The sequence below is a fragment of the Macaca mulatta genome, chromosome 14 (genome assembly GCF_049350105.2).
Source record: "Macaca mulatta isolate MMU2019108-1 chromosome 14, T2T-MMU8v2.0, whole genome shotgun sequence".
NCBI classification, from domain to species: domain Eukaryota; kingdom Metazoa; phylum Chordata; class Mammalia; order Primates; family Cercopithecidae; genus Macaca; species Macaca mulatta.
Window position 1 is genome coordinate 70,526,614 of NC_133419.1, and position 60,948 is coordinate 70,587,561.

The 60,948-nt window shown below is 35.2% G+C and overlaps 2 protein-coding genes and 4 pseudogenes across 3 annotated transcripts; 3 read left to right on the forward strand and 3 right to left on the reverse strand.

Annotated features, from left to right (window-relative positions):
* Positions 1 to 15,705: 15,705 nt before the first annotated feature.
* Positions 15,706 to 16,659, forward strand: LOC720177 (olfactory receptor 52P1-like). Its single transcript, XM_001115280.4, has one exon. It carries the CDS (start codon positions 15,706 to 15,708, stop codon positions 16,657 to 16,659), a length of 954 nt encoding a protein of 317 aa, XP_001115280.1.
* Positions 16,660 to 24,095: 7,436 nt separating this feature from the next.
* LOC100426628 (olfactory receptor 52P1-like) lies at positions 24,096 to 27,713 on the forward strand (the record flags this gene model as incomplete). The annotated part of the gene is made up of 2 exons (XM_077964891.1): positions 24,096 to 24,123; positions 26,791 to 27,713. Coding segments are annotated over exons 1-2 (951 nt in total), but the record flags the coding sequence as incomplete, so codon positions are not given.
* A 5,883-nt stretch (positions 27,714 to 33,596) lies between these two features.
* LOC716090 (alpha-aminoadipic semialdehyde dehydrogenase pseudogene) lies at positions 33,597 to 35,344 on the forward strand (annotated as a pseudogene). The gene has a single exon (XR_001439589.3). The product of XR_001439589.3 is annotated as an alpha-aminoadipic semialdehyde dehydrogenase pseudogene (transcript).
* A 3,140-nt stretch (positions 35,345 to 38,484) lies between these two features.
* Positions 38,485 to 39,405, reverse strand: LOC100424877 (olfactory receptor 52A5-like; annotated as a pseudogene).
* Positions 39,406 to 40,743: 1,338 nt separating this feature from the next.
* Positions 40,744 to 41,279, reverse strand: LOC100424975 (palmitoyltransferase ZDHHC6 pseudogene; annotated as a pseudogene).
* Positions 41,280 to 56,697: 15,418 nt separating this feature from the next.
* LOC144334579 (olfactory receptor 52Z1P-like) lies at positions 56,698 to 57,558 on the reverse strand (annotated as a pseudogene).
* Between the last annotated feature and the right edge of the window lie 3,390 nt (positions 57,559 to 60,948).

Sequence of the window (60,948 nt, forward strand, 5' to 3'; positions counted from 1 at the left end):
TAGGGCAATCAGGCAAGAAAAAGAAATCAAGGGTATTCAGTTAGGAAAAGAAGAAGTCAAATTGTCCCTGTTTGCAGATGACATGATTGTATATTTAGAAAACCCCATCGTCTCAGCCCAAAATCTCCTTAAGCTGATAAGCAACTTCAGCAAAGTCTCAGGATATAAAATTAATGTGCAAAAATCACAAGCATTCTCATACACCAGTAACAGACAAACAGAGAGCCAAATCATGAATGAACTTCCATTCACAATTGCTTCAAAGAGAATAAAGTACCTAGGAATGCAACTTACAAGGGATGTAAAGGACTTCTTCAAGGAGAACTACAAACCACTGCTCAGTGAAATAAAAGAGGACACAAACAAATGGAAGAACATACCATGCTCATGGATAGGAAGAATCAATATAGTGAAAATGGCCATACTGCTCATGGTAATTTATAGATTCAATGCCATCCCCATCAAGCTACCAATGAGTTTCTTCACAGAATTGGAAAAAACTGCTTTAAAGTTCATATGGAACCAAAAAAGAGCCCGCATTGCCAAGACAATCCTAAGTCAAAAGAACAAAGCTGGAGGCATCACGCTACCTGACTTCAAACTCTACTACAAGGCTACAGTAACCAAAACAGCATGGTACTGGTACCAAAACAGAGATATAGACCAATGGAACAGAACAGAGTCCTCAGAAATAATACCACACATCTACAGCCATCTGATCTTTGACAAACCTGAGAGAAACAAGAAATGGGGAAAGGATTCCCTATTTAATAAATGGTGCTGGGAAAATTGGCTAGCCGTAAGTAGAAAGCTGAAACTGGATCCTTTCCTTACTCCTTATATGAAAATTAATTCAAGATGGATTAGAGACTTAAATGTTAGACCTAATACCATAAAAATCCTAGAAGAAAACCTAGGTAGTACCATTCAGCACATAGTCATGGGCAAAGACTTCATGTCTAAAACACCAAAAGCAACGGCAGCAAAAGCCAAAATTGACAAATGGGATCTCATTAAACTAAAGAGCTTCTGCACAGCAAAAGAAACTACCATCAGAGTGAACAGGCAACTATAGAATGGGAGAAAATTTTTGCAATCTACTCATCTGACAAAGGGCTAATATCCAGATAGTACAAAGAACTCCAACAAATTTACAAGAAAAAAACAAACAACCCCATCCAAAAGTGGGCAAAGGATATGAACAGACATTTCTCAAAAGAAGACATTCATACAGCCAACAGACACATGAAAAAATGCTCATCATCACTGGCCATCAGAGAAATGCAAATCAAAACCACAATGAGATACCATCTCACACCAGTTAGAATGGCAATCATTAAAAAGTCAGGAAACAACAGGTGCTGGAGAAGATGTGGAGAAATAGGAACACTTTTACACTGTTGGTGGGATTGTAAACTAGTTCAACCATTATGGAAAACAGTATGGCGATTCCTCAAAGATCTAGAACTAGATGTACCATATGACCCAGCCATCCCATTACTGGGTATATACCCAAAGGATTATGAATCGTGCTGCTATAAAGACACATGCACACGTATGTTCATTGCAGCACTATTCACAATAGCAAAGACTTGGAATCAACCCAAATGTCCATCAGTGACAGATTGGATTAAGAAAATGTGACACATATAGACCATGGAATACTATGCAGCCATCAAAAAGGATGAGTTTGTGTCCTTTGTAGGGACATGGATGCAGCTGGAAACCATCATTCTTAGCAAACTATCACAAGAACAGAAAACCAAACACCGCATGTTCTCACTCATAGGTGGGAACTGAACAATGAGATCACTTGGACTCGGGAAGGGGAACATCACACACCAGGGCCTATCATGGGGAGGGGGAGGGGGGAGGGATTGCATTGGGAGTTATACCTGATGTAAATGACGTGTTGATGGGTGCTGACGAGTTGATGGGTGCAGCACAGCAACATGGCACAAGTATACATATGTAACAAACCTGCACGTTATGCACATGTACCCTAGAACTTAAAGTATAATAATAATAAAAAATAAAAATAAAAAAATAAAAAATAAAAAATAAAAAAAAGAGAATAACAATGCTAGTAATTTGGAAAATAATAAAGCCTCATAAGGACCTTCAAATGGAGAAGGTTTTGTTAACTATTTTATATCCAGCCAAAGGTAATCTCCAGCATCCTTATCCTCATCCCCCCAAAAAATCCCCAGAAAAAATTAACATATATGCTACTAGATAAAGCTAATCTTGATTCCTTCGTGAAATTGCCATAAATTTCTGAGAAGAATCTTGGTAAACCTCCTGAAAAAAAAATTCCAGATATTCTTACTTATATTTGCCTCCCCTTTTCTAAAACATATGTTTTGACTCATTAATCCCATGACTAATCTTCATAGCATTTATCTTGAAGGGGCTGTGCTGGTTTTGACATAAATGTGAAATATATTAAGGCACACAGATGTGTATGAGGTAAGCTGGCTGGCAACAAATACAAAAATACATAAACTGATAACTCTTAAATCCTAATACAAATCAGAAAAATTTACAAGATGGAGATATAAGAAGATTTTATTAACTATTTTACTCAAGGAAAATGTAGGGTTGTTATTAGATTATTTGGGTCCTCACTTATGTTTTGAAAATTTAAGGCTTGAACAAATAATAATTTGTACAGTAGACTGATTTAAAAAATTCCACCTCAAGGGTAATACGGCATTCGGGTTACAACATTAGCACTTTTTCAATTTCTAACTAAAATGCATTTAATTGTTTACCAAAAAGTAAATTGTCCAGAGTAACTTGGAAAGTAAGAAAAATTAGTCAAATGATTAGAAACCTGGAAGCCATTTCCACAATGTAAATAAAGCTATGACATAAATGTGTCTGGCCAAAGATCTATGGTTGATATGCTTATTCAGTTTGTGAAATGAGTAGAACCATCATCCATAATCCAATTAGGGAAATAGTTTTCACTCCATCTAACTTATAGTAAAAGAAGTGGAGTTTAAAACAGCAATGACTGTTTTGTTTATAAAAATGTTTTTCACATACATTTTTGTTTTTATTTTCTATAAGTACAAAAGAGTAAAAAATAAGAACAGCATAATACTGTAATATTATACTTATTAATCAATAAAATAAATTAAGAAAATTAAGATATATATTGTAGAAGAATGCAATGGAAGAAATGTAATTATTTACTGAAAACTTACTATAAATGTGTAAAATTTAATAGCTTTTTCTAATAATCTGTTAAAATTATAAGCATTCAGCAAGGAATACATTTTTAAAATAAGATTTTTCTTTACAGTAAAAACACTATTTGAAAGTAAGATAGCATGACACATCCTATGCAAAAATGTAGCAACTGTGAGCACAATTATGTGTAACACATGTAGAAATTGTTAACACCCTGACAGGGGCTGGTAAGAGCAGACACTTGAGAGAACAGAAACACTTTCCTCACTCTAACTAGATTTGCTGTCCTAAAACAACTCCATAGCTGAGCTGTAATTAAACAAATGACAATAGGTTTAACCTAGTCAAATGTTTATAGCTTCCTAGGGAAGGTTAAAAGTCAGAGAAACAAGAAAAAATTTTAAAGCACTTTATAGGTAATACGTTGGACTAGATTTTAAGAATACTAAAACGTATTATAAAGCAATATTATTTTATATAGTCAAGTAGGTGAAAGAAGAATCCACAAATATTTCGCTGTAACAGAACATGAAGTACAGAGCAGTAGATACATAGAAGTCATAGTGAAACATTTAGTGATATTAAGTGATATTTTCTATTATTTGGAAAAATATGTATTATGTAATAGCCATCTGGGAAAATTTAAAGCTAAATGTATGCCTAATTTCTTAACCCAAATACAAATATTCCAATATTCCAAAATAAGCTGTAACTAGATGAATATTATATGTGTAAAAATTGAACTTTGAAATTAAGGAACTACTGTTGTTTAAAAAAAGTATTTTTGAATAAGCTATGCCTTCTACATGAGGACAGAAAACAAGAATTTATAAAGTGAGGATAAATACATTGACCACATACACTCCAGTTATGAGGAATATCAAACTATTAAAATATTTAAAATTTAACACTTGACAAGAATTAATTTACATAGGGAATGCATTATATAAATCAACATGGTAAGAGAAAAAATAAACCCACTGGAACAATGCAAGATATAAATTGTCTGTACTTAGAAAAGAAATTCAAATTGTTGACATATATTAAAGAGGCTCAACTTCATTTAAAATTGAACAACAAAAACTTTTTAAACATAGGTCAAAATTATTGCATATTTTGTTTACAGTTGGAAAAATATATGTAATTATCAATATCCATTATTGCTGAAGTTGTAAGATTCTACAGAGAGGTACTTATATGTATTTTAATGTGGATGTAAATTAATGAAATATTTTTGAAGGTAAGTATGTCATTGCTACCCAAATATTAAATCATCACACATGTTCACTCTGAAATCCCTTATTTAGGTTAGATGGGGAATCATTAAAATAAATACTATTCTAAATCTTCTATCTCTTTTGAGTTCGTTCCCTAAAATACACTATTATAGCAATAATACAAATATTTTATGGCTTCTCAGAGATTCAGAATGATGCGAAATCTTCTAGTAACTAGAAAAACTTTTGAGTTGTCACCCTAAGTGTTAGTATAACCAGAATATATTTTCCAACCTGTGCTCATTCCAAGTCTAATGAATTAGAATAATGGGCTCATCACCTACATTATCTTAACAATTAACTACAATTCTAGCCTTATGATATTTATTATTTTATATAGAACTTGCATGTATATGTTTCCATATTCATCTATGTTTCCTACAGGGGAAGTGTCATTTTGTTCACTGTTGTATATTTTGCTTCCAGCAATTTTTTGAAACATGGTAGAAATGTGATAGATATTTGTCAAATTAGGTATCAGTTGAAAAAAATTAAAAGTTTTTTCTTTTACTTTTCTGTTGTTCTAAATTTGAATCTTTAATTTTATTAATGTATATGAAATTATAATTTATAATAAACATAAAAACAGTGAAGAAAAGAGTAAAGTCTAGCACTTGTACTTTGTTAAAGAGACAAGGTCTCACTCTGTGGCTAAGGCTGAAGTGCAGTGGAGTAGTCATAGCTCAATGCAGCATTGAATATCTGGGATCAAGAGATATTTCTGTCTCCTGTGGAGACAGAATGTCTCTATATTTCCCAGACTGATCTCGAACTCCTAGTCTCAAGCAATCCTCCTGCCTCCTCCAGGATTTCCAAAATACTTAGATTTTACTCATGAGCCACTGCACCTGGGTGAGACCCCTGATTTTTAAAGATGAACTTTTTACTTTAAAAGCTTTCCCATGAAGGGACATTAACAGTAGCTTACTTCATAGTATTTTCCCAAATTTTATAAGATATTTGAACTAGATAAACTTAGAAATGTTTTTATTTTCTTCTAAATGTATTCTATATTTCCCTAATAACAAAATGTAACAAGAAAAAGGAATCAACAAATGGCTTAGTAAGTTACAGAAATACTTCCCCAAAAATCTCTTAATCTTATCTGAATGAAGGTTTATAGCTCTGTTTTTCATTTACTCTTTCTCAACAAGATCTCTCAAGGAAATAAGCTTAACTTTAGTTTCAGAAAATAATATGTGGAAAGAAGGCCATGATTTTTCTCTGTACCCCAAGATATCCAAAATTTCACCTGTGGCAGGATGGTCACTGGCAAAGAAATAGTTTTGAAAATTGAGATGATATTTTCTGTCACGGTAAACATCACAGAGGATTTGGATCTGGTTAGCTTATATTCCTTTTGAATCAAACTTTAATCCCTATTTATTTGCTAAAAATGTCTATGTGAGCTAAATGTGGCAAAATTTTTATAGTCGAAATTTCACAAAACTAGTTCTCTGTAGCTCACAACATAACCTGGTAAATTACATGGAATTTATGTGAAACCAAGTGCAGATTTAATGATATCAGAGAAAAGTGTCTTTCAATCAACAGGGTAATTGCCATAAAATATCTTAATTCCTCTCAAACACTAATGCCTCCATATCGCTTATTCAAAATAATGTTAGTGTCATGTGATGTGCATAAAATTAGGTTCTTATATTTATATTACAATCAAATCTATAAAAGAGTCTACAGACTTGTTTCTTTAATTTCAGAGGATATTCACATTATTCCCAGGAAGAATAACTATACCCAAATAAAAGGAGTACAGCATAGTAGAGGACAGTCTCTGACCGATCTAATACCTGGCACCATCACTTACTAGTGTATGTCTTTTGATGGACTCTTAACTGCTAATGTGCAGCAATTTTCTTATCCATAAAATATGGATACAAATAGGACATAATTTAAGGCTACTGTAAAGATTAAGTAGTATACTGCATGTAAAATGTTCAGAATCACTGTAGACAACTATATCAGTTATTTTATTACTACTACTACAAATTATTATTAATATTAATACTATTACATCTTAAAGATGAGAGTGATACCAAATTTTCTCCAACTGCATCTACATTCTCACTTTTAATTTGTTCTATACTTTCTTTCCCAGTGAACCCAACTCAGTTTTAGAACAATAGTGTGTATGTGGTGAATACTGGCACTTTCAAATGGACCATGTAACACTAAGGAAACCGTTGATACATATCAACATGGGTGTGTTTACAAGGAGAATTTCTCTAGAGCAAGTGAAAAAAAATCAGAAAAGCGGGGAATACACAAAATAATGTGCTGAAATAGAATAAAGGTAGGACTTGGAGTAAAGAAGAAAAAGAAGTGCCTGAAACACCTTTACATTTTCCACTCTGCATCCCCAATCCGGTTTTGTGTCATAAGTACACTGGTAATCATATAATTCAAGATGGTAATTTCTGTAAATTTACTCAGAGTTCATCTGTCTCTTTTGGATTCCTCACAATATAAATCATCTTTTGTTTTCCAAAAAATTGGTTGACATCTTAATTTCACTGGGCAAGATGGAACTGCCTTTGGAGCACACATTCTCCAAGAAATACAGATAACCCTTTTCACCCAAAGAGTCTGTGGAGTTTGAATCCAGGAGTCACTGATGCTCTTCTGGACCTCACCCTTATCCCAGACTTGTTTCAACTCTTGTATGTATCATCTGTGAGTCAGATCTTCTGAAAAACAGGAAAAAAAAAAAAAAAAAAAAAACACTTGAAAAACATTCTCTCATTTTAGCTCTAACCACAGACAACTCAGGCTTGAAACCACAAATCTCATATATTTTCACTGTGAGTGCCTGAATGCAGACACTAGTTATGGTAAAAGGGCGTTATGGGATATTTTCAACTCACAGCTCAAACAAAATATATTAGGTAACTTTTAACTTTAATGCATCAGCAAGGAAGTAACAAAATTTATTAATAAAGAAAGAGGGTTATAATGGTAAATGAACATAGCTTTATACCATAAGCAACTATAACATTGAATAAAATACATGAATAATTTTTTTTTTGAGGGGCAAGTGATAATAGACAGTTCTGGAATGGAATCCTTTAAATAAAACACATGAGGAAAGTTTCACATTCACAGATGACTCGAGGAGAGGATCCCTATTCTACTAGGTGGCAGTGTTGACCTTGATATGACATATGCTCTCTGGACCAAGGGCAGAGTGACCTTTACATGCCATGTGCTCTCCAGACCAAGGGCAGTGAGAGACCTGGAAATGCCATGTGCTCTTCAGTCCAAGGGCAGAGAGTGACACTCACCGTGGAGGGGGAAATCCTCTGTTTCTATAAAATCACAAAGACGCCTTCCTGTGAGCTATCTCCCCGGTTATTAAGACATTCCCCGATCTTGCCAAACAAGATTACTTCCCTGAATGGTAAAACTTTCTGTACAATGCATACACAGACAGGATAAGAGATATGATGATCACAGACAGGAAAAGAGAAATTTACAATGAGAAAGTTATAGATCCTGTTGCTGACACCCCACTGGGGCAGTCGGAGGCTGGGGTCAGTCCAGAAGCCTCTGGATAACACTGGGGATAGGCCCGGCCAGAAATCCACAGCTGCCCCAAGACTTCTTCCATTCCTACACAATGACTATTTCCTCCATGAAAGGAAGCTGGTTCGAATGTGGCCAATATGCCTAGCAACCCGTGGGTATTGGGGGTATCCTCCATTTTCTCCACAGTAAGCCTGACATCCGAGTCTTTAAGAATGCAACCATGATAATTGTATTTTAAAATGACTTATGGGGGCCCATTATTGATTTCATTTGATACTAAAATGGGGGCCGAGATCTTTGGAATGAAAGGACAGATTTTGAGGTTCACTCAATACTTACCACACCAATGATTCTACCTTCCATTCTCGTCTTGATCCCTGATGAGAACACCCAACTGAAACAGCTACATTGTCTGGGGTATATACCATGGGGTTCGTAGTCTCTTGCCAAGAAAGAATTCATGACATGGACATATGTGGGTAAGTTAAGGAGCGGAAAGTTTAATAGACAGAAAAAAGGAGAGAGGAGAGCAATTCCTTGCAAGAGAGAGACCACCAAAAAGGGGGAGGTGGCAGACTGCAGCAGGTTTATAGGCAGGCTGGAGAAGGCGGTGTCTGATTTACATAGGGCTTACAGATTGGTTCAACAGGTATGACGTTTACATAGTACTTGATGAAGGCTAGTGGCCCCACCCTAATCTTATTATGCAAATGAGCTTTCCAATAGATCAGTGCCATCTTGTCTGGTCTCTACAGGTGGCTGACAAAGAGAAGGGAAGATGGAGCCACCATCTTGAACATGTCTAGTCTCTAGTTCCTGCTGGCATTCGCCTGTGCAAACTTCCAGCTTGCTTGTCTATATCTGCAGCTCAACTTTACAGGCTGCTGCTTGTTAGAAAATATTTTAGGGCTGCTTTTCGTTAAAGAGAAAGCCTTACCGAAGACTCCCACACCCTTACTATTTGCCTAAGTGATTTCTTTTTAACTCCTATATCAGTATGTAGAGTGCTGATAAGGTTTGGCTCTGTGTCCCCACCCGAATCTCATGTGGAATTGTAATCCTTCTGTGTTGGAGGAAGGGCTTGGTGGGAGGTGACTGAATCATGGGGGCAGGTTTCCCCTTGCTGGTCTCATGATAGTGAGTGAGTTCTCACGAGATCTGGTTGTTTTAAACTGTGTGGCACTTTAAAACCTCTTACTGGCTCTTTCTCCTTCTCTGATATGTGAAGATATGCTCCCTTCCCCTTACCTTCTGCCATGATCGTAAGTTTCCTGAGATCTCTCGAGTATATCTCGATCTTCCTGTATAGCCTGCAGGACTGTGAGGCAATTAAACCTTTTTTTTTTTGCAAATTATCCAGTCTCAGGTAATTATTCATAGCAATGTCAGAATGGACTACTCCAAGATTGTTTCAGTTTAGCAGCATTTCTGCCTTCACAAGAGTAGTTTCACAGGAGTTGTGCTTTAATAAAAAAAAAGTCTACCGACTCAGTAGGTAACAGAATAAATGATAGATGAGGAAAGAAAATGGGAAGAAATGTTGGGTGATGAGGAACACAGTGTGATTACAAAAATGGATGGACATTGTAATTGGAACAAGCAAATGGAGAAACTAGGGTGGTAGCATGATGGAAAAAGTTTAATCTGTATACATTTTGTGGACATGAAAAGAATAATAGAAGTTCAAATGGAACTATAGAATGTTTGAACCATGTAACAAAGGCTTTTACAAATTTGTAACTGAGATCCAGAAGGTATGATGGGACAGTATCAAGGAGCATGAGGAGGGTACTATGAGCATATAACTGGGAAAAGTGCAGAAAAGGACTCCTATGGGAAAAGCAACATAATGGCAAACATTAGCAACTTTCAGATTAGAGGGATATTAAGATCATGCAATAAGTTTTGGATAAAGAAAAGGAATTTGGGCAAGATTTTTTGTTTTTTGAGAAAAAGTGAGTATTGAATAGTAGTGGTGGTGGTGGTGGTAGTAGTAGCAGCTAGTGTTAGGTAGGGGAGAGAGTTAATGTTTGTACATAGGAAAATATTTTTTGTCATTGTCCTATATTTTTAAGTGCAGTGCCCATGAATAGTTCTTGTTTAATGCATAATGCTAATTTACACAATTTTATCTTCTTTCTATTGTCAAATCTTTATATTTAACTTTCTAACTCAGTTGAAACAGAAGGAAGAAGGTAGTTCATCTCTTTTCATTATTATTGTCTACGCTATCCCCGCATTCATGGCTTTGGAACATTTTTTGTGCCATCTCATTTTACTTATTTGGAATTTTCTATCTTTTTAATTTATATTTAGGATACATAACTTTCATTAGATATATGTATTAGAAATAGTTTTTAAAGCAATGGATTGTCTTATTACTCTATTAATTATGTTTTTTAAAAAAATTTAGATTTTATTTTGGAGACAGAGGGTACATGTGCAGGTTTGTTGCAAGAGTATATTGTGTGATGCTGAAGTTTGGATTGTAAATTCCATCACTCAAGGAGTGAGCGTAGTGCCCAATAGGTAGTTTTCAACCTGTGTTCCCACCTTCCCCTACCCTCTAGCCATCCACAGTGTCTACTGTTCTCATCTTTATGTCCTTGAATGCCCAATGTTTAGCTCCCACTTATAAAAATGAGATCATGTGGTATTTTATTTTCTGTGCAAGTGTTAATCATGCTTAGGATTATGACCACCAGCTGTATTCATCTTGCTGCAAAGGACATTATTTCATCCTTTTTTATGGCTGTATAGTATTCCATGATGTGTATGTACCACATTTTCTTTATTCAATTTACTGATGATAGGCACCTAGGTTGATTCCATGTCTTTACTGTTATGAATAACGCTGCAGTGAACATATGAGTACATGTGTGTTTTTGGTAGAAAAAATTATTTTTCTGTGGGTATGTACCCAGCAATTGTGCTAGGTTGAATGATAGCTGTGTTTTAAATTCTTTGAGAAATCTCTAAACTACTTTCCACAGGGTCTGAACTAATTTACTTCCCAACAACAATTCATAAGCCTTCCATCTTCTCTGCAGCCTCACCAGCATCTATTATTATTTTACTTTTTAATAGTAGCCGCTCTAACTGGTGTGAGATGTTATCTTATTGGTGTTTTGATGTGCATTTCTTTGATGATTAGTGATGAAGAACACTTTCACATATGTTTGCTGGCTACTTGTATGTCTTGTTTTAAGAAGTGTGTGTTTGGCTGTGTGTCATGGCTCACACTTGTAATCCCAGCACTTTGGGAGCTCAAGTGAGAGGACTGCTTGAGGCTAGCAGTTTGAGATCAGCCTGGTCAATAGAGTGAGATCCAGTCTAAATTTAAAATAGTTGTATGTGGTGGTGCATGCCTTTGTCCCAGCTACCCAGAAGGCTGAGGCAGGAGGATTGCTTGAGCCTGGGAGGTCGAGGCAGCAGTGAGCTGTGTTGGTGCCACTGCACTACAGCCTGGGTGACAGAGCCAGATCCTGTCTCAAAGAAAAATAAAAAGTGTTCTGGTTCGCTACTAACATTTTATTGGGGTTATTTTTTGGGGGCTTGTTGATTTGTTTACTTACCTTAGAGATTCTGGATTTTAGAACTTTGTCAGATGTGAATGTATTCTTCTATTCTGTAGGTTGTCTGTCTACTCTGTTGATAGTTTCTTTTGCTGCAACAAAACTCTTTAGTTTAATTGGGTCCCATTTCTGATTTTTGTTGTTGTTGTTGTTGCTGCTGTTGTAATAGATTTCAGGGACATAGCCATAAATTGTTTGCCAAGATCACTGTTGAGAAGGGTATTTCCTAGTTTTTTTCCCCAGGATTTTTATAGTCTTACATTCAAATCTCTAATCTATCTTGAGTTAATTTTTGGATATGGTGAAAGGCAGAGGTCCAGTTCCTTCTTTCGCATATGGCTAACCAGTTATCCCACCACCATTTACTGAATGGAGAGTTCTTTCCTTAAAACTTGGTTTTCTCAGCTTTGTTAAAGATCAGATGATTGTAGGTCTGCAGCATTGTTTCTGAGTTCTCTATTCTATTCCATTGGTCCACGTATCGTTCTGATACACTAATAACATTCAAGGTAAGACTCTCAGCTCACTATATGCAAGAAAGCCTATTACCAATACATTTATTGAAAACAATCAGAGGCAATTGCTTAATATTACAATTGCCTCATTGTTTAACATCACATTTGTCTGATATTGTAATACTAGTTAACTACACATTTGATTGGCACCTCAGGCATATCATTTGACTGGTCACCATAAGACAGTCTCTGGAGACTCTGGTCTTCATAGGAGAAATGCATGAACACTAAGCACATATAAGCTCCAGGGAGCATACAATGTGAACATGGCTGTGCCAGAGGAACGTTGCTGTATGTTTGTTTCCCTTTTACTTTTGATTTTCTGTCTCCTAAGGGACATAACAGCTTTCCAAACTTGAGGGGACTCCTGAGCATTTGTGTAGCCTATTACAAAGCAACTATAACTACCAACTTGCCAGAGAGACTTTCTGCTTTAATGATAAATGCTGTCATAGTTTTTAACCATTTCCACATATGGATATCTCCCTAGATGCTGCAGTGAAAAATGATCATTTGTGATTTTGCAGAAAATAAGTTACAACAGGTTTTTAATTCCAATCTGCACTATATTATGTACTGTAAGATGGTACTCAAGATAAAGCAGGTGGAAGTAAATGAGAAAGGAAAATGTATAAACATGTAAATAATGTTACACATTTCTAAAAGACATGTGGACATTTGAATTAATGTGAATTTCTAGTAGAGGAGTAAATCATCCTAGAAGATACACACACACACACAAATACACACAAACACACACACACATATATACACACACAAAAAGCTGTAGTCAATATGCTACTTTTTAAGGAAAAACATTGAAAAGTTATACTAAAGGGTAGTGTCTGGTTATGCAACTCATGCTAAAAACAATTTTATAGGAAGATATTCTAAGAAGGAAGCTGAAGTGAATGAACGGTAGGCAAAAACTGTAAATAGACTGACCATCTCTAAAGTCGGAAGCTTCAGGAACAAGAGTAAACATCTGTGAAATTATTAAGAGACTAGAGAAGATCTACAGGAACATCTGATCTCCTCTGGAAATTTATTGCGAGTTTGCTGGAATTCTGCACCTTCTTTTTGGCGCTCACAGTCTGATGAAGGAGGCTGACAGAAAAATAAACAAAATGCAAATAATACGGTAAGAGTTCTATGAGACACTTAATGACTGCTTGTCTGAAGCATTAGAGTTAAATAAAGGAGACAAGGATATTGCTGGGATTTCTTACTTTAATGGCTGGGTGGCTGTTGTTTCCACCAAATAAAATACAATCAAGTAGAGGAGAATGAAAGAACTCACTGAATTTAGTTTGAGGTATATTTATGTGATGTCACTAAAATGCATTGATATATATAATATGTAGTACTTTCAATAAAGACTGCATAGAAAATACCATGATACTGAAATAGAGTCATCTATGCTGAACTGGCAGGTTCCAGCAAGGGGCTTTGTGGACTGACCCAGAAACAAGCAAACAATCAAAACCCAGGCTCTCAGAAGGAATCAGGTATTTATCTGGTTCAGAAACAGATAGAATAATGGTGCCAACATGTAGTTACAGAGGTTTGGGAAGATATTCCTATTGCCTTAGCTGACTGTCTGCTGAAGATAATGTCAAGAATGGCCTTATTGAAACAAATGGATGTCTCTAGAGTTTCATTCAAATTAAGCCTGAGAGGAAACAGAGAAGACTTTCTATGAGGGAGGGTTGACTGCACAAGCAGACCACACTTTGGGAAGTATTCTCCATAAATTTCTTGGTGTCTCACTTCGGACACCCAAATAGAAAGCTTCTCTTGGTTAGCGGGAAGTCACTTTACTTCTTTTCTCTTGGTATAGATTAGAAATGTTGCCATCTTATAAGTAAATTCATGGGAAACTAAATGATAATGGTTTTTAAATATTTATATGTATTTACCAAGCACAATTATGCTTGTTTGTAATCTTAAGCAATGTTGCTTCACTAAAATCTATGTATACATTTCTAGGTGGCTTAAGTTGTTTCTTATAACTACAACTCTATGCTTAACATTATAACATTATACCCTATTATTTTCCAGTGGCATCTTGTGTATCTGATTCTCCCAGAAACGAATACATTAATGGTACATGGCAAAGCATAATTACAAATGAAAAACGGCCATTTAAGGAGTTGCAAAGAGCAAAACTTAATAAATACTTTTAAAGCTTTCATGCTTTGAATGTTAAATATTTGCTCATTTTGTGTAAGTTCTTATCTGTGGGGTTACAGGCTTCATCTGTTCCATGACTCTGTGTTCTAGTAGGAGTTGAAGCTCTGAGTGTTTCTAACATGTTTTGTGACACAGTAACTTTTTTCAATTCTTTACTATGAAACACTTCAGTCTCTCACTTACATAGGCCCAGCATAGTATATCTTTAATTGTAGAACGCAGATACCATAAACAAGAAAACGTTCTCCCACACAGGTATTATTTGGACATCGAGGCAAGAAGCATTGTCATTAGAAATACATGTTAATATTTATAACAATATGTGATAAGGATATATTCATCAAGATATCTTAATCTTTTACATCAGTGAAGTTTAGGGCCAGAAATTGCCATAATAGGAGAAAATATAAGTGTGTAGCAAGTATTCTACACTCTTGGTGGGAGGTAGACACTGGATTCTAGGAAGAAAGATAGAGAGCTGTTATCAAAATTAAAGGATATGGTCAGAGCAAGAGTCATCAGAAGCTACTCTTGCTGTGTATATTTTTTAAAAGGCTGATTTATAGATGCTTTGCTCTTTACTCTCATAATGCAGGTGGATGCAAGAGCCAGAGGTAGAGCTGAGTCTATAGATTAAATCCCTCAATTTGTAGAAAATAAGCTGGACTTATTAACTGATGTTCTTATTTATTGCAATTTTAAACCATTTGCTGGAATTGGGAAATAAAATCTCTCATTACTTTTAGATGGTTGTGTTACTCTGTTCATCTTTAAATCTTCTTAAGTAGTTAACCTAAAATACGCATACATTTGCCTTTGATGCATAATAAAGCATATATTGTCATTAATTTTGATTTTTTTTATTCTTTAGTTTTAGGAAATCTTATTCTGAATTACTGATTAAGTTATACTTCCTAAGGATAACAGTATTATTTAAAAGTAGTTGCATGTTGAAACAACTGTTAATCATTTTGTGCATGAATGCGTGTGTTCATGTGTCTTTGTCTTCACATTTTATGTAAATTTCCTTGAAAACACAGCTTGCTTTTTGTTCTAAGACTGTTGGTGTCACAGAATCCAACACTTGCTTTGGCACAGGATGAGGTTACATTATTACTATCTACTTTTCTTAGAGGAAATAGAAATTATGTAGTAGAATTAAATGAACTTTCAAAACTCAGAAAAAATAAAATAATAAATACACTAAATCTTCTCATTTTCAGAAGAATATGTGGGAACTCAGAATGGTGAAATGGTTTACCAGGAAATGTATGGCAGCTCTTCAGGTAGGCTATTACACAGTATGCCTGGATTCTCCCACATGCAGAATCATGGAAAAATCGCATTGTAATCCTGCTTTGCCTGCCTACTTTGAATTAAACATACAACTTCTCAAGTTTTAACATGGGAGACAATGCTACACATTACCACATCTCATCCTTCTTCCTGATTGGTATTCCTGGTTTGCAAGATTTTCACTGCTGGATTGGCATCCCTGTCTTCCTCCTGTTTGTCCTGACCCTGCTGGGGAACAGTGTAATCATTGTTACTGTCAAGCTAGAACCAAGCCTCCAGCAGCCTATGTATTTTTTCCTTTGCATGCTGGCAGTGAATGACATGGCTCTTGCCTCTTCCACAGCACCCAAAATGCTTGGAATCTTCTGGTTTGATGCTCACAGGGTTGTCTTTAATATCTGCTTAGCACAAATGTATTTCATCCACACATTTTGCATTATTGAGTCAGGCCTTCTTGTTGCCATGGCCTTTGACCGCTTTGTAGCTATTTGTATCCCACTGCGTTATACAACCATCCTGACGACACCAGTGGTTGTTAAAGTGGGTGCCATTGGTGTAATTCGAGCTATCCTAATGGTTTTGCCCTCTCCTCTTCTTATTAAGAGGCTACCGTATTACACCAAATATGTCATCAATCACGCGTATTGTGAGCACATGGCTGTGGTGAAGTTGGCCAGCGCCAATACCTTCATTAACAGAGCATATGGAATCTCTGTGGCCCTTTCAGTGGTGATATTGGACTTAGGGCTCATTGCCACGTCCTATATCAAAATCCTTCAGGCAGTCTTTCGTCTTTCTTCCCAGAATGCCCGCTCTAAAGCACTGGGCACCTGTGCTGCCCATGTCTGCACTATTCTTGTCTTCTATACGCCTGCACTTTTTAGCTTCCTAACTCACCGCATTGGCAAGAAGGTACCTCCAAGTATCCACATAATTTTTGCAAGTTTGTACCTTCTAGTTCCCCCCACAGTCAATCCCCTGGTATATGGTGTCAAGACCAAGCAGATTAGAGACCAAGTGATGGGTCTGTTTTTCTCAAAGAAAAAGATTTCTAGTAAGTAAAACATGGAAATACCAGCCCTAGTTTGTATTCTGGCTCTTAAAGACATGGTTACCCTGTGGAATACCTCAAATCAGATCTCCAAAGTTCTCTTTCTTGCTTCTTATATGCCTTGTAGCAGAAATAGTTGATGTTGTACATTCACTTCATTTAATACTACCTTTTGTCAATTTTTTATGTTTTCCGTTCATATCTATTTGAAATAAAAATAAATCAGAAATTGTCAAAGTTTGCCACATGGAAGACATTTAATATATTTTAATAATTATTTTATTACTTTATATATGATTTAATATTGATAATTTTGTTATTATTTTATATTTCAGCCACAAATGTGAAATAACTAAATAAGTGTTACAAAAAAATTGAAGAATTTCAGTTTGTTTGGTCAGACTTCTTTTTGAAAAATGATGTCACCACTGGGCATGGTATATTTAGGATACATAAGTTTTATTAGCTATATGTATTGGAAATAGTTTTTTAAAACTATGGATTGTCTTATTACTATATTAATTATGTCTTTTTAAAAAATTTAAAATTTTATTTTAGATACAGAGGGTCCCATTTCTGATATTTTGGGGTTTTTTTTTTTGGCAATAGATTTCAGGGGCATACCCATAAATTATTTGCCAAGATCACTGTTGAGAAGGGTATTTGCTAGGTTTTTTTTTTTCTAGGATTTTTATAGTTTGGAATCTTTCATTCAAATCTTTAATCTATCTTGAGTTAATTATGGGTAAATGTAGACGGCCAGTTTCATTCTTTCACATACGGCTAACCAGTTATCCCAGCACTATTTATTAAATGGAGAGTTCTTTCCCTAGTACTTGTTTTCCTCAACTTTGTTAAAGATCAGATGATTGTGGGTCTGCAGCTTTATTTCTGAGTTCTCTATTCTTTGGTCCATGTGTCATTTTGATACACTAATAACATTCAAGGTAAGAGTCAAATCAAGAACACAATCTCATTGATAACAGCCACAAAAATTTTAATACATAGTAATACAACCAACGAAGGAGGTGAAAGACCACCGGTATTTCTGTCAAACCTGCAACGTCTCTATTCACAGAAAAAGAAAAAAAAAAAACTATTCTAAAATTAATATGGAACCAGGAAAAAGCTTGAAAAGCCAAAACATTCTAACTAAAAAAAAAAACAAAACAAAAAACACAAAGCCAGAGGCATCACATTATCCAACTTCAAACTATATTATTAGGCTATCGTAACTAAAATAATACAGTACCAGTACAAAACCAAACACAGAACAATTATGTTTTGATGGTCCAAAGTTCATATTTGAATATAGTTCAACGTAGCATTTTTTTCTTTTATGAGTAGTGTCTTTTGTGTCCCATGTGAGAACTATCTGTACACTATAAGTTTTCTTATGTTTTCCCATAAAAACTTTATTTTTTTATTTTACTTTTTATGTTTGCATTAGCACTGCATATGGAACCAATTTAGCATACATTGTGGCAGAAGAATTCTGACTTTTACACACACAGATTCAGCAAACTCAGAAGTATTTATTAAATCAATCATCTTTTTTCCACTACAAAGCCCTGACAATTTTGTCAAAATTACTGTTAGTTATAAATGTGTAAATATATAGGAAATTAGTGAAACTAATACGTATTCAGTACACTGTAATTTAAAACATTAGAAACATTGAGATTTAAAATATTTTATTTCTTTGTAAAAGCACACTACTGAGAGTAGTTTAAACAGTGCTTGTCTTAGATGTCTTAGAGCAAGCATCTTTTCTATACGTTGGCAAATTGTTGTACTGTTAAGTTTGGATGATGTTCAACATTTATTATTGGCACTTCAATGTCATGAAATATCCCCGCGAATTCCTGAATCACAAAGGATTATCATTCAGAGATAAGGAGGCAATACTTTTTGACGTGGCACTGTCTACGTGTGAAGTGAAGAACAGATGTACAGTAAGCCATTATGAAGGACTTTGAAATAAATGATGTGATTTGTCATGGATCATGCACATCTGTTATTTACACAGTATTTTGTAGATTGAAGAAGTAGCATCAAAGACCATGTATAATAAAATTGCTCACAGTTCATACAGCTTTATTACTGAAACTGAAACTATGTTTCTAGGGGTTAGTTGCTATATAACTCAAGTATGATCATTGAAATTCCTATATACTAGAGTCACGGAGAGTAAATAAAATTGAACACAATATAAGAAGAAAATGTTTCAGACAATGGGCAATATATATACTTATGCATGTAAAATACTATCCTTCCACAAAGAGAAACCCATGAAGTGACATTTACATTCTCACCAGAATTCTATTTGTAGTTTCCTAACGTAAAAAGAAGCAGAATACACACTGAGACCTTCAGTTGTGCTGGGTGAGGAAGAAAGGATTACAGTATAATGTAACTGTGGTAGCTAGAATCTTCAGGGCAAGGTACTGGAGAGGAAGAAAGTTGCCAGAAAAGAGTTAAGAAATCTGCATATAAATTCCCATAATCTGTAAACTGCACTTGTGCAAAACAAAAGTCTGGGAGAGTAAAGCAACTGGGATGGTGTGAGATACTTAGGGAAGCGAGGAATTACTCAGTGCCAGGAGATGTTAGAGTACTGACCAACTAGAGTGAAGAGATCTCTCTGAACATTGCCTGCAGTCAGTTGGAACTGACTATCCTAATGGTTAATCCTTAATAATTAAACCACATTAGCAGTAGATTAATGGCAACTCTAGAATTATGGTACAGAAACCTAAAAGGAAACTTGGAAAGAATCAAGGCAATCTTCTAGTATAATTAATTCTCTAGCAGGACAAAATACGAGTTTACCCATATCACAGACTTGCACATGTATGCCCAAACTTAAAATAGAAGTTAATAAATCATTTAAAAATGCAAATATTTCAAGAAGAATTAAAAAATACAAACTTTCATTATTGTAGCACTCATAATGTTAAGCATGAAAAAAATGCTAAGTAGGTAAAGAAAGAGACAAATGACTAACAGCAGATAAATAAATAAATAAATAAATACATGCTTGCAGATATTACAGATATTTAGATGCTAAAATTATAACATAAATACTGGAATTCCAGCTGCATCCATGTCCCTACAAAGGACACAAACTCATCCTTTTTGATGGCTGCATAGTATTCCATGGTGTATATGTGCCACATTTTCTTAATCCAATCTGTCACTGATGGACATTTGGGTTGATTCCAACATTCTTAGCAAACTATCACAAGAACAGAAAACCAAACACCGCATGTTCTCACTCATAGGTGGGAACTGAACAATGAGATCACTTGGACTCAGGAAGGGGAACATCACACACCGGGGCCTATCATGGGGAGGGGGGAGGGGGGAGGGATTGCACTGGGAGTTATACCTGATGTAAATGACGAGTTGATGGGTGCAGCACACCAACATGGCACAGTATACATATGTAACAAACCTGCACGTTATGCACATGTACCCTACAACTTAAAGTATAATAATAATAAATAAATTTAAAAAAAAAATACTGGAATTAGCAGATATACTTTTATGAATACATAAAACACTAAAGAAAAAACTGATTATAATAAGCAAATAAATGGAGAACTGCCACAGATAAATAAGTATAACAAAGTACAAAATAATAACTATAGAAATAAAAATACAAATATGAAATAAATACTTTGCTCGGACTTCACTGCATATTATTAGATATTAAAAAAGATTAGAAAAATTAGAGGTATTAAAATTTTAAAAATTCCACCAAAAGTGAATGAAATAAAATGTTTTCTAATGAACAAAGCGTTAGGAATCTCTGCAACAATACCAAGCTGTCTACAAAATAATTGGACAACCAGTAAAAGGAGAATAAGATTAAGCAATTGCCTATTTCTTTTTAGTTTTAGCAAAAATACTGACCCAGGTTCAAGAAATTCAGTAAATTACAGTGAGGATAAACATACAAAAGTGCCACACTTCCATATATGACAGTGAGATAGGTAATTGCTAAATATAATGAGACAGTGAAATAGGTAATGGCTAAAAATAATCTTAATGTACTCAGGGAAAAAAAGGCAAATAATATTCCTGAATTAGTAATAAGGATTACTGATTATTTCCTATTAGAAACATTTCAAATCAGTAAACATAGTAATATATTTTTAAATTTTTAATAAAAATTTATTCTATTAGTCTATATGTTTAAAAGAAAAATGCTTCATAAATTAAGATGAGTGAGGAATGACTTCTGAAAAAGCACTTATATCTTGGTAAATCTACTAATTTATAAAATAATTTAAAAATCACCAGTAACAATATTAAAACCAATATTTTCAGAATCCTGGAACTTAAGCAAAACTAGCAAAAATTTGAGGACCATTTATTCAAAAGAAAACTGCTAAGCTTTAATAATAAGAGAAGTACTTGCAACATTTTAATTTGTCTTACTTCAATTCCTCTAAGAAATACTGCAATATTCTTGAAAACCATCACTTTCAGAAATATAGTAACTGTAAAAACTTGTAGGCATATGGTCAACAAAAGGGGCAGAGCAGTATTGGAACTCCACAAAAATTCTCCTCATCTCAAGCATTATTACTATTAGACCTCTGTTAGCTCCTCAAACAAACAAAAAAACACTCAGGTGCATTGTCCTTTGATCTGATTCTCAGCTCACTGTGTGCAAGAAAGCCTATTACCAATGCATTTACTAAGAACAATCAGAGGCAATTGCTTAACATCACAGTTGCCCGATTGTTTTGCATCACATTTGTCTGATGTTGTCTGATATTGTAATACTAGTTGGGGCAAACAAGAGTCTGGCTGAAAACTTAAAAGGAAGACTTTAGAAATGAGATCTCCATAGAAAATTTTGAAAAGCTCTGACATATTACTTGTAGTTTACAAGGCAATGGGCATGTTCAGGGCTGTGCATATAGCCAGGAAAGACCTGCAAGTGTCTCCACCTCTCATGTCTGGGTCATCTTGAGGACATGAAGTCTAAGATGAAGTTGTAAGCTGCCAAAATGTTGAAGGAGTGCTATACCACCATACAGGGATTCCCTTGGCAAAGAGTAGAAAAATTATTGGATCAAGATATTTAAGGAGATCTCTGAATAATTACTAGTGAATCACTGAGGTAGCAAAGAGAGAACTGTGAGTCCACACACTATGAGAAATAAATACTTTATGTAATTAATAGAATTAATCTAAGAAGGTCAGTAACAGCAACAACAACAAAAAGTAGCAACAACAAAACAACTGAAACATTACTGAGGATAGAAAGGAAGCCAATTTTTACAACTGACACATTATATTATATAAAAATTTTCAGTATTCAAAAAATATACAAGACACACAGGGAAAAGGATAGTATAGTTTATATACAGAGGGGGAAAATTTCAACAGCAGCTTTCCTGAGGGGTAACAGATGTTTGACTAAAGAAGGAAATAAGTAGAACTTAGTCATTTTAAATATCAAGCAATAAAGGAAATGATAGTTGAAGAACCTTTATAAAAGCATGGCAACAATAACTCAAGAAAGAATTAAGTTAGTAAAAATATTTAAAAACTAGAGTTGTAAAAAACAACTAAAGTTAAAAATGATTACATAGGGGTCAACAGCAGATCTGGATATCAGAAGAAAGAAGCAGTAAATTTCATCATAGGTCAATTGAAATTATGCTCTCCGAGGAACAGAAAGAGAAAAGAATGAGAAAAATAATGCTTTAGAAAAAGAGCTTGAAACGTTTTTCTCTTAAATTTCAGATAGCTTGTCTACATTAAATTAATTTTCATTTATCAGTTTTCTTTTTGATTTTGAAAGTAAACTACATATTTTATTGGTATCCCTGGCATCTTATTTGACTGGCCACCATGGGACAGTCTCTGGAGACTATGGTCTTTATAGGAGAAACACAGGAACACTAAGCACATAGAAGCTCCAAGGAGTTTACAGTGTTAACATGGCTGTGCCAGAGGGATATGGCTACTGCTTTGTGTTTAGACTTTTCCCAGTTCCCTTTTTCTTTGATATTAAATCTCCTAAAGAACCTATCAGCCCTCCAGACTGGAGGGGCATGTTGAGCACTCAAATAGCCTGTTATAAAGCAACCATAACTGCCAACTTGACACAGAGAGCTTCCTGATTCAATGGCAAACACTATCATATTTTTTGTTTGTTTGTTTGTTTGTTTGTTTTGTTTTGTTTTGTTTTGAGACAGAGTCTCGCTCTGTCTGTCGCCCAGTCGCTCTGTCGCCCAGGCTGGAGTGCAGTGGCGCGATCTCGGCTCACTCCAGGCTCCGCCTCCTGGGTTCAGGCCATTCTCCAGCCTCAGCCTCCAGAGCAGCTGGGACTACAGGCGCCCGCCACCGTGCCCGGTGAATTTCTTTTTGTATTTTTAGTAGAGATGGGGTTTCACCATGTTAGCCAGGATGGTCTGGATCTCCTGACCTCGTGATCCACCCACCTCAGCCTCCCAAAGTGCTGGGATTACAGGCGTGAGCCACCGCGCCTGGCCAACACTATCATATTTTTAACCATTTCCACATGTGCACATTTTCCTGAAGGCTACAGTGAAAAATGATCATTTGAGGATTTATAGAGAGCAGTTATTTTTACTATAATCTGCAATATATTATGAATTGTAAAATAGTATCCAACATAAAGTAAGTGGAAATAAAGGAGAAAGATATGTAAACATGTAAATGATATTAAACATTTCTAAGAGACATGTGGGTATTTGAATTATAATACGACTTGGCAGTGGAGAAGAGTAATCAAATAATCCTGGAGGATACATACACACACATTCACACACACACGCACATGCACATATGTACACAAACGTATGTATTCAACAACCTACCTTTTATGGAATAACCTTGTGAACTTACATTAAAAGTTGGTTTCTGGTTTTATAACTTATGCTAGAAACAATTTTTAAAAAACATATTCTAGCCAGGGGCGGTGGCTCACGCCTGTAATCCCAGCACTTTGGGAGGCCGAGGTGGGCGGATCACAAGGTCAGGAGATCCAGACCATGCTGGCTAACACGGTGAAACCCCGTCTCTACTAAAAATACAAAAAATTAGCCGGGCGTGGTGGTGGGCGCCTGTAGTCCCAGCTACTCGGGAGGCTGAGGCAGGAGAGTGGCATGAACCCGATCACGCCACTGCACTCCAGCCTGGGTGACAGAGCGAGACTCTGTCTCAAAAAAAAAAAAGCATATTCTAAGAAGACAAAGTTAATTAAAAGTAGACACAAATATAAATAAATTGAATCTCTAGAGGGTCAGAAGTTTCAGTAACAAGATTACATCTCTATGAAATTCTTAAGAGGCTGGAGAAAACGTACAGGAACATCGGATCTCCCCTGGAAATTTATTGGGGGTTTACAGAAATTCTGTACCTTCCTTTTGGTACTCACAGTCTGATGAAGGAGACTAACATGAAGATAAACAAATACAAAGAATATGGTAAGAGTTCTAACAGAAATAAGAGACTTGATGACTGCTTGACTACTAGAGTTAAATAAAAAAAGTAAGGATAATTGTGAGATTTCTTACTTTAATGGCTGGGTGGCTGTTGTTTTTACCAAATAAAATACAGTCAGCTAGAGGAGAATGAAAGAACTCACTGAATTTATTTTGGGGTATCTTTATGTGTTGTTACTATAATGCATTAACATAAAATATGTAGTATATTCAAAAAAGTGCATAGAAAATACCATGATATTCAAATAGAGTCATCTACTCTGAAGTGGCAGATTACAGACATGAGTCTTTGTGAACTGACCCAAAAACAAGCAAGCTATCAAAGCCCAGGCTTCAGAAGGAATTAGGTATTTATCTGGTTCAGAAACAGATAGAATAATAGTGCCAACAGGTAGTTACTGGACTTACTAACCGATGGGTTTATATGTTGCAGCTTTAATCATTTGCTAAAATTAGGTAGTTACAGAGGTTTGGGCATATATTCCTACTGCCTTGGCCTACTGTCTGCTGACGATCATGTCAAGAATGGCCTCATTGAAATAAATGGTGTCTCCAGAGTTTCATTCAAACTAAGCCTTAGAGAAAACAGAGAAGGCTTTCTAGAAGGGAGGGGTGACTGCACAAGCAGATTACACTTTGGGGGTATTCTCCATAAATTTCTTAGTGTCTCACTTCTGGCGCCCTAACAGAAAGCTTCTCTTGGTTATTGGGAACTTACTTAAATTCTTTTTTTTAGTATAGATAAGACATGCTGCCATCTTATTAGTAAATTTATTGGAAACTAAATGATAATTGTTAAATGTTTACATGTATTTACCAAGCACAATTATGCTTGTTTGTAAACTTAAGCAATATTTCTTAGCTAAAAACCTATGTGTACATTTCCACGTGGGTTAAGTTGCTCTTATACCACAACTCTGCTTAACGTTATGCCCTGTAATTTTCCACTGGCCTCTTGTGTGTTCAGTTGTCTCATAAACAGATATATGAATGGAACTGGGCAAACCACATTTCCAAATGAAAAACAATCATTGGAGGGGAGTTGCAAAGAACAAAAGTTTAATAAATACTTTAAAATCTTTTATGTTTTGTAAGTTAAATATGTGTTGATTTTGTCTTAAGTTCTTATCTCTAGGGTACAGGCTTCATCTGTTCTATGTCTCTATATTCTAATAAGAGTTGAAGCTCTAAATGTTTCTAATGTATTTTACGACACGTTCACATTTTTCAATTCCTTACTATGAAACACCTCAGACACTCACTCATATAGGCCCAGTGTGGCATATCTTTAATAGAAGAATGCAGATGCCATAAACAAGAAAAAATTATCCCGCACAGATATTATTTGGACATCCATACAGGGAAGCATTGCCTTAGGAATATTCATCAATATTTATAACAATATATGATAAATAAATATTTACCTTAATTATATTAATTAAAGATCTTAGATAATATATTTAATATAACATCTGATAATATGTATGAATATACTACATATTAATATTTAATATAAATATTATATTAAATAAATATCTTAAACTTTTATATCAGTGGGATTGAGAACCAGAAATTGTCATAATGGAAGCAAGTATAAAGAAATCATGTTACGAAGAGTGGAATGAATATTCCACAAACAATGTGAAGTAGACACTGGATTCCAGGAAGAAGGATAGAGAGTTTTTATCAAAATGAAAAGTTCTTATGACTCTAATTTTAGGCTCGTAAGAAACTACTCTTGCTGCAAAAGTCAAAAAGGCTGAATTATGGACGGTTTGGTATTCACTATCATTATGCAGAGGCCGGGCTGATTCTACAGATAAAAGTAATGGCTTTTCAGAAAACAGGCTGGACTTATTAACTAATGGGTTTATATGTTGCAGCTTTAATCATTTGCTAAAATTAGTAAATAAAATCTCCCATTAATTTTACATGGTAATGTTACTGTGTCCATCTTCTGATCTTCTTAAGGAGTTATTCTAAAATACATATTAATTTACTTTTGATGGATGTTAAAGCTTTTATTGTCTTTAATTTTAACTTTGTCATTACCTTTTATAGTCTTTAACTTTCAAGTTTTTTATGCTTTAGCATTAGGAAATCTTATTCTGAATTCTTGATAAAGTTATGTTGCATGAGGTTAACAGTATTGTTTTAAAAGTGATAGCATGTTGAAATATCTGTTAATTATTGTGTGTGTGTGAGTGTGTGCATGTGTCTCCATATTTGATGCAAATTTCCTAGAAAATACAACTTAGTTTTTGTTCTAAGACTGTTTGTATCACAGAACTTAACACTGGCCTTGCACAAATATCAGGTAATTTTATTACTAACCGTTCCTCTTAGAGGAAATAAAAATCATGTAGTGGAATTAAATGAACTTTCAAAACTCAGAAAAAATAAAAAATAAATACATGAAATCTTTTCATTTACAGAAGAATATGTGGGAGCTCAGAATGGTGAAATGATTTACCAGGAAATGTATATTTATTGAGGAGAAAAGTCAACTTCTCAGGTAGCCTATTGCACAGTATGCCTGGATTCTCCCACAGGCAGAATTATGCAAGAATCACTTCATAATCCTGCTTTAGAAGCCTGGCTACTTTGGACAAAGCAGTCAACCTCTCAATTTTTAACATGGGAGACAAGCTACACATTACCACATCTCATCCTTCTTCCTGATTGGTATTCCTGGTTTGCAAGATTTTCACTGCTGGATTGGCATACCTGTCTTCCTCCTGTTTGTCCTGACCCTGCTGGGGAACAGTGTCATCATTGTTACTGTCAAGTTAGAGCCAGGCCTTCAGCAGCCTATGTATTTTTTCCTTTGCATGCTGGCAGTGAATGACATGGCCCTTGCCTCTTCCACAGCACCCAAAATGCTTGGCATCCTCTGGTTTGATGCTCACAGGATTGACTTTAATATCTGTCTCACACAACTATATTTTATCTACACATTTTGCGTTATTGAGTCAGCCATCCTTGTTGCCATGGCTTTTGACCGCTGTGTAGCTATTTGCATCCCACTGTGTTATACAACCATCCTGTCAACACCAATGGTTGTAAAAATAGGTTTAGTTGATATAATCCGAGCTATCTTTATGGTTTTGCCACATCCTCTTTTCATTAGTAAGCTACAATATTACACCAAGTATGTCATCAATGATGCCTGTTGTGAGCACATGGCTGTGAGGTTGGCCCGCGCCAGCATCTTCATTTACAGAGTATATGGAATCTCTGTGGCCCTTTCAGTGATGATATTGGACCTAGGGCCCATAGCCACATCCTGTATCAAAATCCTTCAGGCAGTCTTTCGTCTCTCTTCCCAGAGCACCATCTCTAAATCAATGGGCACCTGTGCTACTCATGTCTGCACTATTCTTGTTTGTTACATACCTGCACTTTTTAGCTTTCTAATTCACTGCATTGCCAAGAAGGAATCTCGAAGTATGCACATAATTTTTGCAACTTTGTACCTTCTAGTTCCCCCGACAGTCAATATCCTGGCATATGGTATCAAAACCAAGCATATTGGAAACCAAGTGGTGGGTCCCTTTTTCTCAAATAAGAAAATTTCTATATCAAATAAGAAAATTTCTCTCTCTCTCTCTCTATATATATATAGAAATTTTCTTATTATATATTTTGAGAATAGCCTGGGCAAAGTGGTGAGACCTTGTCTCTAGAGCACATTTTGGTAGAATCTGTCTGGCTCATAAAGCCGTAATGCATTAACAAAAGTCATAACCTTACTCTCAATAGGTTATTTTTTTTATTGAGCTATGCTTTTTAGCAGATATATTTTGCATGTTTTTCCTCTATTTTTTGAAGTTTTTATGGTCTTTTTTTCTTTATTTTAGAAATAAAGGAATGCCTTTTTGTGGAAAATTGTCAATTCCTCTCAAAAGTTTAGGTTGTATTCATCTATATTTGCTCTTCTAATTCTAGATATTGGGGTAGATTTATTGAGTCTCCCTCACCTCCTGCACCTGAAACATTCTATCACAGTATTTTGACAAAGCCACAAAAAAGAATTGCTCCCATTTTACTAATGTTCAATCAATGCAGCCAGGAAACATGAAGACTGTGCTTTCAAAACTTAAGGAAAACTTGAAGAGTCGATAATTCTACTTGTCTGCATGCAATTTTCTTTACTTTAGCTTCAGTGAATAACAATTTTTTGGTCATGTTTTTTAAGTGCCTAAATTGAAGCAATTTACTTAGTTAAGAACATGATTATTATGCTTGCAGCATAGAAACTATCTTTGAGTATCTCTCTCAAAGAAGCTCTGTTCAAAACGTCATTTTATTTTAAGACCATTTTCATAAGTGAGGGGATTTTGAGTTGGAAATTATTGAATTTTAATAAACATTGGAGTATATTTTTCAAATATCTAATGGACATATGTGTGTTCTCACATGAATTAGCTTCTTACAATTTTAGCTTTTTATGTTTGTACCCTATAACCTTATTCTTATTTGTTGATTCATTGAATATGTATCATGTTAACTTTTGTATATAATTATATAGCAACTAGACGTGTTTTTTTTATACTAATGACATATTTCTCTACATTTATTCAATGATTGTATATTGAGTGGTTCTATCAGTCATTTAAGAGCTAGGTTCTGTGGAAAGAAAAGTCAAGTTCAAATCCTATTTTCGTTGTTAATAGCAAATTAATTTTATTTTTAACTTTGTACATCTTTGGTTCCATCACCTGTTAAATGAATAAAATAGTGTATGCACTTTATATGGTTAGGGTAATAATTAAATGTGACAGCGAATGGAGCACAATTATCACAATAGTTAACAAACTCTTATTCCCTAATACTAGTGTCAGTGCTATAGCAGCCACTAGAAATATGTTGATCTAGATGTCTAACTAGATATTGCCACTAGAAAGGTCCTATTCCTTGAACTCAATGCCAAAATTGGACATTTTGCACTTCTCCCCCTACCCAGACCATCTTACTAAACTTCTTATCTCAGTGAGTAAAACATCAAGTAATCAAAATTAATAAGAATCAATTATTGTCATAAAGCATACATCAAGTAAAATATATGCTAAAGTGATATAAGAAACTAATAAAAGAATAAACAAATTAATTAAAACACCATCAATGAAAATCCAGCATCTATACCAGATTTTGTAGAAAAAAATAAATTCAATGTAATGTAATTTTCAATTGTGCAGATGATTATGGAATGCCAAAAATAACACTGAGCTGGTGAAAAATTTATAACTAAGGCATATGGAAGGAAATGCCAAGCAAGGCTGAGCTGAGTCTTGAAGAATGATGACGGTTTTACTAGGTACAAAAACAGAGCAAGGGTTTCCAAGTCGAGGTAACCTCACCATGAATGTGAAAAGAAATAGTAAGAAAAGTGAAAAGACATCCAGAAGTCAGTGATGTCATAAAAGTAAAAGGACAGTTTAAAGGAAATCATACACTTAGGAAAGCAGTGGAGCCATCTAATAAGGTTGAGGTCTGACTGTGTCACTATGAAATTTATTGGTCACCTTGAGAAATAAAGAACAATGCAGTCATAATGGTCACAGGCCTACACAATCTTGGCTCTACTCTAACTCCAAATTTCAATTTTTTATTAAATGGTAATACTGCATTTTGTACTCATAGAGAGTTAATTCTACACTTGATCAACAACACAGAATATGGGTATGTCAGGCCCATGTGACTAACATAGGCAAAATCCAGGTTCTGCGTCTTTCTGTAAATCAAGTTTTATTGCAGAAGTGCTATATCCATTAATTTTTATGTTGTCTAATGAAGCGTTTGCACTAATATTATAAAATCTAAGTCATGTGAATCACTGTTTAGCTGTCTATAGTGACCTACCTTTTAGTTTCAAATATTCTATCAAAATTTCTGTAAAAACCGTATTACACAATCTACAAAAATATTTACAGCTAAACACTTGAAGAAACGAAGGTCTACTTTATTATTCAATGTTTTCTACATACACACATTTATGTGTGTAATTTATTTTTAAGTTTAATTTTGGGAATACACATCGATTTCAATGATTAAATGAGCATATATCATACCAAAACACATGATTGCCCTTGAGAAATTAATAGATTTTCCCTTTAACTAATAGCTACGGTTATGACAATTTACCTTAAAATTTATTAATTTAATCAGATCTTAGCTCAAACTAAATATGTAAACCATGATATAAATGTATTTATTATTTTATCTCCTGTCCTAGTGAATTTCATGATTATGATTCAAATATACCTATATCTATGTTTGTATATCTATCTCCATACCTATTTATCTTCATCTATATCTATCTATAGATATATGTAGTAAGTTGTGTAAATATTTAGTGGAAAATTTGGGGTTAAAATGTATGCAAGAATTTTTATTTTAGTCCCAATGTATAAAGAGTTTGAAAATAACCAATTCCATCCTTACAGAAGAAAAAAATTTTGAAAAGAAAACCCTGAAAATCAATAAGTTTTCTTCAACTCATCAGATATATGAGGTTTAAAGGCCAGTTGCTATCCCCAAATCTGCAGCCAGGCCAATACAGAGAATCAGAGTCAATATCAGTTTACCTTAAAAGATGCCACTAGAAATTTAAACTGTCTTGCTCTGCAAATATGTTAAAAGACAATCTTCTGGGAGAAAGAAAAATGTATATATCAGAGAAATCTACAAAAAGAAAGAAAGATTATTGGAAAATAATAAAGGTATATTAAAATATTTAATTTCACTCAGTTGATTTAATAGATAACCCATTTGTCAAAGCAATAGTAGTAACAAGACACAAGATGATTATAAAATAAAGATAAATGAAATAAATAGAACAAATACTATAACGGATGGGAGGGAGAAATTGGAAAAACTTCACTGTAAGGTACTTTCACTACCTATGAAGCAGTGCAGTATTATTTGAAAGTGAGTTTAGAGTAACTCTAAATGTGCACTGAAAACTCTAAGGCAACCACTGAACACTTTAAAGAAGTAAAATTGATATTCTAAGAAAGGAGAGAACCCAGAATCATGTAAAATGCTTAATTAAATCCACAGAAGACAGACAGAAAAAAAGGGAAAATAAGAAAATAAAAAATAAAGAATAAAGGAAAGGAAGAGAAAAGCATAACAAATGCTTGGCAGATATTAATCCAACTATATTGATAAATTCTTCAACTGTGAATTGTCAAAATGCATCAATTAAAATATAAAGATTTTCAGAAAGAAAAAAAAAACTAAGATAAACCTGCATATTATAAGAAACTCAAGTTAAATATAAAAACACATAAAAGTTTAAAGCAAACATATAAAAATATATACAGTGCTAACTAGCCAAAAGAAGTTGGAGCACATATATTAATTTCAGACAAGGCAGAAATAAAGTGGGTATCACATTATGATAAAAGATGAACTTTCCAAAAAGACGTAACAATCATAAATGTGTATGAACTTAACGATAGAGAATAAAAATACGTGAGCAACATGGACATATCCACTATTGAAACTTGAACTCTCCTTTTTCAGTAATTGATCATACAGGCAGGGTATCAGTAAAGGTATAGGTAACTTTAAAAGCATAATCAGTCTATTTGATCTGTTTGATATTTATAGAATGCTTTGCTCAACAACACAATAAATATTCTTTCAAACTCACATGGAACATTCACAAAGATAAGACTGATTCTGGGCCATAAAAAAACGCCTTGACAAATGAAAAATAATAGAAACAATACAAAGTGAGTTCTCATGCCACAACTACATTAAACTACATAAAAACTACTTTTTAAGCAGAAAGTTAGAAAATTCTCAAATATTTGGAGATTAAACAATATACTTCTATGTAATAATAAGAAAAAAGCCTCAAGTTAAATATTTTAAAAACTCTATATTTTGAGCTAAATATAAATGAAGATAAAACATCAAAATCTGTGAGATGCAGTGTTATAGGAAAATTTATATCCACAACTGCATGTATTATAAGAACATAAATATCTATAATTAATAATCTAAGCCTCTACATTAGGAGAATAAAGAACAATTTAAATCTAAAATAAAAAGAGGAAAAAAATTAAAAACTTTAAAATGTATCAAATATTTGAATACAGGAAAAAATTCAGAAATTAATAAAACTAAAATATGGTTTCTAGAACAATCAATAAAATTGATAAACCTGTAGCCGAGCAAATAAGAAAATGATAGTGAAAACAAATTACTAATACCAGAAATAAAAGAGGGGGTCATCATGACTCATATGTGGACTTAAAAAAAAAAAAGACATGCTCTAACCAATCCTATGCCTACAATTTTGACAACAAATTATATGAACAAATTCCATAAAAACATGAACTACCAAAATCTAGAAAGAATTAGTCCCATGAATTGGTTGACATCTATTAAAAATGAATGAAAAATAATAAATTTCTGGCCGGGCACGGTGGCTCATGCCTGTAATCCCAGCACTTTGGGAGGCTGAGGTGGGTGGATTAGGAGGTCAGGAGATCAAGACCATCCTGGCTAACACAGTGAAACTCCGTCTCTACTAAAAACACAAAAAATTAGCCAGGCGTGGTGGCGGGTACCTGTAGTCCCAACTACTCGGGAGGCTGAAGCAGGAGAACAGCGTGAACCTGGGAGGTGGTGCTTGCAGTGAGCCGAGATTGTGCCACTGCACTCCAGCCTGGACAACAGAGCGGGACTCCGTCTCAAAAATAAATAAAATAAAATAAATTTCTAAAACAAAAAACAACAGATTTCACTGGCAAATTCTAGAAAACATTTAAAGAAATGATATCAGTTCCTCTAATCTCTTCCAGAAAATAGAAGCATAAGGAATATTTCTTTTTTCTTTTTCTTTTTTTTTTTTTTTTTGAGACGGAGTCTCGCTCTGTCGCCCAAGCTGGAGTGCAGTGACGCGATCTCGGCTCACTGCAAGCTCCGCCTCCTGGGTTCACGCCATTCTCCTGCCTCAGCCTCCTGAGTAGCTGGGACTACAGGCGCCCGCCACTGCGCCCGGCTAATTTTTTTTTTTTTTTTTTTTTTTTTTTTTTGTATTTTTAGTAGAGACGGGGTTTCACCGTGGTCTCGATATCCTGACCTTGTGATCCGCCCGCCTCGGCCTCCCAAGGGAATATTTCTTAATTCATTATATGAGGCCAGCATCATCCTAGTACCAAAGCCAAATGAAAAACATTAAGAGAATGAAAACTTAGACAAATGAGTCTCACGAATGTAGATGCATAAAGCCCCAACAAAATGTTAAGCAATCAAATCCTACAATTTATAAAAACAATATTGTATTATGTCCATGGAATTTATTCCAAGTGTTTAGGACAAGTTTAATATTTGAAAATCAATTAATGTCATTCATCACATCAATAGGTGCTCATATCAATTAATGGAGCAATAGAATTTGCAAAACCTAGCACCCATTTATGAAATAAACAAATAACCTTCCGAATTCTGAGCTCAGTATGTGGCGCCTACCCCGCGCGCTGTGTGTGCACGCTGCAAAGACCAGCAAGCTCCCCGGACCTTGGAGCAGGCCTGACGCCTTCATGTCCACTCTCCTCATCAATCAACCCCAGTATGCGTGGCTGAAAGAGCTGGGGCTCCGCCAGGAAAACGAGGGTGTGTATAATGGAAGCTGGGGAGGCCGGGGAGAGGTTATTACGACCTATTGCCCTGCTAACAATGAGCCAATAGCAAGAGTCCGACAGGCCAGTGTGGCAGACTATGAAGAAACTGTAAAGAAAGCAAAAGAAGCATGGAACATCTGGGCAGATATTCCTGCTCCAAAACGAGGAGAAATTGTAAGACAGATTGGCGATGCCTTGCGGGAGAAGATCCAAGTACTAGGAAGCTTGGTGTCTTTGGAGATGGGGAAAATCTTAGTGGAAGGTGTGGGTGAAGTTCAGGAGTATGTGGATATCTGTGACTATGCTGTTGGTTTATCACGGATGATTGGAGGACCTATCTTGCCTTCTGAAAGACCTGGCCATGCGCTGATTGAGCAGTGGAATCCTGTAGGCCTGGTTGGAATCATCACGGCATTCAATTTCCCTGTGGCAGTGTATGGCTGGAACAATGCCATTGCCATGATCTGTGGAAATGTCTGCCTCTGGAAAGGAGCTCCAACCACTTCCCTCATTAGTGTGGCTGTCACAAAGATAATAGCCAAGGTACTGGAGGACAACAAGCTGCCTGGTGCGATTTGTTCCTTGACTTGTGGTGGAGCAGATATTGGCACAGCAATGGCCAAAGATGAACGAGTGAACCTGCTGTCCTTCACTGGGAGCACTCAGGTGGGAAAACAGGTGGCCCTGATGGTGCAGGAGAGGTTTGGGAGAAGTTTGTTGGAACTTGGAGGAAACAATGCCATTATTGCCTTTGAAGATGCAGACCTCAGCTTAGTTGTTCCATCAGCTCTCTTTGCTGCGGTGGGAACTGCTGGCCAGAGGTGTACCACTGCGAGGCGACTGTTTGTACATGAAAGTATCCATGATGAGGTTGTAAACAGACTTAAAAAGGCCTATGCACAGATCCGAGTTGGGAACCCATGGGACTCTAATGTTCTCTATGGGCCACTCCACACCAAGCAGGCAGTGAGCATGTTTCTTGGAGCAGTGGAAGAAGCAAAGAAAGAAGGTGGCACAGTGGTCTATGGGGGCAAGGTTATGGATCGCCCTGGAAATTATGTAGAACCGACAATTGTGACAGGTCTTGCCCACGATGCGTCCATTGCACACACAGAGACTTTTGCCCCGATTCTCTATGTCTTTAAATTCAAAAATGAAGAAGAAGTCTTTGCATGGAATAATGAAGTAAAACAGGGACTTTCAAGTAGCATCTTTACCAAAGATCTGGGCAGAATCTTCCGCTGGCTTGGACCTAAAGGATCAGACTGTGGCATTGTAAATGTCAACATTCCAACAAGTGGGGCTGAGATTGGAGGTGCCTTTGGAGGAGAAAAGCACACTGGTGGTGGCAGTGAGTCTGGCAGTGATGCCTGGAAACACTACATGAGAAGGTCTACTTGTACTATCAACTACAGTAAAGACCTTCCTCTGGTCCAAGGAATCAAGTTTCAGTAAAGGTGTTTTAGATGAACATTCCTTAATTTGAAGTTTTCCGGCAGCTGTTTTTGAAGAAAACAAAGAATATTAAAGTTTTCCCTGAATAAAGGCATCACCATGACTGTGACAGTGACTAATCCCCCTATGACCCCAAGGCCCTGATTAAATCAAGAGACTCCTTTTTTTAAAATGAAAATAAAATTGTTACAACATAAAAAAAAAAAGAAAAGAAATAAACAAATAAATCTTCCACTTTGTAAAAAAACCCTACAGAACAACCTTATAGTTAACATTACACTAAAGGATGAAACACTAAATGCTTTTCCCCTAAGATCTGAAACAAGGCAATATTTCTCCCTCTCACCACTCCTGATCAACATCGTACTGTGGTTCCTAGCTAGTGCAATAATAAAAGGAAAGGAAATAAAAGGTATACAGATTTGGAAGGAAGAAACACAACTATCTTTGTCCATACATCATGAAGTATACCATGTGATACTTACCATGGCATTATGCATTTGTAAAACACACACACACACACAAAAGAACTTTACAGCATAGAGTTAACCTTATTATATGCAAATTAAAAATAATCAGAAGGTAGGGGAGTTATAGAAAGAATGCATATGGTAACAAAATAATCTAACTGTATAATAGATATATGAAACAATCTCACTGAGGGGGGTTGTGGGAAAACCTACTGACATAAGTAACTTGGGAAATGAGTGGTGTGTAAAAATAAGGGCCAAAGGAACAGTGTGTAAACACTGTACTTACTTGATAAAGTTATTTCCCACAAAGCAAACATCATCAATTCTGATACTGCTTTACGTATGTTCTAGAAATTACCAATGCAGTAAATGCATGACAGATGGTTGAAGCCAGGCTTTCCACTATTAGAGTGAGAATTTATAGATAAGCAAGGAGAAGAGGCTAGAAAAATCTATGTAGGAATAAAACAAAGTTGCACACATTAGTAGGAATTCAAGATTAGCTTAATTTAGGTCCGAATGGTTACATAAAAGAATATTTAGAATATTTATACATATGTGTATATACCTGAGTTAGCATACCCATATACAATTCCTTGCTCTGCCTGCTGAGAGAACCTGAAAGACAGACATTTAAGTCGGAACAAACATACCTGGGACTCAAATACTGGTTCCTATTATGATTCACCAATAAATAAATAAAAGTTTTTGGAGAAACAATTCTCATACTGACACAGGAAATACCTAAGATGATCTTGGAGCATCTTTTAGTTCCATATAAGAGGAGCTAAAACACTCACATACATACATATATATTATAAATACACATATACACACACATATATGTGTATATACATATACACACATATATATACATATATATGTGTATTCACACACATACACACACACACAAACATACACACCTGCACACACAATGAGTAGGCTAAAGAGGAACAGAAGCCAAATGTAAAATATACCAATGACCAAACTGAAATAACTTGATAATAAGTAACAAAACAACTTTGGATTATAATCCAAAGTATACTATAAGTATCCCTAAATCCATACTAATATAAATAAATAATTGAATAAATTAATCAAAAGAAGATAAAATCTCCCATGTAGAAGAATTCTAAGTTATTTATTAAATTATGTAGCTATTCCCATCTTTATAAATAAGAAATATATAACTACACTCCTTAAATGTGGATTGCATATAGTTACTTTAAAGAGTACAGTATGGGAATGTTTTAAAATAAGTTTAAAATGAAGAAACCTCGAAGCATTATTTCAGCCAAGTAATCATGGTCAACACACACCGTGATAAATTATGTTGATGATAGATACTGTTGATATAATGTGATCCAAATGGCACTTTAACTCTTACTTCCAAAATCACATAAGCAAACTCTAATTCTAAGAATGACATCAGATAAATTCCAGTAGGAGGGCATAATACAAAATACCTGAATAATATCAAGGCCATCAGAATTAAGGAAAGTCTCAAAAATTTTCACAGCCAAAAGGAGCCTGAGCAGACATGACAACTAAATGTAATGAGGCATCCTGAATAAAACCTTGGGGAAAAGGGAAATTAGATAAAAATTAAGAATATATGAAAAACACTGTAGACTTTAGTTAATTATAACATATGAATATTAGTTTATTAATTGTAAAAAATATGCCATCCTAATATACAATGCTAACAATAGAACAAACTAGGTGTAGAGTCAGTGGGAATAATTTGTACTATATATGTACTCAGATTTCTGGAAATCACAATCAGTCCTAAATATAAAGTCAGTAATAATGCATTCCAATGCATATTTAAACATTTGGTACCTTCTAGTGTGCACATTATCATAAGACACAAAATAGACTCGAGTGGTAATGATGATGATAATGACAATCAAAATTCTAAGAGAAGAGTTGGTTCATTGTTATTAGAATTATCAGCTTTGACACTATGTATATTCTGGTGTTAAAGAACTTCATGCACTTAATATTTTTAACTTCGTGTACTTAATATTTTAAGAGAATAACACTTAAATTTGAGGTGTTTTTTAAGATTCATTGAGGTATTATTAAGATAATTTAAGCTTTTTTTAAGATTCATTGAGATATTTTAAAGACAATTTTTACACTGAATAATTGAAGAAATATGTTGAGTAATTGGACTACAAACAATCTTCATGATTTCTGTTTTTTTATGACGTCTATTGACTGAGTACTGATTCAGTAGCATTAATAACTACTGAATCCATTTAACTAAAAATCCGAGGCTTACTGTCTTAAATGCAAACCTGCAACTTTATACATCAGCATATTAATATAGTGATTAGTATAGATTAGTGTGATCATAAAAATAGTACAAATGATTTAGTTCATATTTATTAGAATTATAATAATTAGACTAAATTTTTTATGCAGTGGTGCCAATGTAATAAATTTTTTAAACAGAGATTAAAATATTAACATTCAGTGTTGCTTTTTAAAAATATCTGTTATTGAGAGTTAATTAAATTATAAAAAGATCTTTATAATTTGTGCCTTCGTGTCATCTATTGATTAAATGTTATTAGCTCTGTGTGCTTCAATCAATTTTGTAACCAAAACAAGTGAAATTGTTTAAGTAGGAGTCAAAGTCTTACTGTTTCAAATGCAAAAGTAAAGCTATTTCAGCACACAATGAACTTAAGAAAGCACAGATTCTCATCAAGATAGAGGCTGCTTCAAAGTGACTTTTTGTTATTTAAAATGAGATAAATGAGAAATCAGGAAGGATTTTTAGAGCAGAAGATCTTGGACACTCCATCTCGAATTTGTTTGGTCTTTACTCCATAAACAATAGGATTGAGCAAAGGTGGGACAAGTAGGTAAATGTTGGACAGAAGAATATGAATATAGGATGGAATATGGAACCCAAACCTGTGTGTAAAGAAGGAAAAGAAACCCAGGAGATGAAACACAAGGAAGACACAAATGTGGACAATACAGGTGTTAAAGGCCTTGAACCTCGCTTCCTTTTGAGGCAGACTGAAAACAGTTATAAATATTCAAATGTAGGAGAGTGTGATGAAGATTACATCAAGTCCAAGTATACTGAAAGCCACAAACAGGCCATCCATCTTATTGATTCAAACATCATCTGCTGCCAGCTTCACGATGGCCATGTGCTCACAATATGAATGTAAGACCACAGTGGTCCTGTAGAATTTCAGCCGACACTTAAGGAGAATGACACATGGAGCTGCAAACAGGGCTGCTCTGAGTGTCACCCCAACCCCGATCTGAGTGAGAAATTGGTGGGTAAAAATGACTGCATGTCTCAGAGGATCACAGATTGCCACATAACAGTCAATGCACTGAAATGAGTGGATGAACCACATCTGCAAGAGACAGGCATCAAAGTATATTTGTGGCGGATGAAACCAGAATATTCCTAGCATTTTGGGTAGGATGCAAGTACTGAGAGCAATGTCTGTTGCTCCAAGCATTGCCAGGAAGACATACATGGGCTCATGAAGGCTGCGCTCAGCTTTGATGATGACCAAGAGCAGGGAATTCCCAAACACAGCAATGATGTACATGGCGCAGAAAGGAATTCCAATCCAGAACTGCACAGACTCCAAGCCAGGGATCTCAATCAGCATCAGCACTGAAGGCATGAAGACTGTGCCATTGAGCTTGAGCATGTTGACTTACAGCTGCTTTAGAAAGCCTTCTGGTTTAGTTAGCTTTTTTGTTTTCTCTCTTCTGCTATCTGTTCTCGCCTAGATTTATAGAAATGTATATATTCAGAAATTAAATATGGCTTTAAGGGCATTTTGTCAAGCATACTCCTGTACTGGTTAAATAGATCCAGGAATACCTCCTAAGAGCCTCTCTCTCTTAATCTTTCTCTGTCCCATTTTGTCTCTATTTCAACACAAAAGCATACAATACACACACTATTCAATAGACAAAGATCTCCTCATAATAGTGTTGTGTCTGTATTTCTGTGCATTTATCAGTTGAAAAATGTCAGTTTGGTTTTGCAATAGGTTTAGAGATAAACAAATACAAAATAAAATTGATTATATGTCAAATGGTAAACAAGTCAGATAGAAATGACTGAAACTTGATATATGAATAAAATCTTATCAAAGTTTAGACCTGAAAATGTTGTACTGACAAAATTGTACTCGATAGAACAATAGCCTAAAAGAGAATAATAGCTTAAATCGTAATACATTTTATTTATCTTGAAACATTTTGTCATATTAATATATCAATAAATAATAGCTTAAATCATAATACATTTTATTTATCTTGAAACATTTTGTCATATTAATATATCAATAAGTAATCTTTTAAAAATATATAAGGTGATTACAAATTCTTTAGTAAAATAAATCTGAAAGCATCAAACAAACAAACACAATATTTCAAATGTTCTAGAAAACATTGTAAAGATAAATGTATTTGTTCAATGGAATTTAATTCATGATGTTATTTGTTAAAAAGAATAAACAATTTTTATATATTTCCTTTTTATATATAGAACATCCATTGATCTTTATTTGATCTGACAAAATGTGCACTATTAAAACAGGTAACAAAACTTGAGCTTATATTGAATTTGACAAATTGGGTTCTATAATATCTAGAATATCATATAAGAAATGTCAACTGAGGGAAAAGAGAAGTACCACATGCAGATGCTCCTGGCAAGGAGGGAAACGTATCTGCGGGTGACGACCAGAGTATGCATTAAAAAAATCCTAGAGAAAATAGCATTAACTTACTTGGGTGAAATGTTTTTCTTTTGAGGGGGAAGAAGAGGTAGTAAAGAGGGGCAGGAATTCAAAGGCTTGTGCAGAATGGCTTCTCTATTTCAAAATGGTATTAAAAATATTTAAATCATTGCACTAGGGCACCTTTGAGGAGAAGAACATCTTAACCAGAGTAGGCTCATTGCATAATTCTTTAGCAACATGTACAATTTTCAAGTAATAAAGCAGACTTAAAGGATAATTTCATTTTAACAGCAGCTATCTATTTTTCTTCTCGTCTTCTGAAGTTTGATCTGTTTTAGCATCACAGGCATACTTTTCCATACATTTTCTAGGGAACCATCCCCTTATCCTTGAAACACCTTCTTGTCATCAAGAATTTTGTCTCCATATAACCAATATTGTAAACCTCTTGTGGCTAAAATGAACTTCCTTTTTCGTAGCTCTATTTGAGGCTCTTCAGTGCAGGGCTTGTGAAGAAGGTTTTGGTTCATTTATTCAGTGGACAGCAGGCATCACTATAATCTATTAGCTCTGACTCTCTTATCTGCTTTTTGTTTCAACTGTTCTATTGTTAAGCTGTACTGGTGACAGCCTTCTCTTACTGGCCACTCAAGTCCATCTCCTTCAGGGACCCCTGACCACATAAATACCTGTTTAAAGCTCCTCCATCTACTTCCTATATCATAAGGAAAAACAAAGGCTTCTTCTAGTTGATAATACTGAATTCAATCTTTAGCCTTCTCCTCAATCCATGATTCAAAAGAAGTTTTGTTTCTGAGAATTATTTTCATCTGGATAAAAAAACAACATCCCACCAGCTATATTTTTTCCTAAAGTTAATCCCAAGGCAAACAAGATGGCAGCAAATGCAGCTAATCCAAATGGATCAGTTGGAAGAGGATCTCTCCAGGCTGCACTCATGTCAGTCTTCACTGTGTTCCACCCAAAGGAGAGCCCATTGATTATAAAGCTTTGTGTACACAGTCATCACAAAAATGAAAGCAGCATGGATATTTATTTCTTATTGCAATACTTGTATGTCTTATATAAAGTCTAATTGTTCTTTGGTTTAATGGGTAGGGTAAAATGTATTTATGACAAGATGGGCATCTAACCTTGAGGAAGAAGAGAGTGAAGTTGCTCTGAACTGGGTACAAAATTTGAATAGAAAATTTAGTTTTTTCTGATATTATTCTCTTTTTTGATTCCCTTTTGAAAAGACATGAGTTATGCATTTATGCACATTACATGGTTTCCTCCAATAATATCTCTGTATTAGAAAATTAATTCAATTAATTAAACTCCTGCCCCTTCTAATGCCTTAAGCTTGTGTTTAGGTGATTGCCGGGTAATCTAGGACTGAGATGATTATATAATCGTTGGTAAATAGCTTTCCTATCAGTTTAGCTCTCTGATATTCCCGAGTGCATGAATGGAAACCACTTCTGAACTTTTTGGACTGATCTAATTATTCTTTGCCTGGCTCTTTATGTTCTTCCTAAACAATCTTACCTCCCTAAATACAACTATCCCATTAGCATCCCATCACACACACGCACTCACACACACACACACAGAGCGAGAGAGAGAGAGAGAAACAACTTTTGACAAATTTTTCCCATCAAATCTATTTTAATTAAAGGCAAGACAATATGTATAGGTATACATAGATACTTTTCTTTTTCCAGTGTGAGATGAAACAGCTTTGTTCTCCAGGAAAACTGTCATTTGCATCATCTCCAGTTTTTCATACTTGCTGATCACTATCTGTGATATTTTCCATTAGCTGTGGTAGAGCCCCAGTGTGGCTTGTGACCACGTTGTGCAAAATACAGAACCACATGAAGGAGCTTTTTTCCAAAGTTTGCTTGATAACTAAGAGAAAGCTGATGTCGACTTTGATGGGCATTTCTTCCGTCCTAATGTCAAAGAATCTCTTACATGGAAAAGATTCAAACACTAGAAATGCTTTATATGTTTCACTATAGGAACCTTCAATCTAACCTCTTAGCTACCTTGTGTGCTATTAATTCCACCAAGAGGTAAACATCTGTGGATCCAATTTATATTTATACAAAGTATTTTAGAGAGAGTTCTATTAAAGGACCATTTTTCCAAAAAGACAGGAGAGCTCTAAATTACCCAGGGTGAAGATTTATTTTTACTCATATTGGGTGACAATAGATTTTTTTCCTTCAGTAGGCTGTACCAAATTTTTTTCAGAGGCATCATGGAGTCAGAATTATAAGTGAGCCCAAAATGCCATCTAACTCCCTTAGTCTCTTAAGAAACATAAAGACAAAGGTTTTTTTTTTTGTCTGTTTGTTTTGATTTGCTTTTTAATTTCAACACTTATCCTTGCTTACTAAGGAATATGCCAATCTTTCTAACCATGTATCTATCTGTCATTAACTCTCACGATCAACTCTCCATACCCTTATGAAGGTCCTTGATGTGAAGCCATTATTTTGTTACTTTTTCATTGTTGCTTATTCAATCAGGCAAAATCTCCTCTGCATAATACCATCCAGATAAGTTACCTTCTGCTGATCAATGCCTAAAAACAGCCTATTCTATATTTCTCCCAGAGAAACCCACTGCTCAATGTAGTTTCTAAACCATTGTTTTTCTATACATTTCATTTATTTTAATATTTTTGTCCCCTTGTATCTGTGTTGATATGTCACCTAACAAATTCCTTAGAATTTTCTGACAGTGTGTAGAATTTAACTTGAGGAATGAGATCCCTGGTTTTAAAATCACATACATCTGAATTTTCATAATTAAAAAAGTAAAGAAATAAAAAAGCACATCACATTTTATAATTAGGGTACAAAAAGGTAAGAGAGACAAATATTTTTGTGTCTGGATCTTATTTTTATGTCTTGGTGGATACACTAATATACCAACTTTTCTTTATGCGTTAATATGAGGACAATAGCCATGTCTCCCTCCATGAACAAAAGCTTTCATTCATGTTTCACATTAGCTTCACAGAACTGCAACATAAACTTGCACTTTACCTTGGAAAATTATGTATTAGACATTACTCATATATACATGTTACCTACAATTTCATATCCTGACAAATCTCTCATTTTTCTATCCAGCATATTGTCATGTCTTTTTCTTTCTTTCTTTCTTTTATTCAGAGCCAGTACTTCATCTTAATGATTCACATTCTTTTACTTTTTTTTCATGGTAAAACACATTAGTAACTCCTTTGATACCTGACACAATAACCATGCTCCCTCTGTGCCTGAAAAATCTTACATTTCAATCAGTACATTCAGCTTTTCTGACAGAGAAGCTCAATGATAAAGAGAAAACTACAATTCTGAAAAGGTTGCCACTACAATTTATGCAGCTCTGAATTCTCTGGCTAAGTTCCAGAATTTCTAGTCTTTTTTTTTTTTTGAGACAGAGTCTTGCTCTGTCGCCCAGGCTGGAGTACAGTAGCCCAATCTTGGCTCACTGCAAGCTCTGCCTCCCAGGTTCATGCCATTCTCCTGCCTCAGCCTCCTGAGTAGCTGGGGCTGCAGGTGCCCACCACCACACCTGGCTAATTTTTTTTTTTTGTATTTTTAGTACAGACGGGGTTTCACTGTGTTAGCCAGGATGGTCTCGATCTCCTGACCTCGTGATCCGCCCTCGCTGGGCTTCCAAAGTGCTGGGATTACAGGCGTGAGCCACTACGCCCGGCCTAGAATTTCTACTCTTAAACTTCACCTCTCTCTTCAAATTGTCTATTATAACTCCTCTCTTCATCATAAAATGTTAGTTACAATTATACAAACTCTCAACTCCTCTTCCTCATTCCCTATCCCATCAGGAAGGACAGCTCTCCTCCTGGGACAGATCTATGTTCTCTATGTGCTTGATTATTGTCTTTTCATTAAAGCCTTGTAATATAAGCATTTAAAATATATTTGTTTTTACAATACTAACAAAATATTCATGCTTAAACACATTATGTTATACTATAAGCGGTAATCTCCTCCTAATATTCTCTGTTTTACATTTTATTTACAGCTAGGAAGTTCAAACGTGGATGAAAAATACGTATCTCAGATTTAAAGTTCCTTTGAATTAAACTCACTCTTCACATTGCTGTTGGCAGAGAGTTTCTCCCTTTTATCCCCAGTTCCTTCTGATCCATAAAGTAAGAAATGCTTCCGCTGAAAAATTTGGGAAGGTAAACTACTCTTAATTCCACTTAATCACTCATTCTTCCAAGAAGGTGAAGATGAATAGTGACTTATATGGTTGTTGAGATTGGGGAAAATGTTCATTTTATGAGAGTCACTTTATTACTTCTGGTGGTCTAGGTCTAAGTTCTCTTTCTTTCTCTCCTTTTCATGCTCTCTCTCTCTCTCATATCTCCATCTGTACCCATTTCTATCTACCATCTTTATCTATCTCTATCTCTATCTCTACCTTTCCAATACACTCAAGACCAGCTTGTCTTTCTGCTTCTGCTGTCACAGAGTAGATAACTTCATTTTGGAATGACTGTAGCTGGTTGGGGAACTCACTGTAGTTCAGGGAGTAGTAAAATAGCTGATTTGGACATGATCTTCAAGTATTTTGATTTAATGTGGCTTCATTAATCATGTAGACAACATAGCTCAGTAGATTGAGGATTCCTATAAAGAGATATTTGTGCAATTGCACGTGGAAAAAAAAATCGTATTTCTCTGGAATAAAACTGGATAACTACTATTCATTTAAACCCAGTCTACATTCAGTGACTAAATGCTTAGCATATAATTGTTTTTACTTTATCTTAACATTGCTAAAATACTTATTTTCACTCTTAACAAAATTGTATCTTAGAATTTTAAAGACTATTTTTGAGTTGTACACTTTTCTTAGACTTTGTAATATTTTCTTTAGATTTTCATGTCCTTACCACCTGACAAATACCAATTTATCATTCAACTTTCAGCTCAAGAATCACCTCCTCTATGAAACATTCCTAACGTTTTTAACAGAGCTGAAAATTCTTCCTTTGGATCTTAAATGTAAGAAAATTACTATTCAGTGCATCCTTGTAGGAATTAATTTAATCTGTTATGTTTACTGGATCTACTTTACATAAAAATGCATAAAATGTAATATGGTTGCAAATTCATTTATTCTATTGCCTGGAGTGTATCAGAATGGAGAAGGGATTATGGGGAATTAGAAAATGTGAGGAACCAATCTAAGAAACATGCTAAATATCTTGATATTTAAGCTTTCTTTGTTTCCATTTTGGCATTATCTTTATATGTTTTCCTGAGTCAGGGTCAAACCATATACCTGCTTTAGTCAAAAATCTGAAAAGATACACCAAAAACAAGAAAAGGAAAAAAAAAAAAAAAAGCTGAAAATGCTTACTAGGCCAAGAGAAACTGGTATCCTAAGTCAAATCCTGACAATTGGGTTATTATTTTTCTTTAAGAATTTCTGCTCAGAATAACTCCTTATGCAGAATTAAATATTTAGTTACCATATTCTCCTTAGATTCCATCTAACCATTTCTCTATCTGCATCTCAGAGGAACCTAGAAGAACACATACTCATGAGTTTAATTTTCCAATCTTCTCATGTGCATGCACCTACTCATGCTGGTATAGCGATACATGCAGTTATAAATAAACCATTTTTAATGAGACAAATATAGCATCAGCAGTTGGGCAACAGTATGAACCAATTCTCTCGAGGAATGAAAGATTGATAAATTTTATTCCCTATCGTGAACCCTATTTAATCCATCTGCCTTTAAAAAATGTCGGCATGAAAATAAGATGTATAAAAATAAATCTAAAACTTCTTGGTCTCTACTCCCTGAATATTAATGATTCTTATTACTTGTTACATAGAATTTTCACAGAAGAAATTTCAGTCTTCTGTTTTCCTTCAAGCTTGAGTTAATAACAAACAGGTCAAGGGATGCTCTCCTATAGTATCACACACACGTGTGTGTGTGTGTGTGTGTGTGAGCAAGAGAAAGAGAGAGAGAAAGAGAGAGAGAGAATTGAATCCATTCATGGTGGGAAGAAGTCAGAATCAATTCTAGGAAAGCATTTCCATTATATTCAGAGATTTATAATTCAATTTCAAGTAACATGAAAACAAGTAAAACTTCCAAGTTTTAGTCCTTCCAAGAGCTAATCTGAACAACACTGGTAGCATTTATTTGGAATCCGTGATTATTTTCTTTTACATATAACTGCCCTTTAATTCTCAAAACTACCTGCTCCCATGTTTAATATTCAGCTCTCAGATCAAGCATGATGTCCACGAAACAACTCCAGATGTTCCTTTTTCAGCTTTTATTTTAATTACCAGGGTATGTGGGCATAGCTGAACAAAAGGCAGCAGAAACTTCTGCAGACTTAAACGTCCCTCTCTGACAGCTCTGAAGAGAGCAGTGGTTCTCCTAGCACAGTGATTGAGCTCTGAGAACAGACAGACTGCCTTCTTAAGTGGGTCCCTGACCCCAGTGAAGCCTAACTTGGAGACACCTCCCAGTAGGGCCAACTGACACCTCATACAGCCAGTGCCTTGCTGAGATGAAGTTTCCAGAAGAAGGATCAGGCAGCAATATTTGCTGTTTTCCAATATTTGCTGTTCTGCAATATTTTCTGTTCTACAATATTTGCTGGTGATACCCAGGCAAACAGGGTCTGGAGTGGACCTCCAGCAAACCCCAATACCTGCAGCTGAGGGACCTGACTGTTAGAAGGAAAGCTAACAAATAGAAAGGAATAGCATCACCAATGACAAAAAGGACATCCACACCAAAACCCCATCTGTAGGTCACCATCATCAAAAATCAAAGATAGATAAAACAACAAAGATTGGGGAGAAACCAGAGCAGAAAAGCTGAAAATCCTAAAAACCAGAGCTCACCTTCTCCTCCAAAGTATACCTGCTCCTCGTCAGCAATGGAACAAAGCTGGAAGGAGAATGACTTTGATGAGTTGACAGAAGTAGGCCTCAGAAAGTCAGTAATAAAAAACTTCTCTTAGCAAAGGGAGGATGTTCGAATCCATTGCAAGGAAGCTAAAAACATTGAAAAAAGATTAGATAAATGACTAACTAGAACAAACAGTGTAGAGAAGACCTTAAATGACCTGATGGAGCTGAAAACCATGGCATGAGAACTACCTGATGCATGCACAAGCTTCAGTAGCCGATTTGATCAAGTGGAAGAAAGAGTATCAGTGATTGAAGATCAAATCAATGAAATGAAGTGAGAAGAGAAACTTAGAGAAAAAAGAGTAAAAAGAAATGAACAAAGCTTCCAAGAAATATGGGACTATGTGAAAAGACCAAATCTACATCTGATTGGTGTACCTGAAAGTGACAGGGAGGATGGAACCAAGTTGGAAAACACTCTTCAGGATATTATTCAGGAGAACTTCCCCAACCTATCCAGGCAGGCCAACATTCAAATTCAGGAAATACAGAGAACACCACAAAGATACTCCTCAAGAAGAGCAACCCCGAGACATATAATTGTCATATTCACCGAAGTTGAAATGAAGGAAAAAATGTTAAGGGCAGCCAGAGAGAAAGGTCGGGTTACCTGCAAAGAGAAGCCCATCAGACTAAGAGCTGATGACTTGGAAGAAACTCCACAAGCCAGAAGAGAGTGGGGGCCAATATTCATCATCCTTAAAGGAAAGAATTTTCAACCCAGAAATTCACATCCAGCCAAACTAAGCTTCATAAGTGAAGGAGAAATAAAATTCTTTACAGACAAGCAAATGCTGAGAGATTTTATCATCAACAGGCCTGCCTTACAAGAGTTCCTGAAGGAAGCACTAAACATAGAAAGGAACAACTGGTTCCAGCCATTGCAAAAACATGCCAAATTGTAAAGACTACTGATGCTAGGAAGAAGCTGCATCAACTAACAAGCAAAATAATCAGCTAAAATCATAATGACAGGATCAAATTCACACATAACAATATTAACCTTAAATGTAAATGGGCTAAATGCCCCAATTAAAAGACACAGACTGGCAAATTGGGTAAAGAGTCATGACCTATCGGTGTGCTGTATTCAGGAGACCCATTTCACATACAGAGATACACATAGACTTAAAAAAAAGGGATGGAGGAAGATCTACCAAGCAAATGGAAAGCAAAAAAAAAAAAAAAAAAAAGAAAGAAAGAAAGAAAAGAAAGAAAGCAGGGGTTACAATCCTAGTCTCTGATAAAACAGACTTTAAACCAACAAAGATCAAAAGAGACAAGGCCATTACATAATAGTAAAGGGATCAATCCAACAAGAACAGCTAACTATCCTAAATATATATGTACCCAATACAGGAGCACCTAGATTCATAAAGCAAGTCCTTAGAGACCTACAAAGAGATTTAGACTCTCCCACAATAATAATGGGAGACTTTAACACCCCACTGCCAATATTAGAAAGATCAATGAGACAGAAGGTCAACAAGGATATCTAGGACTTCAACTCAGCTCTGCACCAAGCAGACCTGATAGACATCTACAGAACTCTCCACCCCAAATCAACAGAATATACATTCTTCTCAGCACCATATCACACTTATTCCAAAATTGACCACATAGTTGAAAGGAAAGCACTCAGCAAGTGTAAAGGAACAGAAATTATAACATACTGTCTCTCAGACCACAGTGCAATCAAACTAGAACTCAGGATTAAGAAACTCACTCAAAACTGTTCAAGTACATGGAAACTGAACAACCTGCTCCTGAATGATTACTGGGTACATAACGATATGAAGGCAGAAATAAAGATGTTCTTTGAAACCAATGAGAACAAAGATGCAACATACCAGAATCTCTGAGACACATTCAAAGCAGTGTGTAGAGGGAAATTTATAGCACTAAATGACCACAAGAGAAAGCAGGAAAGATCTAAAATTGATACCCTAACATCACAATTAAAAGAACTGGACAAGCAAGAGCAAACACTGTCAAAAGAAGACATTTATGCAGCCAACAGTCACAAGAAAAAATGCTCATCATCACTGGTCATCAGAGAAATGCAAATCAAAACCAAAATGAGGTACCATCTCACAACAGCTAGAATGGCGATCATTAGAAAGTCAGGAAGCAACAGGTGCTGGAGAGGATGTTGAGAAATAGGAATGCTTTTCCACTGATGTTTTGAGTGTAAACTATTTCAACCATTGTTGAAGACAGTGTGGTGATTCCTCAGGGATCTAGAACCAGAAATACCATTTGACCCAGCAATCCCATTACTGGGTATATACCCAAAGGATTATAAATCATGCTGCTATGAAGACAGATGCACACATATTTTTATTGCAACACCATTCCCAATAGCAAAGACTTGGAACCAACCCAAATAACCATCAATGATAGATTGGATTAAGAAAATGTGGCACATATACACCATGGAATACTATGCAGCCATAAAAAATGATGAGTTCATGTCCTTTGTAGGGACATGGATGAAGCTGGAAACCATCATTCTGAGCAAACTATCACAAGGACAGAAAATCTTTCTACTGTAAAGACACATGCACATGTACGTTTATTGCAGCACTATTCACAATCGCAAAGACTTGGAACCAATCCAAATGTCCATCAATGGTAGACTGGATAAACAAAATGTGGCACATATACACCATGGAATACTATGCAGCCATAGAAAAGAATGAGTTCATGTCCTTTGCAGGGACATGGATGAAGCTGGAAACCATCATTCTCAGCAAACTAATACAGGAACAGAAAACCAAACACCACATGTTCTCACTCATAAGTAGGAGATTAACAATGAGAACATATGGGCACAGGGAGGGGAACATCACACACTGGGGCCTTTCGAGTGGGTGGGAGGCATTGGGAGGAATAGCATTAGGAGAAATAATTATTGTAGATGACAAGTTGATAGGTGCAGCAAACCAGCATGGCACATGTATACCTATGTAACAAACGTGAATGTTCCGCACATATATCCCCGAACTTAAAGCATAAATATATACATATATATATACACACACTAAAAATTTCAGCAAACATAACCCAGTTATTTTTAACATTCAAATGTCAGTCAATGTAGCATACCATACAGAGAGATTAAAATATATGTGTGTGTATATATATGTATATACATGTATATGTGTGTGAATATATGTATATAAATATATGTATACACAAATATACATACACATAGGTATATGTGTGTGTACATATGCTTATATATATACATGTATACATATATATACACACACACAAACACATATACACACACACATATACTATAGTAGTCTTTTAGTTGCTGGAGAAAAATATACCTGACTGAATTCAACACCCAAGCCCAAAATCATGCATATTGTTTCCCATGTTTTCTATCTTAATGATTTGTATTTAGATCTGTGATTTACTTTGGAAATAGTATGTAGTCTGTATCTAGATTAACATTTTTTTTTTGCATACGAATGTCCAATTGTTTCAGCAGTATTTTTAGCTTTATTGAGGCTTGGCAATTAAAACAATTGTTTCTATCTAAGACATACAAAGTGGTATTTTGTCACAAGTATACTGTGCATAATGATTTCAACAATTGTGCTAATTAACACATCCTTCATCCCATGTAGTAGTTTGTGTGTGTATGTGTGTGTGTGTGTGTGTAGTGTGAGAATTTTTAGGTCTACTCATTTAGCAAATTTCCAGTATATAATGTGTAATTATTAACTATACTTACCTCACTGTACCTTAAATATCTAGAATGTATTCATCTTATAATTGAAAATCTTCAACTTTGACCAATATCTCCCATTTCCTTCACCCCTCAAGCCCTGGCAACTACCACTCTACCCTCTGTTTCTCTAAGTTTGGTATTTTAGATTTTACATAAGTGATAGCATACAACATTTGTCTTTCTTTGTCTGACCTTTTTAACTTAGCATAATGTCTTGCAGTTTTATTCATGTTGTGACAAATGGCAAGATTTCTTTCTTTTTAAGGTGAATAATAATCCATTGTATAAAGATACTGTAATTTCTTCATCTACTCATCTGTTAATGGACACTTAGATTGTTTGTTTATATCTCAGCTATTGGGAATAATGCTGCAACGAACATGAGAATGCAAACATCTCTTTCAAATTCATATTTCATTATGCTAGATATAAATCCAGCTGTAGAATTGCTGGGTCATATGGTACTTCCATTTTCAATATTTTGAGCAACCTCCATTCTTGATTCCAGAGACATATGGAGAGTCTCAATTATTCTACAATGGAAGTGATGTGCAGTGATTTACACATTAATAAAGACTTCTAAACCAGAATGTGCTCCATAACTTTAAAAAACAGTATTATTGAAGGGGCCATAGAATTTACTATAAATAATTTATGTGTGTGTTCGATAAACAGATATGAAGGATCTACTTACATCAGGTACTGTATTTAGATGCATAAAAACATAAAATATCTTTCAACCACAAAGTGTTTACAATATAGTGGAGAGACACACATTGAAAAATAGTTGTACCCCTACATAATTAATCTTTTAGGAGGATAAAAGTAAAGTGTCTTGGGAGGAAAGGATTTACTGTGTCCTTGGAGGCTGGGGAAGGCTTCACAAATACCACATGTTCTCATTCATATGTAGAATCTATAAAAATGATCTCTTAGATGCAAAAAATATAGCAGATGATACTAGAGGCTGGGACTAATAGAGAAAAGGGGAAAGAAGGAGAGATTTTTTTTTAAGAAGTACAAAATTACAGCTGTATAGAAGGATATCCAGCTGGATATTACAGCTGGATAGAAGGAATAAGTTCTATTATTCTACACCACTTATGTTCCAGGCACCACCATAAATGCTTTATTTATAATTCTTCAGTAAAAAATCAGTGGTCACATAGATAAAATGACTTCCTTAAGGTTTTGTAATAAGAAGAAGTGGAGCAGAGATTTGATTATTGGCAGTCTGAGTCCACAGATTGCCCCGTTAGTCATAGACTATATTTTGTGCTAATGTTTAATGCCAAATGTGTTTCCTGATTAATTATATTATATTGCACTCAATAAAATTATTTGAAATCCCACATTTTTCCATTTTAAGTTCTATTATGTTTCTACAAATTCTAGTCATTATTTTGTTTTGTAATCTCCAACAATAATTACTCCTTTTTTGATTCTTCAATAATAGCCTATTTTCTGCATTTCCATAATTTCCTTCTGATATGTCTGATGCACATTCTAAAGTTCATTTTAAGTAACATTATATCCAGATATCTAGAACAATTCATTGAATGTTTTATTGAGACTCCTAAGCAAGGAAAGGAGATGATTCTGAGTCATCTAGGTCTCTAAATTACCCTTACATAGTCCCAGGATACATTGACTGACCTTGTGCCTTGGAGAATTCCAGTTTTTTTCTGAATCCTTGCCAACCTTTCTCAGGCTGATATTTGATCTTGGAATGATAAACCTGATAGATTCACTTTGGTGGTACCTGACTGATTCTGTCCTTCAATCATTGACTCTCACATGTCTCCCTGTGTCTATGATTGTGAAGTCATTTTGCCCTTTACTATGCCAAATCCATCATTTTAATGGCATGCAGTCAGACTTTGTACCACCTTTCTTGAGAATTATTGCTTTAATAGCTAGCAGTCTATTTCTTTAAACTGAGCATCTCATTTTAACTAAAGTACCCTTACATCCTTGTTTTGATGTATTATCTTACCTATGTTTTTTTTTTTTTTTTTTTTTTGAGACAGCATCTCACTGTCGCCAGGCTGGAGTTCAGTGGCGCGATCTTGGCTCACTGCAATCTCTGTCTCCCGGGTTCAAGTGATTCTCCTGCCTCAGTCTCCCGAGTAGCTGGGACTACAGGCACCCACCACCACGCCTGGCTAATTTTTGTACTTTTAGTGGAGACGGGTTTTCACCATGTTGGCCAGGATGGCCTTGACCTCTTGACCTCGTGACCCACCCGCCTCGGCCTCCCAAAGTGCTGGGATTACAGGCGTGTGCCACCATGCCCAGCCTGAATCATCTTTTTTAAAGGTTTCTTTAGCCCCTCTACAAACCTAGAAGATCACTGAAGAGTCACTTTTGGATTTTATAGATTTGGAGATAACATCCAGAGGGTTCATACTGTGCCAGATAAACAGGATCTTTGACTGTGATCCATGCTTTATCTATTTAACTTGATCTTCAAGAATAATGTCCATGAGATTCTGGGTCTGGGCATTAAGATACCAAGATAATTGGAGATCCTAAATCTGCTGACACAGTATCTTGATGTAAAGGGAAGTTCCTGTAACTTTTCTCCTGCCCTGTAAGTCAATGTTGTAGTGCCCACCCAAAGCTATAACTTAAGCTGATCTGTGGCTGCAGAGGGCCTGTGCTTGTGAAATGCTTTTGTTTTCAATGTGTGTGGCTGACCACCTGGCGAGAAGTTAAATCTCTGACCTAATGTATGAGTGGGTGATCAGAGCTCATGGAATGCCTTCCCCACAGGAAGACATCTCCAAGAATTTGAAACATGGGAAATTTCCACAATGGTAATCAGCAAACGGGAAACTCAGTATTATTTGGAAAATAAAAATAAATTGCATCTGTAGAGACTTCAGTTATTAGAAAGTAATCTGGAGATGATTTAAAGTTTACAAGAGTAAGTGCATAGGCTATATGCAAACACCAGGCCATGTTGTATCAGGGACTTGAGTACCCATGGATTTTGGTGTGTGTGTAAGATCCTGGTACCCATTCCGTGCAGACACCAAGGGGCAACTCTATAGTGTTTACCTTTTGAGGGTGATGGAAAAGGTGGAGGAAGACAATAAACAATAAAATTTATAAAATAATTACACATTTTGACCAGTTCTCTAGAGGAAACAAATAGTGCATTAGGATAGAACAAGAGATATAAATAGTTGGGATCAGAGAAGATCGGTTTTCAAAACACTATGAATTCCAAATGATTGGCAGGATTATGTGACCTTAGTGTTCAGATTATAACAGGTACACTTTAATTAATTCTGCCATTTAAAGTATTAGTTAATATTTTTTGAAAAATACATACCTAGAATTTTGAAAAAACAGATCATGAACAAATAGTTCTATGCCATATAAGTGTTTTCATTGCTCATGTTTGACAATGAGCTAATAATAAACATTTTCAGGCTGAGGCGGGTGGATCACAAGGTCAGGAGTTAGAGAACATCCTGGCTAACACGGTGAAACCCCGCCTCTACTAAAAAAAACACAAAAAATTAGCCAGCCACGGTGGTGGCGGGCGCCTGCAGTCCCAGCTACAGGAGACTGGCTACAGGAGGCTGAGACAGGAGAATGGCGTGAACCCGGGAGGCAGAGCTTGTGGTGAGCAGAGATTGCGTCACTGCACTACAGCCTGGGCGACAAAGCGAGACTCCGTCTCAAAAAAAAAAAAAAAAAAAAAATTTCAAGCAGGCATAATATTGTTCTCTGGCAACCCTCTCACAAAAATGCCCTGAAAATATCCTTCATCTGATAATGAAAAATTAGAATAAAAACTTACAAAATAATTTCAGGGGTCAGTGAAAGCCTGAATAATTACTTAATTAGTTATTATGCAAGATTTTACATATTATAATAACTTGGATGTAAGATTATATGTTATATAAAGAAAACAACAGAATTATCCATAAGACAAGTAGAATAAGATTAAAAATAATAATATACATCTCATTTTGAAAAGGAAAGAAATGATAGATATGTTTTCATATTATTAAATTTATTTTTAATTAAAATGTTACATTTAAACATTTACACAATATTGCAGATTTTTAAATATTCTTTCCTAATTTCTATGCTAATATGTATATGTGGGTCTATATATGAATAACTATACACCTATATAATTGAGATAACATAATATGTATCATTCTGCAACCTCTAATTTATTTTCAAAATACTTTTATCTCCATATAAGCACTTAATTGTAACTTATTCTGTAAAAATTGCACTACTTTATTTTTTGGATGTATTTTAATATACTCAACCTGGGCATTTATGATGCTTTAGTACTTCGCTGTCATCAATGTTATGAGCATCTAAACATGCATTTGTGAGTTTGTGTGCATACTTGTACAAGTAAACATGCAAAATACTTTTATTACTTAATTATTAATTATTCTTTTATTGTGTTCTCTGGCATCTCATTGTGGCTTTGATTTCCTGATGAATACCTTTTACTATTGCCAAAAACAGTAATAATTATTGTTTCTATGGTATAAAAAATGCAATTCATTGTGCTATCATACAATGACCAAGAATACAATTGCTACTTTTACATTTATTAAGGGATCATGTATGAATTTATCATCCATTTCAACAGCTTTAATTAACATGTCTGCTAACAATATTGAACTCTATCTCTGATGAAATCTTTCTTCTGGCTCCCCACTAAGAAACTAAATTGGTTTCGTGTCCCAAGATTACCTAAAATCATTATATTCCATAACCTTATAAATAGGAAGGAAGAAATAAAGAGGCCTCTCTCTTTCTCTCTCCTGCTGGTCCAGTGTTTGTGAGATGCAGCCTGGTTATATAACTGCTAATAATGACAATAAGCAGCATTATTTGATTTTCATTTTATGTTAAGCTCTGTTTTAGGAACTTTGCATTGATCATCTTACTTAATCTTTTTAACAACTTTGTAAGGTAGATAATATTTCATGACCATTACAAGTATAAATATACAAAAGCTAGGAAAGAATAAATATTCTTGACAAATTTAGACATCTGGAATTCAAAACTTGAAGTCAGAGCGCAAATGTTCAATTGTTAGATTATGATACTAAATATATGAGTATATTTTCTGTGAATTTTAGATGTAATATTATAGGAAAATAAGCTTAAATTCTGTTAGGTTAATTTGGGATTTTTTTTTTTGCTGATTTTTCTAATGTGCGAGAATGGGCTGTATCTTTAGGTAGCCTTTTTTTCTGTGTCAATAAAAAATTGAAATTAGCTGTTGAATTATTATACTTTAAGCCTGTTGTAACAAGGCTGAATATCACACAGCAAATAAGGTGTCCTTCCTCTAATATTGTCATGAACAAAAGCAACATAAACAGTAAGACTGTAATGTTGACTCATTCACTCAAAAACATTCTGTTACTGTCATTAGGTTCTCTTGAGTTGTAGAGTTACATTAAAAATTTTTAAAAATGAAGGACTAAGCTCTTTAGTCTATATCAGTAAAATGTCTTGTTCAAGGAAGAGACCTGGATAACTCTCTCTCTTGAATTTGTTTGGACTTAACTCCATAAATGATGGAGTTGAGAGTGGGTGTTACCACCACATAAAGATTTGCAAGAAGGATATGTATATGGAGTGGTATACTGTGGCCCCCAAACTGGTCGGCAAAGAAGGAAAAGAAAGCTGGTGCATAGAAGGATGACACACACATGGGAGCCACAAGTACCCAGAACCTTGAGATGAGCACCTTGGGAAGGAATTCTAAACACAGAACAAAGTATAAGGACATAGGAGATGATGATAAGCACCACATCCAGGCATGTGAAAAACAAGGCCACAATCACTCCCTGGTAGATGCTGATTTTGATGCTATCACAGGCCAGATGAAGAAACTCCTAGTCACAGATGTGATACCCATTTTTCCACTGACTGTGGTAGTCAGAAGGGCAGTATATCTTAGTGGATAACAGATAGCCATATAATGGTCAAATCCCATGGCCGGCAATATGGCAGACTCTGCCATAAAAATGAAGTGTAGGAAAAGCATCTGAGACACACAACCACTGAAAGAAATACCCTCCGCATTGAACTAGAAGATTGCTAGCACCTTTGGTGTGGTGACTATGGAGAGAAGGATATCTGCTAGGGCCAACGTGGAGAGAAAAAGGTACACGGGTTCATAAAGACTTCCCCTCAGTAAAGATGAATAATAATAAGAAGGTATTGCCAACAACAGCTGCTATGTACAGGGGATAAACAGATGGGATGGAGATTCATGCGTGTGCATCTTTCATTCCTGAGATACCAAGCATGGTGTACCAGATGTCTCCAGGGTTGCTCTGCTTTGAAGAGGTCATCTTTTACTCTGTGCTCCAATACTAGACCTTGGAATGGAATAAAGAAAGGAAAGAGAGAGAGAGAGAGAGAGAGAGAGAGAGAGAGAGAGAGAGAGAGAGAGAGAAAATGAAGAACTACAGTTATTTTATCAGGGTAAGTGTGAACTTTGGCATTGTAGGAAAGTAATTGCTTTACAAAAGAATTGGTGATCACTCTTGATTCACCAATAAGCCAGAGAGACTTAATTGACATGAAAGTTATCATGGTTTTGTAGGGTTATTGCCACTGGTTATTATGGTGATGGTAACAACAATAATTATAAAGTTTAATGGATTTCAAATATGGTCTAGGTATAATGTTCAATTATTGATTTGACATCAAGCATGAAGTCTCTAGCAGGCTCTTGCACATCAGAGAGTTTTCCTTTTCTGATTCATTATATCTGATTCATTATAGTAATTTATCACATTATCATTCCTGGAGCTCCAGAAATACAGATGTGGAATATTGTTGTGGCCTTTTTAGGAGATTAACACCACTGAATCAGTGATAATGATTATCCTTATACTTTAAAATGAAGTCTTCACAAAGGAGTGCCTTTTTTCTTTCTTCAATAGTATACTTGGAGATAAATACAGTAAAAGTGCAGGTAGTCTTTGCTTTTCACAGTGCTGTATTAACTGAATATTGCATATATTAGAACCATGATTTCACTTTACAGGTTACAATAGGCATGTATTTCAGTTAAACAGGCAATGTGCGAAGTGAGCACTCATATTGCTTTATTCTAACTTAGGAGATAGTATCCACTCATTGTTCACACACATGAACTATAGCTCCCACTATTCCCTCCCACCTACCCTAACATTTGCTCATATTTTTTCTTCTATCATGTATTTTCATATTAGCTCATTTCTTTCCTCCTCCTTCATTTCCTTTTCGACTCAAACTTCCATAATATTCCTGGAGAAAGGAAAAAGGTAGGTAACAGATAAAGCAACAAAAGAAATGAATTGTCAATGTATACAGTAATTAAATAAATTAATGAAAATGTATTAAAGGTCACTCTGTGTATAGTACTATGCTAAAGAAAGATTCAAATATAAAACATAAATATTCTCTACTTCAAGAATGTCTTATCCATGTGAAGACATCAAAACATGGACAAAATAACCACCCCTCAAAGCAGATCAGAACAGGAATGATGGAGATATTCAAGCATACATGCATAGCAACACAGAATAGATATTATGTTTATCAAGGAACTTGGGACAAAGACTCATGGAGAGGATGTTTTTGCAATCAATATAAATAAATATTTTCATTAGAGAAGTTAACTAGAAAAATATGAGGTGTATTGAAGTACAGTTTTATATCTATTGTAAACTCTTTATACAGAAGGCCTAACTTTGAAAATATTATAAATTTGATTAATAAAGACAAAATGAAAGCTTATGCTTTGCTCAAGACAATATAGAAAAAATATATTAATTTTGAGGATTTTGTAATTTTAAAAATCAACCTCACAGATAATTGGGCAGAAAAATTAAACATATTGAATTTAATGTGAACGCAGCTGACTCTTCACCTCCCTATTCTGCATTTGTTTCTCTTCAGTCTACCTACCCCTTTAGTTTTCCTTTCCATTCTGAATTATTTAGTCCTAAAACAAACAGTTGAAGTGCGGCAATGTAGACATCTATACTGGCGTGTATGGCGTTGGTAGTGGGCATCACCAGAGAAGGGTGTGAGAACCTGATCATATGAGGAGAACATCCCTGCAAGTTGTTTCCTGGCAAGTGATGCACAGACAAGACAACATAAAAATGATTACATGGGAACATGGCAGGGGGTGTCAGCTTGGCAGGGAGGATTCTAAATGTACTATAAATAGGAAGGATGGTGAGGACAGCCAAAGCCTGAGTAGTACCTTTCTTGTGCATCTGTCTCTTCTCCAGTGCCATGAACTCTAGATACTTTGGTCTCCTGGAATTCTCAGCAATAATTTTTTAACTCAGGTAGTTCACAGACTCTATCTGGGTTTCCTCTGCATTTACCACGGTCTACAAATTATCTCAAAGCAATCAGCTGCAGCAGTTATAGGACCTAGTTTATTTATTATTTTTTTGTCTCTAAGAGATCATGGTCCTTCATTGCTAGATACTAAATATCTTGGAAATCGTTGCTGCATATATTTTGTCTAATTATTTTCATTGTTTTAGATGGAAAGGTAAATTCTAATCCTCTTACTGCATCTTGTCAGACAGCAGAAGTCCCTGTCCATTCATTCTACATTGATCAAGTATAGGTTAAATGCCTTCTCTATACCAGTCATTGTATTAGGCATTTGGATGCCTGCAATATTTTACCATTGAAACATTCAAAAGAGAGGAAGAAAGATACAGTAAAATTTTGAAAAGAGTGGGCAAAAGATATAGGCAACAGCTTTACAGGAAGAAAAGAGGAGAAAATCTGAAAAAAAAAAAAAACTTTACTGAGGCCACACTAACTCAGACTGTCATATATGGCAGTACACCTCTCAAAAAATCTACAACATCGCAATGTTCTGAAACAATATCATAATAATGGGAATCTATTACAATGGTAATGAAGGAGATGGTTTCCAACACTCAACTTCTCAGAGAAAAGTAGAGAATCATATTTCAAAAGGATTCACCTAAAAAAAAAAAAAAAAAAAAAACCCAAACCAAGTATCAGGAACAATCACATATAAAGAAAATCTCATCAAGTGTTTGTGTTGAACAGTAAGGATTCAGCTGCTCTCAGGCATGAATGTGTGATTAATTAAAAGGATTTTAGGGTATTAAGAAAAGCAAATTTGCCATGGTTTTAGTTCCAAGTTATTTCTTTTTGTGACACTGTGTGTAAATAGTATTTAAATTAATATCTCATGGGACTATTTTGATAATCTTCCTCTAGCCACCTTCCATCCACAATTCTCTATTTATTGCAATAAATAACTCTGCTGTGATGCAGGTGCCTCTATAAGAAGTTTCTGACATCTTATAAGAGTCTATCCACTCCCTGCCAATGCCAAGGAGGGTGAGACTGAAAGAGCAGAACTGTGCTGCTGAATTCTCTTGTTAGTTTTTTTTAGATGGTGCTGGTTTCATGGAGAGAAGATTGTACACTATGTGGAGTAACTCTACTTTATTTTCACTAAAATAATAGGGATGAGGCATTGTTTTTAGGAGATACTCAATTGAGGGCTCTGGGGCAGAAAGGAGAAATTATACATCTTAAAGTGATTAGGGGTGAATTTGGAAGTGGGACATGCTAACTGAAACAGTTAAATGTCTTTGTGATATACAGGAATAATCTGTAGGATATATTTCTTAATGGAATGGGTAACCCACAACAAGATAAAAGTAAATTAGGATGAGAATACC

What these genes read in the sequence shown, in the direction of transcription:
- LOC720177 (XM_001115280.4), top strand. Translation starts at nt 15,706, where the DNA reads ATGGGAGACAATGCTACACATTACCACATCTCATCCTTCTTCCTGATT.